The sequence below is a fragment of the Centroberyx affinis genome, unplaced genomic scaffold, assembly GCF_046629955.1.
Source record: "Centroberyx affinis isolate AG114_WGS23_722 - 3 ecotype Tasmania unplaced genomic scaffold, CSIRO-AGI_Caff_v1 ptg003199l_1, whole genome shotgun sequence".
In the NCBI taxonomy this organism is placed as follows: Eukaryota; Metazoa; Chordata; class Actinopteri; order Beryciformes; family Berycidae; genus Centroberyx; species Centroberyx affinis.
Window position 1 is genome coordinate 44,619 of NW_027281240.1, and position 72,089 is coordinate 116,707.

At 40.5% G+C, this 72,089-nt stretch overlaps 4 protein-coding genes across 5 annotated transcripts; 2 read left to right on the plus strand and 2 right to left on the minus strand.

Annotated features, from left to right (window-relative positions):
* Nucleotides 1–17,077: 17,077 nt before the first annotated feature.
* On the minus strand, nt 17,078–29,007 carry mtfp1 (mitochondrial fission process 1). The gene is made up of 4 exons (XM_071538067.1): nt 28,888–29,007; nt 23,364–23,491; nt 20,940–21,172; nt 17,078–19,611 (listed from the first exon to the last, which is right to left on the minus strand). Exons 1-4 carry the CDS (start codon nt 28,955–28,957, stop codon nt 19,545–19,547), a joined length of 498 nt encoding a protein of 165 aa, XP_071394168.1. The 5' UTR covers nt 28,958–29,007; the 3' UTR covers nt 17,078–19,544.
* Nucleotides 29,008–32,656: 3,649 nt separating this feature from the next.
* On the plus strand, nt 32,657–39,441 carry lman2la (lectin, mannose-binding 2-like a). Its single transcript, XM_071538068.1, is given in 11 exon segments — nt 32,657–32,858; nt 33,335–33,453; nt 33,972–34,089; nt 34,170–34,252; nt 34,625–34,657; nt 35,599–35,760; nt 35,936–36,050; nt 37,110–37,124; nt 37,127–37,204; nt 37,207–37,233; nt 37,509–39,441. Coding segments are annotated over 11 exon segments (1,095 nt in total). The 3' UTR covers nt 37,652–39,441.
* A 3,081-nt stretch (nt 39,442–42,522) lies between these two features.
* wbp1 (WW domain binding protein 1) lies at nt 42,523–53,493 on the minus strand. The gene is made up of 4 exons (XM_071538063.1): nt 53,166–53,493; nt 52,284–52,386; nt 50,321–50,488; nt 42,523–46,495 (listed from the first exon to the last, which is right to left on the minus strand). The coding sequence occupies exons 1-4, from the start codon at nt 53,226–53,228 to the stop codon at nt 45,951–45,953; spliced, it is 879 nt and encodes a 292-aa protein (XP_071394164.1). The 5' UTR covers nt 53,229–53,493; the 3' UTR covers nt 42,523–45,950.
* Nucleotides 53,494–53,506: 13 nt separating this feature from the next.
* Nucleotides 53,507–59,584, plus strand: LOC139660029 (ADP-ribosylation factor-like protein 3). 2 transcript variants are annotated; one of them, XM_071538065.1, is made up of 7 exons: nt 53,507–53,622; nt 54,507–54,666; nt 55,856–55,999; nt 56,240–56,356; nt 56,487–56,537; nt 56,956–57,141; nt 59,402–59,584. In XM_071538065.1, exons 2-7 carry the CDS (start codon nt 54,664–54,666, stop codon nt 59,447–59,449), a joined length of 549 nt encoding a protein of 182 aa, XP_071394166.1. In that variant the 5' UTR covers nt 53,507–53,622; nt 54,507–54,663; the 3' UTR covers nt 59,450–59,584. The 2 variants fall into 2 exon arrangements, with proteins under 2 accessions (XP_071394166.1, XP_071394167.1); XM_071538066.1 differs by lacking the exon at nt 55,856–55,999.
* Nucleotides 59,585–72,089: the final 12,505 nt, after the last annotated feature.

Below are 72,089 nucleotides of genomic sequence, written 5' to 3' on the forward strand. Positions count from 1 at the left end.
GTTACAATCTACCGATTAAAGTGCTTGAGGAAAGACATTACTTTCATATTACGTACTGTTTATTTTTTTCCATTGCTGCATAGTGTCACAATTCTGATGCATGGTTATATAATGGAACAACTCTGTTCTCACAACAGGTGATGTCATAGAATAGAGCTCGGAATTACTTAACACATAATGCATTTCATAATAGAAATATATGCAGTTTAGCCTTTTACTCACCAATCATGATCTTCATTTATGACATGAATGCATGATGTGGTGTTTGTATGATGGATACTGTATGATGGATATGGATACTGTGTGTAGCCTATTAGTGTGTAATAACACATCACCATTATCTTTTTCCTTATTTCCACAGATGAGAGAGAAGCAATGACTGATCAATCATAGACAAAATCTTATAACATCTTGTTCAATCAATGCCATTCAAGTGATATCATAACTTAATTTAGGATTAGGCCACTATGTTAATTATATAAATACATTATTATATTCTGTCTACTATCCAATATTGATATGTTTCTTTTATTTTATTATAAGTATTATGCACATCAGCTATGCAGTATTTGCATTAGGCATACTGTATGAGGTTTTGTTTACACTCTGTATAAAAGTGTGCTTCAGTCGTTCTTTGTATTGTCTAAGAATCCAGGTGGAGCCGTTTGAGGCTGGAGAACAAAAGGTTATGAATATCCACAGCTTCCTGAGGCAGACGGAAGGGGACATCTAGGAGTTAGTCCATCCATTCTTTCTGTTATTAATAATTTATTGAAAGTACTCATTATAATGTTTTATTGTATTTCATAGAATTACATTGATTCATTTAATATTAATGCATTTTGAACAATTTATAGCCTACTTGTTTACATTGTATTCATGTGTTCAGACATCCACTTCTATCATTGTAAGAGAGAGATTCCATGCTTGTGCATTTTGTTTGATTTTTGATTAACTGAGTAACTTTGAATTAGCTCTTTTTGGTCATAGCTGTGGAGCAAAATACATTTCTATAGAATATTGTAATTTTTGTTAATTTGATTCTCTACTCTTGTGCAAGACAGAAAACCACCCATGGAATGCTTACCTCTGTTTTGGATTCATTTTGTAAATAAAGACACAATAACTATGAGGTTAAATTGCAGACTGCTTTATCTCAAATATATTTTTAGCCATGAATGAACAGTCAAGAGCTGCCAAAATCATCAGAAAGATTAAGATTACTCATGTTCAAAAGTGATTTTTCATTTGTAGCCAGAAATTCTTCATGTGCAATCTGTCACAACCTTGCAGCTCCACCAAGGTGCATGAATCAAAAAGAAATTAAAAGAATTCAGTTGCTCTTGGGAACAATTTCACAAAGCTTTAATATTAAAACAACGCGTTTTGGCTGCAATAGCCCTCATCAGAGTAAGCTACTGCAGCCGAAACAACATTGATAAGATTGATTGCTACAGAGTGTCACAACTCTCTGGTGCATGGTTATATAATGGACCAACTCTGTTCTCACAACAGGTGATGTCATAGAATACAGGTGAAAATGACTTAACACATAATGCGTTTATAGAAATGTGTACAATTTAGTCTTCCACTCACCAATCATGATCTTAATGTATGACAAAGACATGTGGTGGTCTTTGTATGAGTTGCAGCCGAAACATGTTGGTTTTAATACTAAAATTTTGTCAAATTGTTCTCCAAGTGTAGCTGAATTATTTTCATTCCAATGTCTTATAAAAGCCTGCAATCTACAAAAATTACTTAACTCTTTATATCTTATAATCAGGTTCTCTTTCCAGACATTTTGCATGCCAGTGTCTGTGCACGAGGACTCAGCTGTGACTATGCTTAACTCTAAATCACTCTCAGACAGTGACAAGTAAACAAGGGTCTGAGTTATCTATCCAGCTTCAAATCATCATGCGCCTGCAACAAGGATTCAAGGTTTGTGTGAAACCTTGAATAATATTAATATCAGTCATATCATCTACAATACTTTAAATGAGCACCAGTGCTCAGTTTAAGTATTGTAGGTGATGTGGACTTTAGCCTTCCAGCAACAACATCAAGATGTGCCATCGGTGCATCAGAGATCCTTCATGATCTGAGGATGCAACATAAATATTTATCAAAAGTAAGTCTTTCTACAGACTTAGCAGCAAGTTGTGGCACATTCCAAAGAGGAGAAAGCATTACTGAAGATATGAGTTATTTGCTAAACTTTTGGTTGCTATAGTATAAACTATTCCATATTTTTGTTTTAACCAGTTTGGAATATCACTATATAGGTTGAAACATTTGAACCAAAACAGTTGTTTTGGTTTTGGTTTATTTCACTGACTATTTTAACCCATCCCCTATTTCTCTCTCACATGAGAATTTGCAAGTCAACAATGCAACAATGTTCCCCCTGAACAAATAAATGTACTTTTCAAAAATCTTTGGAAAAGTAGTGGGTTTGGTAACCATAGTGACCACAGTCACAATAAGATAGTAGTGTTCACTTTGAATTAACTATACCAGCAATAATTCCAATACACCACTACCCAATAATTCATACCCCTACACCCTGTTACGAACACGCTCCGACCTTGTCATCCCAATGCTCTGTCACCTTACACACATGACAAATCGAAATGCCGATGGAATATAAATATGACTGGGATATCATGGATCACTTGGAACAAAATTCCAGCTGGATCTGTTTTTTTCCCCCACCCCAAACCCTAATTACTCATCAGAACATTTAAACAGTCTTTATGGTACATTGTGCTAATCTGTTACACTGTGTGGCACTCAGTGTGGTACTTAGTTGTTTGTGTTACACTATGATGTTTTTTGTGCTATTATTTGGAAGTCTGTGGTACACCTTAGGGTAGTTTGTTGTACTTTTTGCATCCTTGCTGGCAATTTGTTGTACTTTAGTGTGTTTTGGGCTAAACTTTGGGATACTTTGAGATAGGTTGTGGTACACTAGGATACTTTGGAGTAAATTGTGATACTTTGGAGCACTTTGGGGTTCTTTGTGGTATTTATTGGTGCTTAGTGGTATACATTGCAGTATACTTTATGGTAGTTTGTGGTATGTATTGGTACTTTGGGGTACTTCAGCACTTTCCCTAACTGGCTGATCTTGGCTGCCCTATGGTCCATTACACAAGAGGATCTGGTTACTTGCTTCTCTTCAGTACCAAACGGTTTGGCACCATGGCTGTTCAGTGATTGTCATGGTCTGGAATCTTCTGTCTGTCCTTTGCTGTTGTCCCAAGGAGTCCATCTACATCCTCACCAAGCTGGAGACACTCTGTCCCCTTGCTGGCTGGACGGTCCTTGGCCCGTCAATGCTCCGATACTCCGCTTGGGGCTGAAGCACATGGAGCGTCCAGGGACCGTGGGATCACTCTCCATCTAGCCTATTCCCGAATGTCACGGGCCTAGCCAGGTTGGGATGATGTATAGATACATCATCTGATGCCCTTACACACATTGTTCTTGTTGTGACACAGCAGTGGAATAGTGTGGCAATTTACTGAGTAAAAATTCCAAAATTAAAGATATATTTTTAATTCAATGAAAAACAAGGCTGCATGTCTATGTCTGTATATTCAAGTAGATATTTTGCATTATTCCCATAGACCAAAGCTATACAAAACATATTGGCTTTTTGTTAATATTTTATTATGTACATTTACATTAGTTATTATTTTTATTATGTTTACAGCTTCAGTCAATGAAAGAAAGCACATTCTATCTACCTTTATGATTTACCAAATATAATTACCTAAGTCATGAAATAATTAAGTCATTTTCCACCATCATTGCTAAGATTCTGAGCAATCTGATCTAATATAATTGTATGACATACAAAACAATATCTAAACGTGAATAGATATGATGCAAAAGATTCAAGGCTGTTTGTGAAGTATATTAATGGCAAAAATATAGCATACACAGTGGCAATCCTTTGATTTCTATTTTATATTTCTTATTACATAGATTTTTCTAGATTGAACCCAAGGTTGGTTTTACTTATTGGTTTATAAGGGATGTTACATATTTCTATCTTTGAAGCATAAATGTAACATTGAGCCATATACAGTATAGATTATATATTTATTCTTTCCTAGCATTTATCTCTACAGAAGATCAGCACATACTAACATGTCAAATCCATCATGATAAAACCACAATTCTCACATTAATCACTTCATACAGCTTTATGTATTTGAGGAAACACCCTGCAGCTGGTACATATTGCCAGAAAGAGTGAGTCTTTGGTCCAGTAGCTCCTCTTATAGCTGAGAAGAGGAGAAAAACAAAGATATGATCAGATGGATGAGCGAGGGCTTAGTCTGGCGGTTATTGATCCCTTAGCTCCAGGAATGATCCAGAACTCATTTGGAGACTTTTTTTCTCTCCTTGTTCAAATACATTCTTAAGGCCTTCAAAAGACTCTCGCAAATACTGTGGCACACTTTTGTGGTGCAAAGCAGCAGACCAGATACACTGAGGTGCTATGTATTTGAATAAATCTATTTCAATATGCCACACATTCCCCCTTCTTGGACTCCAACTGACTTCATCCATATGTGAAGGGAAAGATGCATTACTGTAACGATTAAAGCTAATGCCTTTGTCTAGACTATCTGTTTAGGCTCGTTAGGGCTGGAGTGCATATGCATTTGTGGATGTATGTGTGTGTGTGTGTGTGTGTGTGTGTGTGTCTGTGTCTGTGTCTGTGTCTGTGTGTGTGTTTGTTTGTGTGATTCATGGAAAAATGTAGGCTACATTTCTGTCAAAAACACACATATATATGTTTTTGAAGGTGATAGGCCTACAGTGGAGTGAGTCAGAAATGGGGGGTGGGGAATAAAATTATATATACTATAAAAAAACAAAACAAAAAAATAACTGTCCACAATATGTCAAAAGGAAACCAGATTTTTATTAAAATATTCCTGAATTGTAGTGATATGGGCTTTAGAGGTTATGATAAATAATGCAGACGACTGCTTTTAAATGTTTTATAAATGTTTTGCATACATCTAAATTTTGGATAACAACATTTTTACGTTAAGCATATTTGAAAAGATTGCAGTTGCCAGTTCATGGACACTGATGAGTGTTTATCATTCATACCCAGAGGAGTGTGTTTCTTTTAGGCAACAGCAACCTTGCAGTATCTTCATTAGTGATTGATGGATCACCATGTGGTAAGTTAACACACACCTAGCAGCAAATTCTCTCCATAAAATCAGATGAGAGTTTCTCCTCTCCTCGCGGCTCCAATACCTCTCTGGCATTTCCTGGAGCACGGAGAGTCTAGCTGAGAAGAATAGATGGTCTGCATTATAATGAACATGGGCTGACACTGCCTCATCCATCATTCCACCCAGGAAAATTATAGCAGTGCCAGTGAGAAAGAGAAGAGAGAGAGAGAGAGAGACTTTAAATCACTACTCCAAAGCACCACAGGTCTCTAGCTCTTCTTACAGACTGTCATCAGCTCATTGTTTTGCTTTGTTTTTTGTATGTTACATACAAGGACCTGCCTTGTCCAGTTTGGGGTTTCAACCTAGAGGGTGACTGTCTACCTGTCTGTTTGTCTCTCTGTTGGTTTGCTGGTCTGTCTGTCTTTATGTGGTTGTTTGGGATATTTGCCTGCCTGTCTATATGTTTGCTGCATGCCTAACTCTCTATTTGTACATTTGCCTTATGCTTGTCTGTCTGTCTCTCCTGTTATACGCTTGTCTATTTATCTCTGTCAATTTGACTCACTGTCTGTCTCACTGTCTATCTCTGTATGATTGCTTGCCTCTATGTGTCCATAAGTTTCTGTGTCTGTCTTGCTGTCGGTTGGTCTATCTACTCGTACGTCTTACTGCTTTCTTTCAATCTCACGCTCACTCTACAGTATCACATGCCCAATAGTTTGTCCATTTGTTTTGTCTGTCCTGCTTTGTGAAGCTAGTTGTTGCCTGTACTGTGGCACTGCTACTAATTAGTGTGATGCATGTCTGTGTTGGAAAAGAATGTACTCCACAGGCCAAGGTCCTCTCTCCCCTCTGTGTGAATCCACTATGCCCAAAATAATTCATCCTGATCTGGTATTACTTTCCGGTATATGGTGCTTAGGTGATTTTATATGCTTTCCACACGTTTCCCAATGCTCCAAAGATTTGTCTCTAGGCACCGAGACACAATTTAATTACACTGAGTAGAATTACTCATTCGGTGCTTTAGAGAGGGTTTTGGACTTGTTTTAGTATTATTGATTTTGCAGTCAACCTTTGTGTTTGGCCAGTCTCGTTATATCAAAGGACACACTGGAGGTGAAAGTGTGTTTGTGTACCTGTGGCTGCGTGTATGTCTGTGTCAGCCTGTGTGTGCATCTGTGTTCCTCTGTGATCTCATGTGATTCACTGTGAAGACTATGTCATAATGGTGTTTCATTGAGAATTCCACAGCATATTGATTTCACAATGAGCAGAAGATGTCTTTGTAAGATGACTCAAGAGACAAGAGACGAGAAATTAGATGTTATCTCATAACAAGAAACGAGGAGGAATCATATGTTATCTGATTTTGGAATTATGTCAAGCTGTCAAAGTCACTGATCCACAGATGATACAGCACTGTGTGCAGTGAGTTTCATCTAATGTTGCAGACAAGGATGATTACCACAGATATAACTAGTAAATCAAGTGCAGGGTAGCTTGTTGCTAAATACAGATTTTGATTTGCATTGTAAATAGTAGCTTAAAGGTATGTAGAGGGCAGAGATAGCCTGAACATTAGAGCAAGGCCTTTAATTCCCTGTTGCCCAAGTACAGCTGCTCCGTGGCCAATATAGAAGACTGGTTGTATTGTATATTTCAACCTGCTGGTACAAGAATATAGCCCAAGCCCCGTGCAGCACTTTCATGTAGAAAGATTACCACAGATAGTGTGCCTTAAGTGACCAGCCAGCATTTCCACTTGGCTGCACCCTCTGATGCCACCTGAACAGAATTCACTAGGAGCCTTCAAGCTCCTCATACATAATGTATTGCTGATGGTCTGCTCAGTTTTCATGTTCTCCTAACTCATTTCACAAAGAGAGAGCACTGCCAGCATACATAGCACACAGCTTGTATCACACTATACACTGTCAAATCAAGAATCACCACTGCACCATTGAAAGTCATTGGGTTACAGTTTCTCTATGGGAACAAATGTAGTTCAGCGTGGTAAACCATCAACAGAAAACCGTGAATTGACTTGTTTTGCTGATTTGTTTGATCATTTAGGGACATTTATTAAGCTAACATATATTGAACCATATGCATCTGTCTATATATAGGTCCTGCTTTCCAGTGTATCGCGTATGTTTCAGAATAGTTAATGATGTAATCCATTCTTAGCACTGAATCTTTCCACAATCTTTCCCAATCACAGTATTAGAGTGTTTTACAATAGCCTGGATGGTAAATTATCCCTCTCACAAAAACATTATTTGTCACTGAAACTCCTCTTCTTTGACACATATATATACCTGTGGAGTTCCTCAAGGTTCAATTTTAGGCCCCATCCTGTTTTCCATTTAGATGCTTCTACTTCATCTGTAAACACAATATTTCCTTCTTTGCTACACCGACACTAAACTGATATACACCTGAAATCAAGTCATTCCATCTCAGTAATGCATCAGTGATATAAAGTTATGGATGTCACAATATTTTCTGCAGTTAAATGAAAACAAAACTGAAATTGTTTTACTTGCCCCCCCACCCCCAAAACATATTTTTGGGGGGCCAGCTGCCAGTTGAGATTTGGGAGTAATATTTGATACTTTATTCTGGCATCATTCAAAAGTCTTTCATGCCTCCAGCTTGTTTGAAATGCAGCAGCTACAATTTTAACTGGCACAAACAGACTAAATCACATAATTCCAGCATTCTAGCATTTCTTTACTTGTTATAAGTTTAGAATTGATTTAAGACTTTGGTGTACACTTTTAAAGTGCCGTTATGTATGGCCCCCAAGCCAGATCACAGACCTGTTAACCCCCAGTGAGTCCATACGCAGGCTCAGATCTTTAGGTTGGAAAACTCTGCCACTTCGAAGTCCAGTCACTTCTTAAAACATATTTTTATAGACTTGCTTTTATGTGATGTCTTTTATCCTAAAATTCTACTATTATACTGTCCTCTATTCTTATATTTTTATCTTGTGCTGTCCTCTTGTTTTTACTTGTTTTATGAGTATGATGTTTGCTTTTATTTTATTGTTAAAGCACTTTTTAAACTGTTTTAGGAGTCATTATAAACTATACAAGAATAAGAATAATTTCATGTCTTTTTTTACCCCCCTCTCAAAGATTACAGGGCTAGTCTACTGATCAAATCAATGTAGCACCAAAGCAGCCTAATCCAGCAGAATTTTCCATGCTCTTTCTCCTCAGGTCTCTGTTTCACAGACAGAAATTGAAATTTATTAGTTTAATGCTCAGTGACACAGCTCTGGCCTTGCCCTTCATTTTTTACGTTGTCTTCCCTTATTCCTTTTGTGGTATGATTTGATGTGCTGTGTTTCTCTTTTGTTTCTCTTTTGCTCCCAGCAAAAATCATTCATGAAAATCAATCTAAACGTAGCTTTCTCTTCTGTTTCTCAAAACGTAGCCTTCTGCTGACCTCAATAAATCGACCGGCAAGCGTAAAACACCTCAGTTACTGCCCCTAAAGTGGCCCTTCCACAAACTTAGTCCCTTTCTAAAGGGGGGCACTGTGTGCTGTGTACATGTGTGTGTGTTGGTGTGCGTGTGTGTGTGTGTGTGTGTGTGTGTGTGTGTGTGTGTGTGTGTGTGTGTGTGCGCGTGCGTGTGTGTTCCTTAAGTGCAGGTTTAAGACATCAAGTGGGGGGATAAAATCAAGTGTATATTCTAGTGTGTGTGTGTGTGTGTGTATGTGTGTGTGTGTGTGTGAGAGAGAGAGAGACAGAGAGAGAGACAGAGAGAAAGAGAGAGAACATTGTAGCAACTCATGATGTAATAACTCACCATATGAACCACCACTACCTAATTGCACGTTAAGTTTTAAAAAACCATGATGTAATGGTGTCGATAATGTAATAAAATGCCTGAGCCGTAAAGTAATAAACTTAATGAGCATAATGTATTTAGATAATTATTGTGTTTTATGTTGTTTAGAATATTGCAAGTTGAGCAGCGATGTTTTGTTAATAATGATAACTTCCAACATTATATTGTTATAAGATACCAAAATCTTTATTACTACATTTCATTAAAAGTTTTGATCAACTGCTCAGGGCTGATGGGCTGCAGTGTGGATGTAAATTATAAATTCTAATTGACCATAGTATTTTATATTGCATAATATAATATTTCTAAACATATTACAATATATTCTAAATATATTTATAACATATAATATAAAATAACAGATAGGCCTCTAATTCTAATTCTAATGATAAACAGTCCTAAATTCTAGAAAACCCCTGCCTCTGGTACCATGATAGTACATTTCTGCAATACACCTTTAAATTTGCAAGGTCAATTTTATTCTAACATATGTGATCATTTATAGACCAGATTGCTAATTATTTTCAGCTGAGTACCTTTCTTTACATGACGTATTTCTGAAGATATAGTACATCATAAGCAATACATTTCCTTTGCAGCTTTGCTGGACAGATATCTAGCTGATATGGATCCCTGTAAGTTACAATTATTGCTTTCATGTGTAAATTACAGTGCCGAAGTACAAATATTTGATAATAAATCTATTATGACACAATTTTTGTAAGCTTATTGGGTAAAAAGTTATGTTAACTGACCGTTCCTAAGAAATCCAAACACAGCCACAAATACACTATGAATATGACATTTTAGCTGATTTATGTACTCACCATGACCCAGTTTCTCCTAATGCAAGTGCATTGGTCATATTCACCAACACTGCTTTGGTTAACATCAGTATTCTTCATGATTTGATATGCTTACAATAAATCATGGACCCCACTGTGCAAATGGGATTCACTAAAATAAAAGTTTTAATTAGCTCAAAAGACATTGTGTATTGGACGTTTACATTGTGTGTATTCAATGCCACATCATTCTGCTGATGATATAAACCAAACTACGAGCTATTTAGTGCTACAGTAGAAATTGAAATTAACAAACAGTCCAGTTTTTAAACCATTATGAGATAGAGCCATATGCTTTATGGTTACATAAAAGGGAACAAGTAAGGAAAGAATCATTCCTGAACAGGCGGAAGAGAGGGCGACTAGGGGAGGCTAAGGATTAGGAAAGCACATGCATGCAAGCGCATGCAGGCCAATTTACAGTCCTGCCAGAGACAGTTAGCAGTTTACTTTATAGTTTCACTGTGCCATGGGCAGATGCAATAGATGAGGCATGTGAAAGGAAGAAGCTCAGATATAATGAAATTGCAGCCGAAGCTGAAAAACAAGGGAAGCTGGGAGCTGTGGATTTGTACACACACCACCAGTTTACTCAGAGAGTACACTGAATACTCACAGAGGCCAACAGCAGCAAAGTGACCGCACTCTATTCATTCTCCATGAGGAGGAATGGAGAGGGACAGAGAATGATGAGAGCAGTGAAAATGATTTGTTACATTCTGCAGTCCTCTGCTGAAAGAGACAGGTGTTCAAGTTTTGTGCAAAATATTGGTGATGACACAGGCCCAACTAATAAGGAAATTAAATTCCTGGAACAAAATCCTCTTTTTATTCAACAACAGTGAAAGTACTTTCTAACAGAAAATGAATGCATGGTTTTAAATAAATAAATGACAATAGACTTGAATTGCTAATATAAAAATAGTAGATAAACTAATAGCACAGCAGTGGCAGCAGAGAAGTTATGTATATATATGCATGGCAGCCACCAATCTGGCTCCAGACCACAGTACTGAGATGGCCACAATTAAAATAATAAATGACCTGTTATTGGCCACTGGCCAAAGCTTTGTGTCAGTTTTTGTTATTCATTATTTAAGTGCAGCCTTAAATTCTGCTGATCAAAACACCTTCCTGGACCATTTAGAGCATCTCTCTGGCCTTTCACTGATATCTGTTTAATAGATCCTAGTTTATCATTCTAGATGATAACACGTCTGCCTGCTCCAAGATCTATTGGAATCACCCAGGGTTCAGTTCTAGGTCCTCTATTATTTTCACTTCACATGCTCCCCTTTGGTAAGCATTTTATTTTACTCTTATGCAGCTATTACACATTACATAGCAATAAGACCTGGTGAAATAACACAGCTAAAATAATACAGCTTGAATCCAGTGTCTTCAAAATCAAAGGATGGATTACAATCTTTTTCCTCCTTTGTGCAGTCAAAGCAGAATGGCTCATTTTAAACCTTAAGTAGCATTAAACTCACTTATCAGACCTCACTTAATTTCATTAGCTCCACAGTTACCCAAAAGGAATCTATCAAACAAAAATCTTGTATCCATTATCTTTTATCCAGACCTCTGCTTTGACAATCACATCAAGGCAACATTCAAAATATCTCCAGGATGAGGCACTTCCTCTCCTTTACTGACGTAAAAATTGATCCATGCTTTTATTTCTTCCAGAATTGATTACTGCAACGAACTACTATCCAGCCGTCTCAATTACACATTCAGGAATATCAAATTTATTCAAACCTCAGCAGTCAAAATACTCAAGCAAACCATAAAATGTGATCCCATTACCTTCCTCAGTGGTTCCCTATGAGGTATGCGTAATGATTAGAAAGTTAAAATTTGATTATAAGTTTTCTATATCAATGATTACAATAGTTTACTGATTTATGTACTTCCAATAATCCTAAACCTATTTATTTAGTACAGCTTAGAAGCAACCTTAACTTCCCGTGCCAACAGTTACTTCCCATCACTACCTTTGCTGTAGTCTCATTTTATTCTGCTCCTACGGACCACCCTAGTGTTGATTTGTTATCTGTAAAGTACTTTGTGACACAAAATTGTATAATAAGGTTTACATAAATCACTTTATAAATAAATTTGACTTGCAGAGAGGTGGCTCTGGCTGAAAAGCAAGGACACCATGGGGCCCAAAGTGTGGAAGAAACAGCACAGATATACAGGGGATGGACAAAATATTGGAAACACCTAACAGTAGGCTATATGAAAATCAAGTACCTCATAAAGAGTAGAGCCACCCTTTTCCTCCAGGACAGCCCTTGTCCTCAGAACAAGTCCAGTTCTTTGAGGAATGGAGGAGGATGAAATCTGCTTCTCACTCTGCGCTCTAGAAATTCTCATAAAGGTTCAATGATGTTCAGGTGATTGGGGAGGACATGGAAGGTGTTTGACTTCATCCCAGTGTTCAAGAAACCACTCAAATTTAATTAGCAGTGTGTATGGGGACATTATCATATTGGAATATGGGAACATCATGAGATAACAGTGTTTGCACCACAGGCTGCACCTGGTCCTGTAAAACGGACTCATATTCCTTGGCTGTTATATGACCATGCAGAGCAATCATTTCATCTAATGACTCCCATGGCTGCCCCTTCCATCACAGATCCACCATGTTTAGCAGTTGGCAACAGACATGGTGGGTTGAAGGCTTTCTCCAAAAGTAAAACCAATGTTTTCCATTGCTCAGGTGTCCAGGTTTTGTTTGCTCCTCACACCTGGTCATGTGACTTTTGTGTGCAGCAACACTCCCAGCTGAAAGGTGCATCCAAATTCCTTTGAATGTCCTTGAGATGTATCTATAAATCTATACCTGTGGCCAATTCATTTGACTGGATATGCTTTAGAATGAAACACATGCTGTATGTCTGTATAAGGTAGCACAGATGACAGAGCATGTCAGAATTCAAACTCTATCATGAAGTCCAAGGAACTGTCCGATTCCGACTGTGAGGAGGCATAGATCTGGGGAAGGATATAATTTCTGTTGGGAGTTAACAAGAGCACAGTAGGCTCCATCATCAGGAAATGGGGAAAAAAACACATATACAACTACCCAGACTCTTCCTAGTAATACTGAGCAAGTAGGCAAGAGGGACCACCAGGGCAGTGACCAAGAACCCAAGGACCACACTGACTAAACTACAGGACTCCTTGGCTGCGATGGGAGATCTTGCCAGCAGGATAGCACTTAGTGCAGCACTTCACAAGTCTGGGCTGCATGGCAGAGAGGCCAACAACACACCTGGAGTTTGGAACAAGGCATGTTAAAGGCTCTGGGAGCATGACTTTAAATACAATATTATGTGGTCTGATGAAATGAAAATTGAAGACTTATTACTGCAATCAGTTACAGCTTGTCACCTATTTAACACCACTCCTGCGTTTCTGCTAATTTTCTGTTTCTGTCTCACATAACATTCCACATTCAGAGACAGCCAGTTTCCATCGCCAAGTTCCACCTGGGTCTGCTCCACTTTTGCCACTTGACCAACAGGCATTACACCTGACCCCCACCCTTCACCTTGCAGGTGGTGAGCCCCCCTGGTAACAGCCCTGCTGCTTATTTGGCCGAGCTATGGGAGTCACCAGGAACTCGCCTGCAAGCAGGTGTTTTTCAAGCAAGGTTTTCTTCCTTGGGTGTCCGACCAGGAGCACAAGGCTCCCAACAACACTGCTCACAAGGTCATATATTATATATAATATTATATATATATTAAATATAAAAAATATATTTAATAAAAAAAATACTTCTATTAAAAATAAAAATAAACTAAATACAACACATGGATTTGGACATCAAAACATTCAGTATAAATAGAGTATGCCCCCATTAAAATGAACAGTCACATTATACAGTTTTATAGATAGATAGATAGATAGATAGATAATCACATTTTATTACATTATGATAAATGTATTACTTGCTCTTAATTTTTTATTACATTATGCACAGTAATTACAATATGCACCTTTTGCAAATTATAAGCTGCTCCCATATTTGCATGTGTGTACAGACAGACATTTTGTGGACAGCTTGTTATGAACATGCATATTGGAGCAAGGAGTCTCCAGAGTCTCCAGAGTTTCCATGCCAAACTAGAATAATCATTATGTTGTACTAAGTACAATTTCCTTTTGCATTTCTTGTGCAGACATAGAACTGCTTCATTTTGGGTCGTTAATTGCTGCTACTAACCCTACTGCACAGTTTTAGTCAAATTCAAGGAGCTAATGGTGGAGCTTCCTTACAGAGATACATAAAAATGAAGATTAATTATAACTTCAATATCATTCTCATATTCTATTCAGTCTGAAATGCATACAATGGCAGATACAGTGCAGTGACATAAATTGCATATAAAGTAAGTGTATATAAATGAGTACTGCTATCATTGTGGGTTGTGGGTGCAAGCTATAGAAAGGCTGGGAACTCCTGGCAAAGAGGCAGTGAGTGGAGTGAGAAGGAAAGAGGGAGGTCTCTTGGCCACTTGTGGCCTTCACAGCCCAGACACAAATCATAGAGGGACGTGACAATCGGAGTGACAGATGAACAATGCTCCCATTTTCCAACCCCCTGTGAACAGGCCCATCCATCACGGGAGGGGAGATTAATTCAATTCATCAGCTTTTTGTCTCCTTGGGCCCCCTAATGCCACCTGATATTGCTCAAGGGAGACTTATAAATGTTTGTGGATTTGATCTGGGCGCGCTCGTTTGACACTGAATTAAAACATTACTCTTTACTCTTGTAGCAGTACACTGGTTTTGCCAACCTGCCTGCCGATTCTAGCATAATTCTGATCAAGATGAATTCTTATGAAGGGGAAAATGTTTGCCGAAGGCAAGGAACAGGAACATAAACAATGGTTTGCAAAGTGAGATGAGGTTCAGTGATAGAGTGGGACTGGTGGTTACACAGGAAAATACAGGTCCTATAGATGTTTCCTGGAAAAAGCAAGCAATTGCCTCACAAAAAGTAAATAAATCTTAAGCCACCACTGTAGGGATTAAACTTTTAGTTTAGAACAGGCAGAGCACCATTTTAATTAGCATGACCTCTTCAAAAACTATTTACAAAATGAGCAATCACATTGGACCCTATTCAAAAGGTTTTGGCGGTTTTAACCCTGTTGGCCAACACAAGATTATGCAGTTTCTCAAAATCTACACCAATACAGCAGTAGCATTAGTGGTCAGATAGGTGACAAGTTAGCCATCAACAAACTCATGTAGGGAAAGCCGAGTCCCCAGCAGAGGCATAATGAGCCAACACTGGGGGCCGAGGTCAGGGGTTCAATACCCATGATAAAAATGTATTCACTCATAATGCTAAGGGCCCCACCAAATGGCATGGCTGTGGTCCAGTATAGCGCGATGGGTGGAGCATGGCACAAACATTAATAAATGGTAGTGAGGACCTCTAGTGGCCTTTTTAGTAACTGAATATAGGATCTGCTGAGACATTAGGGCTTGAAACGTAAGGAGAAGCTTGAAATTTAATATAAGCTGGGTGAGTCATACTAAAGCAATATTCACCTTAATAGAATTGAAGTTGTTAAGTCTTGAGACAATTGAGTTTTGTTTAACAATTATGTTAAAAGGACTTTAGAACTGCTTTATTGCCAAAAATATGGTTTGTCAACTTTCTGGGCAATGACAGTAACAATGGTGATTTAAGGCTATATTTGAGCACACTTTAAATTGAATAATTTGGATAAAGCAGGTTGTTATGCCTTACTATATGGACACTTTCCCCAAACATAAGTCTCCCCAATGAGGTTGGTTTCTATACAAAAAGCAGAAAGTTCCCAACCTCAAAAAAAAATCAGTTTATGTTAAATCATAGGAGAAAGTTCAGTCTGAGGCTGGTAGTGGATCCTGCCTCCTCTCCAGACACACAGGTAATAGCCCAAGCTCAGAGATCCCACTGAAGACACCAGCAAGATGGCCGCTACCAGGAACACCTTCCACACTGATGATTCTTGTCCATCTGAATCTGACGGGAAACAGGATTTGTCAAAAACTGAACACTCACTGATGAATGTAGTCCAGTATGGCTGCAGGTTTTCAACATCGAAGAGATAATACTGATGCTAGTGACGATTACACATAAGTGATTTGTTAACAGCCCACCTTCCTCCATAAGATGTGGTTCTAAAGGAGCAGTTGGCAGCTGCTGGTCCTCAAAGGTCACCAGTTCAATCATTTCTGGTGGACTGTTAGGCCATGCAGTCTCCTTTATCTCTAGAGATTGTCCATCAGACTCTTCATACTGTGGATTCTCATCAGTGATTATCCATTGGCCAAGGATGAATTGAGGAACCCCTTTAAGTGAGATAGGGGTTGATATATTAAAGGTGCAGTATTTGATCAAACATTAAGCAGAGGAAGAAAGACAAATATTACAATATTTTCTTACCTGATTGACCCATTGATGTGGCCACAAGTATCATAAACACAAGACTGTGAACAAACATGGTTATGTCTATTCATCAGTGCTCAGGCCTGCTTAGTCTTTTATGTGAGCAACTGCACTTCATCAATAGAATTGGTGTCAGCTGCAGCCCACTGACTCAATCAAGATAAATTACTGCCACTGGACTCCTAAATCTCCCTGATCTGACAGGCTTCGACTGCAGGCATTTCATTGGTTAAACCATCCCGTGAATTATACCTCTTCCATCTGTGAATGGTGGTGGATTGCTCAGTAAGTAGAGGCTGGGCCTGCACAAAAAACAAGCTGGTATTGTTTTGGTGAGCTTGATGCCTTTTAAAAATCACATCATAGAAAGGTGTAACTAGGAAGGTCTTACTGCAGACTGCAGTTACATAATGCCTCAATATTGTTTTCTCAAATGGGGCTGTCAATCATTATTCCCCAGTGCTACAGCAGAGGTTCTGCATGACTTTGCCAGTGTTTGTACTGTCATAACAGTCAGAATTTGTCTTGATCATTAGTTGCTGCAGGACTGTTGAAAGGCATGGCAAAGTATACAGGGATATTAACTAAACTGCAATATCATTCATTAATGAAACATCCCAGAACAGTACTTTATAATGTGAATTGTACAGGAGAGTGGAAAGGAAACCAGACATGCTTGTCACCATTCCATAATTTATTTCAATATAGACTTGTGTGATATATTTTTTCTACAGTGTTTCAGAAGTTGTTACAGAGTAGGAGGGCAGCTGAATAATAGCTGCCCATTACAACAGAGCTTCAACTTTCAATAGTGTATCACTTTCACATTTGAAAAATAATTTCCATTCTGGGAACTAAATGATACAGAAGAACGAATCAGGTTTGACAGTATTTTTCAAAGTTAAGGCTGAAAATGTGATACCAAGAACCCACTGCATAAAACACTGTCACATGAGAATAATGCATCTTCTAAAAACTGACACTGAAAGGGAAAAGAAAATTTGGAAAAGAAAGAAACCATTCCCTTTCATTCCCAGCATGCAACAATGAAAATACAATGAAATAAGTCTCAAATCTGAAATGCTAAAATCCTATGAATAGGTAGAGAGGTTTTCACAAACTTTTCACAAACTTTTCTTTTAGCATGTCTCCCTTCATGAAAGAGTAAACCATATCCAGCAGTATTTAATATAGCCAAGAGGCTATATTATGGCGTGACACTGAGACATACTACAACAATTATTGCTTAAATGGTATACTGGTGTAACCGCCACAAAAAATGGCAATGTTAACAGTTCCCAATTCAGTATGTTCTACTTGTCTTAAAGTGGCAACTGACCCCGAATTTCACACTACATGCCATTTCAGATTTCCCTTCTTCTTACTTAGGCAAATTTCAACATCATGTAACCATATACGTTATTTTGAATTAGGTGAACAATCCATGTAATTTGGAAGTCCCACATACAGTATGTACAAGATGATTTGTTTCCCTTGCATAGTTCAGTACAACATACAGTATAGGCTACTCCTTGGTTCATATCTGTACTTATCTGTATATTTCTAAATTAATCCATTAAACCATTTTGTGCATAGGTAATACAGTGACCTCCACAAGTATTTGGATAGTGCACACAACATTTACAGCTCTGGAATCTATTACTTTAGATGTGAAACTGACTCTCTACTCATTAATTAGCAAGGAGGACAAAAACTGCTCAATTTGTACATCCAAAGCTTGACACTCTGTGGGAGGAGCATGATACTTAAAAAGCCTGACAAGCAACACTATTTTCCAATTCTAATTTACCTCAACCATGTACTACATCTTGTCTAAGTAATTTGGAGTAAAGACAGCTTGATTCTTCATGCTGGAAAGATCATCTAAAATAAGATATTAAGAGTCTGGTAATGTATATCAGTTTCAGACACCTAGAAGTTATTGTACAGTATGAATGTTTGACTCCAAACTAAAAAATAATTTTACTTTATTGAATATAGTCTTTATCTGTCCAAATACTTAGGGCACCCTGAAGTGGGAAGACCATGCACAAAAGATCTGTAGCATAGCTACTACAGCTATACTACAGCAGTATAGTTACTTCCATGTACACGATACATCCAAAATAAAGCAGATGGACAGTGCATCATCATCCAAATATTTGTGGAGCTCACTGTACATTACATTAAAATAATCCTTGATGTTATAACAAGTAATTGTTGTGCAAGAGACTCATATATATAGAATCATAAGTATTTGAGCACCATGGTGTAAAATTGCTCTCAGTGCAAACCTCACTGGCTCCCATGACCAACACAAAGGTAGAATGAAAGAATGGAAAAAGTGGATCAGAGGATCCTCTTACACATCTACTCCAAGTAACAGATACTTTTGTTTACAGGCATAAATAAAAAAAACAGTGAAAACAGGTACAATTTTAAATAAAGTACTGAAGAAGAGAGACATCATGGCAAACTGGCTTTTGTGGCCTGTCATTATCAGAATATGGCTAATAAACGCAGCAAGTGTGAGTTACATTTATTCTCTGTCTGCTTGAGATCTGGACATGAGGTGAGGTGAGGCAGGCCAGAGAAGTGGCTCACAACTCTAGCCAATGAGGGCAACCTTGGGGGCATTCTCCTTACAGGTGGTCACAACAATATACAGCATATTGAGAATGCACAACATAGACCATCTACAGCTGAAATTATTACTCCTGCCACCAACTCAAGTGGAATATTTCTACATTTGCAATGACCTTACATTCCTATTTAAACATTTTACTGTGCTTTGGCGGCTAAACGCTACCCAGATTGCCCTGAGAGGTTAAAGTTAAGTATCCCCAGGGGGACGTTTCAAGAAGCAGAATTTCACTGTTAACAGGTTGACTTTGATTTGTTACTTTAAAAGTTTTGTCCACAAACTTCTCGGAATTTCTAAAAAACTATACTCCAGTTATTTCACAACTTTTGTACTAATATTGGAATAATTGTAGATTTCTTTTTCCCACTTGACTAACTGTGTAATCTTGCTTCCTGAAATCCTCCGTTATGCTTTATGCTTCACAGTGGAGGTTAATCGGCACAGGTCTGGGTAGACGGAGTGGGGGTCCTTCCTGGGAAGGGCTAACCTGTCCTGCATGGTCCCTCCTTATTTGTGCTTCTCTCCCTCATTGTAGACCTTCCGAAGGCTCGAATCCAGCAGGAAATCCACTGACCTATAGAGTACAGAGAGTGGAAACATCCTGAGGGCGGACACATACTAAGATTTCCTTTTCATAAAAAGATATGTATATATTAAAATAAAAGATATAAAGATATGTATATATTGCCATATATGACTGCAGTCACACACACAGCAGTCTGTGCAAACTACTGAACCCAGAAGTAACCTATGTTCTTTTGTTGTGCAATGTCATCACAATCATTTGCATACAAGAAGATTTACAGTTAGTTATATTTTCACAACAATACGTTAAAATAATGGCAAGAAGAGCTGCGTAAATTTGTATGCTGTCTATGATGAAAACAAGCGTCATTTGTTGTCTTTGTTTAGGGCATCCTGATTTGGATGCCCTAAACGGGAATGTTTTTTTGTGCAACTGTCATTGTCAGGGGTGGTAACACCAGCACCCTGTTGTACCACCTGAAGATTAAACGTGCGAGTACCAATGTTGTAAATTTTGTGGGAGTTCCAGATAAAAAAAAAATCTGAATACTTAGCTGCCCTTAAATTAACAAAATGTGAAAGTAACTGCACTCTTGAAACCATAGGCAAAAAGACAGGCATTCCCACAGGGTTCTTGTACTTAAAGGGATAGTTTGTTTTTTGGGGAATCTGGCTATTTTTCCTAATTACCCAGACTCAGACAAGGATCAAGTAGCAGCTCCTCTCAAAAGCAGGGAAATAGACCTTTTAACTTCTCCAAAGAGGGATGGCTGGTCTAACGAATCTATACATTGTAATTTGCGTATTTATGAAGTTGCTAATTCTACTAATAATATGTGAAATGTGATTAAATCAACTTCCTATCAACTTCCTGGCCAGATTTCTTTTAGGCTCTGACTTTGAGGAAGACCAGTATGTTTCAGAGCTATATTTATTTGAGCCGGTATATAGCTGTGCTCTCGCGAGAAAACAGGAGAATCTATCTTCTAGCAACAGAAACCCAATACCATCTTGACTAACACATTTGCTCCAGGAAACTCAGAAATCCAATTGCCTGCATGGGGTGCTCATTTCACCACTTGGTTCCCCCCAAAATATAAACCTATTTGATTTGGCTATATGCCTACAAATCAGAAGCTATATATGACAAAATATGTCATCCATACACCAGTAGTGCTCAATTTAATGTTTGCTCAGGACATGAGGTAGTGTTATGTTGGTCCAGAATCACTGGAGGAGCACGCAGAACTTTGGAAAGAACTGGTTATATACACACACACACACAAATTGGCATTGTTCATCAACATACACATGTAATCATCCAACACACACACAGAAACGCATACAAACATAAAACATAAATACACTCATGTTGACCTGTCTATGGGAGTGATGATGAAGGGGATGGTGGAGAGGCCGATAGCTGTGGTGGTCCACTTGCGGACAGGCAGAGGCCATCTGGTGGCTCTGCCCAGCAGGTAGAGTGAGGCAGCACACACACGGTTGATGGTGAAGCCGGGGATGATCACAGAGGCCAGGGCCTGCCATACAAAGGTGTCCACGACTGCTACCGCTACCCGTGTTGTCTTCCCCGCGTTGTCCCCATGGGCCTTGGGGCAGAGATGTAAAATGAGAAAACATGGCAATAACAGTTACAGCAAATAGGTCTCCTGGTATAAAATACAGGACAAAGTACAATAGGGATACTGCTCACCTTAACAGACTATATCAGTAAATAACAATCCTGTGCTACTGGGACACCACACTAAACAGATGGGTCAGCTGTCACTTCATTGAGTTTCTTTCAGAGCGTCATTGCACTGTGAACAAATGACCACTTGTCTTGCACACTTGCACATTTGTGGAGATGACATATAGACCGAATTAATAGCGATGTTATCATAACTGAAATTTCAGACTACACTGACACCACTATGAGAGATTGAATTTGATATTTAATGTCATAACCATTTGATACTTTGACCAAATTTGTTCTGCATGCTGAAATTCCACTTCAGGGTCACAGAGAGTGTATGCATGCGAATGGCATGTGGACTGGAAAAGTTAAAAGAGGAAGAAGGACTGACTGAGCAGATTGGAACCACAATCTGCTCAGTCATCTGAAAACTTGGGAACAGTGTCAAAAAGTCCACGACGTCTTGAACTGAATCTGAGTCAACCTAAACTGGTTGACAAAACTGGTGCCGAGAGCAAAATATGTAACTAATTATCTTATTGAGCCAACAAAGACGGACTGCCAACCGACATATCAAAACTCCTGCACAAACGTTGCTACAAAGCTGTGCAAGTCAAGTGTGGTAACAGTAACTTGGCACAGAATCTCAATGATTTTTGTAAGAACATCACTGCAGTTTCATCCAAGTTCTTGACATTTATTTTGCTGTTTGCTCTCACTGCAGAGTTGAATGTTTATTTACTTATTTAAGTTATTAATATTCATGTTGACTGTATGGTGCTTCTGGTTAAAATAAAGCACAGTGGTTGTTCTGTGACATTGCTTGGTGTTTTTTTCTGTAACTTGCCATACATGCATAGAAGCACTGCTTGTACAAACAATGCAATATACTATAAAATGTTACGATCATAAAAAGATTTAGCTGTATATATTGCCATATATGACTGCAGTCACACACAGCAGTGTGTGCAAACTAATAAAAGAAGAACCCAGAAGTATGTCCTTGTGCAATGCCACCACAAGAGGACTATGGGAGTCCTCCTAGCCAGTAAGTGAAGATTTACAGAAGTTTACAGTTATATTTTCACAACAATAGCTTACATGTTTTACTTCGTTGTATTTATTAGATATGCTAATTAATAAAGAACAGAGACAATTTGTTTTTTTTTATTAACCACACTGTGAAGTTTCTGAAGTACAGAAATGTGAAGTATCTCACTTCCACCTGCCTGACCTGACTCATGAACAACAACAAAAAAACAATGTACCTTGACACAAACATGAAAAGACTGCTTTATGACGTAGAGCCTAGCCTATGTTTAACATGTAGCCTCAACATCAAACATTTTCCAATTTAGCAAGTCATTTTTCAGCAGCCAGGGGCAATCTAATTCCCTGCGGCACACTTTCGGCCACGTGACAAAAAGTGGTGCACAGAGCGACTGACCGACTGACAATGCGATCCATACAGCCCCTGCTGTCGCGGGGCTAAAAAGTTGGTCAATGTATAGAAATTGATCTAAATTGATCTCTAAAGAGCCTGATGAGCACATCAGGCTCATCATGAGCACTGTGCTTAATCCAACAGAGGCTCCCGTTGTGAAAACGAAAGTGAAACTTAAAATTCCACAATTTGCAAATTTGTAAACAATAACTTGTGTTTCCCAGGGCTGACAACACAACCTCAGATCAGCCCCCTGTCGGACAAGAAAGTCTACAGCCTGCAGGATATATTACCCTAACAAGATTCTTAAGAATATATACCGATTATGAGAAGACTCGCCTTCGTAGACTTCGTAGTCTTCTGCTGCCCTACAAACTTTAACACTTTAACTTTTACAAACAGCAGGTAATGTTATTACCTTGTGGTATTTAAGTAACGTTAGTTGAATTAGGTAATTTAACCGATAACCATGTCACAATGCTTCAATGCATCACATTGAATTGAATTGAATTGAACACATGCGCTGTGGGCCTGTACAGGATCTGTGCTTGTTGTAACTGTAACGGACCTGATTGTTCCAGTGCAACTTAATATAAGGCATGACCAACATGGTAATTAATCAGAATAACATGGCTCTTGCATACAAAAGGCAATATCTTACCACAGCTGCTTTCTTCCCTTTGTCCACAGCATCAGCAGTAACATAGGCGGTGGCCACAGCATAGCTGGTCCATACCATGCTCACCGGCACCAGGGCACGGAAAGCCTCCCCCACCTCATTGGCATAGCCTGCAGGAAAACACATAATGCAAACTCTTTTATCTGTTTAGTCCATTGTGAAAGACCTCTAAATGCATCATAGCCTAGGTTAGCTCCCCCCTGACAGAAGCTAAGCCTAAGGTCCCCAAGGAAAATCATTATATATTGGAATAATAATTGAGTTGCGGAACCATTCCAAGCAATAGGGCAGTGCATTAAATATTCACAAGCTCTGTTTTTAAGTGATTCCACCTCTAAGAACATTCCCAGGGCAGCTGTATTTCTTAATGTGAAATTGTAGTGTCTCTGTACTTTTTACATTACATTCCCCGAATTCCAGCGCATGTACCCTGATACATACGAGTGGCTAATAAACACATTCTATCAGTGAAAATGGCCAGCAACATTTGACATAATATGTACTGTCCACTCTAAAAGGTCTGGATGACTAATACGCCCTTGGTCTGTCATTAGCAACATCTCTAGAGTCGGCTGTGTCCCGTGAGGCTATACGACACAGCACATGTAAATCACAGAACAGTTGTAAAATTAACTCCAGTCCCATGAGAGACATTATCTTTGGTTCAATGACGACAGAACTGTCATGGAGCAATCTCTATTGTTGGGATAGGACAAAAAGATGCCTATTGTGGACACACTGCACTTTACTGTGCTACATGTTCAGAGAAATCTACATACGTCACAGCCTGTGACACACAGTTTGGTGACAATTTATCTCCTCAATAATGGTCTTCGTCTGAATATAGTAATTAGGAAATCGTTGGAACTCATGATAGTAGCGTGGAAGGCAAGGTAATGTAAGCAATGCAATGGTTTGAGATTGATGAATCTAAAGAAACTTTGCTTATTAACTATGGGTTTCTATATTTATTCACCAGTTGAGGCAATCAAATTAAGATTCAGTAAGGAACTTTAGCAGACTAAGATTATAGATTTCTGTTCAAATTTAATCTAGAAATTACTACTGAGTGCATTATCAAAAGACCAAATGTGTCTATTTTGCATGTCAGAGACAACATGCATGTGATAAAGCACTATATGAATAAACGAACTTGAACTTGATATGCATGTTTTTTTTCTTTCTTAAGTTTGGAAAGGCCTGCATTATTCAAATCTTCCACTGCGTCATTAGGTGCTCAGTAGTGCTGGGCTCTATGTGTCCGTCAGCGGTGGAGTTTGTGGGTGCATTTGTGAGGATGTATGCACAGGATTAGCCCCAGTGAGACACTAAATGGCCTTGAGACTGACAAACTTGTCAGAGTACACAATTTTCAGGGACCCATTTTTTTATCTAAGCTGCTGAGTTAGACTAGTGGTGAAAATAACATAAAAGTTATCTTCTGGTAGCTCCAGAAGCCCTTGTGAGTCTAGGGTGATAAGAGCTGTATTGGTATAATCAAGCATGATAACAAAGGTAGTCTAGATAAGATTATCTTCCAGCAAGGCAGTGACTTCATAATGATATTCCATGAATTAGGCATGGGCTGATCGCCTTCTGTGATTCACATCCTGCACTATGCTCAGCAAGGTATGAAGGTGTGTGCATGTGAGAGAGAGAGAGAGAGGGTGAGGGAGAGAGAGAGAGAGAGAGGTAGAAAGGGAGAGACAGAGGACATAGGGAGACATGGAGATAAAGAGAGAACAGGGCAAAGGCAAAGTGCGAAGCACTGGTGGAGAGTGAGACAGAGAGAGAGTGTAGAGAGTAAGATGACTCCAATAACAAAGGCAGGCAGCCAGAAGGAGAAACATAGAAAGATTTAGGCCTGCTGTAGGAGAGGACCTGTCTGCTGAACAGTCCTATCAGTTTCTGACCTACAGCTGGCCAGCTGTGTTGTTACCTCCGCCAAGGAGGTTATGTTTTCGGTGCCGTTTGTTTGTTTGTTTGTTTGTTTGTCTGTTTGTCAGCAGGATTACGGAAAAACTACTGGCCCGATTTTCATGAAACTTCGTGGAAGGGTGTAGCATGGGCCAAGAAAGAACCCATTAAATTTTGGAGCGGATCCGGATCCGACTCACGAACAAGCAATAATAGCACAAACCTTGGCGGAGGTCTGCGCTCTCCGAGTGCCCTTCTAGTTTTATTTAGCAGCAACATGGATTTTGAAAGTGACCTGAGCTACCAAATCTCCTTGCAGAAAATGTTAATGCAGTCCTACACACAAATGCATATAGCACTCTGCCTAGAAGGATGACACAAGCAGGCAATCATGCCTCTACTCAAATGTTATCATAGAACAATTAGCGTATACACTGCTACCAAAACTCTGACATACACTCTCAAGGCCATTTAGCTGGCTGCTTGTGGATAGACAAACATGTACCACCAAGTACAGTAGCCTGAACAGTTTAAGATGTCACTGTCACTTGTATGTTCTAAGGCAAGTTGGGTCTAAACTCTTGTCAACTGAAACCCAAGAGACATCTTGACAAGGAGCACCAAAAACCAGCTTGTCAAAAATGGGCTCTAAAAATGGGATGTTTATGTATTTATCTGTTCATGTATATATGCTTTCAAATCCCAAATAAAAACACAATAAAAAAAAACAAAAAAAAACAAAAATGGGTTCTGATACAATGCCCTCCTCTCTGAGTATATAGAAAACTACAGTGTATAAAGAAAACAGTCACTAAAAAGCACAATTTCATTCTCGAAACTAATTTAGCAAGTCTCTGCTGTCAGATTACCAGATTTTGAAGTCCAGCATTAGCACTTCAGCACAAATGCTGCTGTAGCGGAAGCCTACAAAAGCAGATCATATTTCTAAACAAGACCGCTACACAGACAAATAAGCCATTACCGTTCAATTGAAACTACCTCAAACAACCGAAAGATGTAGCCTAGTCAGAGATGTCAAGGTCAAACTTAGTGAGGGCCACACTGAGAAATTAGAATATCATCTAGGGCTGGACATTTTAATTGAACAAAGCAAACTAATGAACTTTGACCATGTTTTTGAATGCCCAATAGAGCTAACTAACATACAGGCTGCTTAAAGCTACTAACAGTAGAATTTGAAATTTGATCACTTTGGAGTCCTCCCTCTGCAGATAGAAGACAAATATGTATACAGAGGTGATGTGAAACTATCATAATGCAAACTAACTGAATGATGGAATTAGAATAAACTTGCATAAGGAGGTGAGTTATAATCCCACAACACATGTTCATCAGGAGCCAAATTCAGGTCAGTCAGTCTATCAGTCAGTCAAACAGCACTCCCTCACCTCATACTGAGTGATGCTGGCTGTGTAGCCTGCATGGCATTTTCTCAAGCAAAATATTACACATCTATGATTGCATGGTATTTCGCCATAAGTCTGTAGAGATTGTCCTCTGACACATTTGCTCATACCAGACACCTGGCATTTTTTCTTTGATGCAAGTCTTGGTGTTTCCCAATCAAGTCCTCAAGTAGGCCTTTCCCTGTCCTGCAACTTTTTGTTCCAGCTCTACTCTTGCTTAATGTTGATTGGTTGAGCAGTAGAAACAGATCTACCTGAGCAGGGCTTGCATGAAAATGTGTGGCCCATAACTGCATCAGGTGTGCAAGAGTAGAGCTGGAACAAAAACTTGAAGGGAAGCCTTCTTGAGGACTGTGTTGGGAAGCACTGTCCTAGAGGAAAGTCCTGTGGCCTACTTTTAGAAAGGAGAGAAGGAATCTGTCACTGTTCGTTAATTTGTTGGTCTTGTTCACACAAAAAGGTGCTTCCAAACATGCTCAGTACATGGGAAGCTGGACAATGGAGCTGTGATATTAAGGCTAGGTTGAACTGTCTAATAAAGCAGAAATGCCATTAAAAATAATCTTTAAAACAGCATTTCTCCAGACACATGCTAGGGGTGCCTGAGGGCATGCAGTGCATCCCTTGGAAAAAATGAATTTCTGCCGAGTTTTGTCCTTTTGAGAGAGAACGCCATATGGGGTTTCTGACCTCTCACAGATTATGGAACTCCCTCCCTAAACACATCCATGAACCTACTTCACTCCCCACTTCATCAACATCCATTAAAACCCATCTGTTCAAAATTGCTTTTAATATCTAACTCTCTTTCTTCCTCCTGCCCCATGTTTCTACTTTGTTACTGACCACTGTTGCTTCTGTTTGTGCCATGTAATGTTTTTTGTGCCTTGCTTTATTGACCTATTCCTTGTTTTTGTCTGTTTTAATATAGTTTTACATTTATTTTTTTACTTACTATGTATTTGTACAGTTTTTATTAATGCTCATACTAATGCATGTAAAGTGTCTGAGTATCTTTAAAAGTGCTATACAAATAAATATTATTATAACATTACAGCTATGATAATAATAATAATAATAATAAAATTTACAGGTATAAAAATATGTGCAAATAAAATGCAACAATGAAATATAAAATAGGACCCTACCAAAGTAGTTTCTTTGTTTAGCAAGACAGTTTCAGTTTCCACGTCATTTTCTAGCAACTAAAAATATGTTCCGCTACAACATAAGCAAGCATTCAAACAGTATTAATATTCATGGATTATGTCACTTGGTTTAGGCTATACAAAATATTTAACATTGGCATTCAGTGATTGAAATCCTGTTACAGTTTGGAATCTCTCACAATTTTGGCAGTTTTTCTTTTTCATCCAAAGGAGGTACAGACATTTTATCTGTAAACATTGGCTAGAGATGGGAAGCAAGTCTTGTGATTTATGGAAAGGATGAAAACATTCATATGCCTTTAAATGCTCACTGCTGACCAATGCAAGCTCCTGAAGAGAGGCACGTGCGCCAGAGGTGAGCAAACTAGTGGAATTACTGCGGTATAAATGTCCTTCAGACTGGTTATATGCCCCTTTTAGCTTATAGCTCCCCAGTTGATAAGTGTTAGCAATGCCCCTTTAGAAAGTCTTATCTTGGTGTTTCCATCTCAAAAGGGCACCTAGGACGAAAGGCAGGGACATATCGATAGATGTATCTGACAACTGGTTACCATAATGTGTCAATTCAATACTGTTCAAGCTTGAACTACGGGCGTTTCTGTGTGGTTGAGTGAGTCACTGTCCAAATCACATTTGCACTCTGTCGCAACTTGCTTAACTACCTCCTCTATGACAGAGTTGAGCTACATAGGTAACAGTTAACTAACTGGCTAGCTACGCAAATGAAACAAGGTATGAACAACGATATTGTTGCGCCTGGAGTTCGTCCATTACGTCCACTGATTACAAAATGTCCTTCAAGAGTCAAGTTTGCTATATATAGATCTTTTACTGGCGAGACAAACTGGTTAGCCAGTTATGCTAACTGGCTAGCTAGCAAGAAGCGAAGCCACAGGGTCATGCCGGTTGTGTCTCTTGTTCTTTTCTGTTACACTTGTATTGACAGGGAGGAGTGGATTGAACATACCGAATGACAGATTTTACAGTACATACCTAGGAAGCGGACCCATGTATCACGATAAATGTCGACCGTTTTGGTCGGTTTTTCTTCCATGGGATCCATGTCCTCTACTCCATCCCCCGTTGCCGTACAGAAAGTCGGTGTGAGCTCACTGAGCTGCGTGTAAGAGCAGGCACCAGGAAGGGGGCGGTGTCTCTGACTGGAGCATCCAACTGCAGCTGCTGCTAAAACCAAACACTGATCTGTCTCATGTACACCTCCTGCGCAACTTGACACAAGGTGGCAGCATAGCTGTCACTTGTTGTTTCACATATTATGACTTTCTTTTCTATCATAACTCCACTAAAAACATTCTGAGCACCAAAAACATTCTGAGCACGCACGCACGGACAAAAAGCTTGACAATATTCACTCAACAATTCAACAACCACTAACTACACCATGAAATAAAACTCGTAAACTGCAATCGACCTAGTAAAAAGAAAAAAGCAACAAACTACTAAGGCATAATGACAGCACCTGACCAATAAAGAGGATCTGATGAAACTATCCTTTGTGCTATTATAGTACTGTGAGTGCCTATGTATAAACCTGGCTTGGATGTCAGAAGAAAGAAGGGGAGGTGACAGCAGGATGTCGCTGGGATTACACACCAGCCACTTGGCTCTCCCTTCCCCAAGGCAGCCTGGTCATCACTCCACCTGATCTAAATAATAGGCACTAAAAAGCATTCATCCCTTCAGTCGATTTATGAGCAGTCTCTTATCAGACAGGCTGAGTAAATAGTGTCCTAGCCAACTCACATTCTCCACCCCGAGTACTACCATCTTTTACCTTCCGCTAAAAGATGCAGATGCATTACAATCATTCTTTCCTGCCAATGTCCATCGAGTCTCTCAACGCCAACAGGTGGGACAGGTTGTTGGCCATAGGGGTTGTGCAGTATGGGGATGTGCAATATGAGGCCTCTCTATGATGGCCTCTAGAGGGCGTCTTTGACTGTGAGATGCAGTGTTTCCCATACAGAGGCACAAAATCAAAAGTTGGTCAGTGTATAGAAATTGATCTAAATCGATCTCTAATGCACCTGATGTCACACCATGTCATGTCTGTAATTTGGAGATGTACAGACAGCAGACCAGCAGCATTGAACTCAATCCACAGAGTCTCCCGGTGTGAAAACAAACTTAACATTCCACAGGGATTTGCAGACAGCAAATAGTCTTGCTGCCCTACAAATTTTAATGGTAGGTGACGTCATCTTGTGGTATTTAAGTAACGTTAGTGCGTTTGTACTGTGTACCGTGTTTGTACAGCGTGGTGTCCAAGACAAATTTCCTTAAGGGGACAATAAAAGTATATCTTATCTTATCTTATCTTATCTTGTCTTGTCTTGTCTTGTCTTATCTTATCTCAGCTCTTCTCACTCCTGATGGTGGAGTGATCTTCCCACTCCATAGTCACTCCTCATCTTCCGTCAAAGGCTGAAAACATATCCTTTCAAGGAGTACCCCCCTTCACCCTCTCCCCAACGAATGAGGGAAAACTTGCAGGATCTGTTTGTGGCTGCAATGTGCACCTCACACAACTTGGTCCCCTAGAGTCACACCAGAGGACAGGATTTTCCAGAGAGAAAGAGCAGCTCAGTCTTGTTGAGACGGAGTTTGACATGATGAGCGAACAGCCAACTACAGATGTAAACAAGGTGAGCGGAGATGCATTCCTCAACCCAAGTGTCACTGGATGGAAAAAAAAAAAGTAGAGTTGAGTGTTGCCAGCACAGCAATGGCAGTAGAAGTTGTGAGATGTGATGACAGGACCTAGTGGTCTAGTGCATTGGGAGAAGAGGAGGGGGCCCAAGACTAAGCCTGGATGGACTCCAGTAGGGAGAGTGCGCATTGAAGATCCTAACCCAGATGAATAACAATAAACAGACACTGACATCCTGCACCTTAACAAGGTAATTTGACAAATTTAATTCAACTAAATGTTAGGTTAGTCTAACAACAACGTTGCAATAAAGGTGCATGTGTATGTGTTTTCTTCTAGTGTATTATATCAATGAGGCTGAGGGTGTACAGTAGGGTTGCAGGGGGCTGGGGACTATCCCAACATACATTGGGCAGAAGGCAAAGAGACATGTTTTAATTAGGGGATATGGTGACATGGTGCTTCCTGACGAGATGATCCTGGGTGATTTCCTGCAGCAGTCTGTGGAGGATCTCCAAGCTCAGCCAGGAACGCGAATCACAGCATTACACAGAAAAGAACGCATGCATGTCTACAGACACACACACACACACACACACACACACACACACAACCTGACACTCAAGTCAGACACACACTGTCATTAGTCCATGAAACCAGGACTTATAGTAAATAGCAACAACACTGCAGTTGAAAATAGCAATTCTATCAAAAAGATTAAATGGTCTAACTGTGAAACACCATAGCACAGCATGGAGCTCTTCTTAAAATAGGTGTAAAAGAAACATTTATTTTCATGCACAGCCTGGCCACATCGTATCCTTAATCTTATATGTTTGAAGGTCAGGTATTCCTCTGTTTTGTCAGCTCAAACACCTATGAGAGGGAATTAGGCAGGATGACATAAAATTGAATTTTTTTTTGTCAATGGCACATCTTAATTCATAATATTCAGATTGGCACAATATGCCAGCTTTAGCCACCTAGATAATTTCACATTTAAGCTATGAAGCGTTTTGTTGACTCATTACACAACATTACACAACTAATGGAAATTAGCTTATAGCTACCATTACAGTATTGCATATTCTTTTCCTAATGAGTTTTTTCCTTGTCCTCTCTTGAGAGTCTATGGTTGGATGGTGTCGTTTTCAGTTATTATTTCACAATAAATGCGCGTTTGAGACTGTTATTGTGATTAAGGGCTATACAAATAAGATTGACTTGGATGTGACTGAATTAATGTCAGCTAATTTATATTAAGCATATTAATTTATACAGCAAAGTGGCCTGTCAGATATGCAGTAATGCACAGTTTGTAATTAATCTATAAAAAATAAATTTCACAAACATGATTATTATCAATTGTCATATCAACAAAAGAGCTGTTGCACTAAGTGAGAATGCACTGTTAATGCATTCAAATTACTTGTGGAATGCAGAAATGATGCCCTGTTCTGTTTCCCATGCAATAAATAGACCTAAGTTGAGCACAATAGCAGTTCTTCATCTTTACTGAGTACAAAAGCCCCAGTGATGCAGCATTTACAATTTTGTTGATACACAATGCTATCTAATTGGCCTTGAGCAGTGTGGACAGAGTCCCACTTGTTTATAGCTTTATCATACACAGATTCCTTTGCAAACAAAATTACATTTCAAGTTGAACCAGTTTATACTCACTACAGTAAGGGTTCAGATCAGAAGATTTTTGCTTTAAACTCACCAACTTATACTACAAGCTGACTGGCATTTCAAGCCAAAAAGTATGTTCCATAAACGAATGTTAAGAAACTTCATCTTCAGATTACCCGTTATTACCCGTAGCCTGAAATTTGATGAGTTGACTGCAGCGTTAACAGTTCAAATCGATAAGTTAATCGATTCATTTTCACTACATGCATCACCCTCACCCACGCCCACACGCGCGCGCGCACACACGCACACACACACTACCTATCCAATGTCCATCCAATCAATAGCGTGCATTCTGATTGACAGGCACGTGAACAAACGGGGAAAGGCCATGCAACACAGTGAACCAACAGGAAGCACGCTGAAGCTTTTGTAGGAGGAGTTTCGACCTGTACGATGGCCGCCGCCACAAGCAATAATTACGAGGAATCCAAATCACTGTTTAGTTTCATCCTCAAACGACAGACAATGTCTTTCAAATCATACTGGACGGTAGCTCTTCTTATTTTTACTTTTGGCCGATGTTTCGCCGACGACGATCACCACGAACTGGAGGAGTTTCTGAAGCGGGAGTATTCCCTGTCGAAGCCTTACCAAGGTATCCTGCCCGTTACCTCTGTGCAGTAACACTGGTATTGAGGGGGAAAAGCAGAGGGGGGACTGGGAGACGTTTCTAGAATAATACATTTGGCGATTCAATAATTTATTTGCCCGAGCTTTCCCTCAGAAATGTCTTAATTTGTGTGTCTTTCAACGCTTTACTCCTCAGATGCACGTAAGCTACAAATGATTGCTGCTGTATCTGTGCAGTTCAATCAAACCAAGGCATTATATTATAACAGCCAATATATTATCATACAGTGCAGTTCAGTCAAACCAAGACATCATGTTATTACAGCCTATATATTATCATACAGTGTGCTTCACTAAAAACCTATGTGCTTTTCTAATTTCTCTAATTCATGAATGGCAAACCAAGTGCCATCAGGCCATTTTGATTTCAGGCTCACTTTACTCTTCAGCTGTATTGTCCTGTGTCAGCTTTTGTCATGATGATACTATTTGTGTACTCAGGTGTTGGATCCGCAGGCTCCTCCCACTGGGAACTGATGGGGGATGCCATGGTAACCACAGATCAGGTGCGCCTCACACCTGACATGCAGAGCAGGCAGGGGGCAGTATGGAGCCGCATTGTGAGTATAGATCCGCTGGTACCACTGTGAAAAAAAAACCTCTTGTGATCTGTCACTGCTGTATTTATAACACCTTTATAAAGACAGGCAAAAACTGTGGAACCTTTTTAAACCGTTATTTAACCAGGGCAGTTAGCTCATGTATTTACAGTAACAGCCAGGGGGCGCAGTTGCTGGGGGAGGGTGACACAAACAATCACACCTGGGAGCTGCCCAGCCCAACCACAGACTTTCTGTTGGCCTCAGAGTGGCTCAACTGGAACAGATCAGGATTAAGTGCCTTGCTCAAGGGCTCTTTGATGGTACTTGCTGCTAAACACCCAGATCCAAGCTGGACTGGTGATGCAAAACAGCAACCTACCAGTCAAGTTTGCTTATCTAACCATCAGGCTAGTTCCACCCAACATTTGTTAAACTGCAGCATTTCAGCAATTCCTTCTTATCCTCTCTGAAACTAAGATATATTGCACTGAAAACGGTCTATTACACTCACTTTATTTAACTGTTTGTGTGTCCAGCCTTGCCATCTTAGGGACTGGGAGATGCAGGTGCACTTTAAGATTCATGGGCAAGGAAAGAAGAACCTGAACGGTGATGGATTGGCGATTTGGTACACTAAAGAGCGCACGCAGAAAGGTAAATATACCTAATAAGTTACCTAATAAGAAACGTGGTTATTTATATAATTGACAGTGTTTGATCATGTGCCACTACAGGTCCTGTATTTGGAAATGTGGACAACTTCACCGGCTTGGGTGTGTTTGTGGACACATATCCCAACGAGGAGAAGCAGTTAGAGGTATGCCGCAGTACGACTCCTCACATCTCAGTTGTTTCATGAAAGCAATGTAGGCATAATGGACAAAACATTTGGGAAACAAAATATTCTATTTATTTTAGGTATTGTCTTCTATTAAGACAGTTCAATCAAAATGTGTTTATTTTCGCCATATCCCGTCAGATCGGGGTCATCATCACCTCAACCAGTTCTTTGTTCTCAGACTGGATGGTTCAATGAACCCATCGTCTGTCACCTTGTACAGATTTGACTCGCACAAAGCAGAATTTTAATGTTCATGAGATGTTGTCTGAGCACCCGTGGGCAAGTGCTCTTGCAGACTTGTGTAAAGGGCCTGTCTTTGTGTTCTTTTGTGCAACTCTGTGGAGACAGGCGCAGAAGAAGAGATACACTCCTCGCACACAGGTAACCCATTTTTAGAACACAGATTGTTGACCCCAACCCGTGTCTACCCTCCTTGTACTCCCTCCGTCAGTCCCAAAGCATGCTATCCTGACCGCCCACCAATCCCGCACTCCACTCTGAGCTTTGCAACGTCACTGTACTGTGACTGTGACTCGATTTCCATGTCGTTGTGTGCTAACTAGTGGCTGCTGCTGGGTTGGTTACATCATGATGTCTGAGCAGCCAGGGAAACCATTTTGTTGCCCATAATGCCATCACAGAGGACCATTATTGTGTCACAAACTGCTGTGTAAGTTACACACAGCTACAGATTGACAAAGTTTAAAAAGGTTACTACAAAACCAAAAAAATAATGGAGCAAGGATTCAAATACTGGCAGTACTACAACAATACAACAAATATAATGTTAATAGGATGTTACTTACAATGAAACAATCAAATGCACGTTTACAGTTTTTAAGATTCAAAATAATGAACAGCGTCCGCCAGCTTAATTTCTTTATGCGCTTTATTACAGAGCCTATGGGTCCTAATTATAAAAGCATGATTGTCTTCAGTTTTTAAGTGTAGACTTTGAAATAACCAGTAGTCCTTCTCCTAAAGATGTAAGGCTGCACTTTTGCTTAAATGTTGGTGGAGCGTCAACGGTGTAGACTGGGGCTATTGCATGCTTTTTTCATCATAGTTAGGGAATATATTAATCATAATTATTGACTAAGGCCAAACAAGATTTTAGATAGCGATGTCTGTGGTTGGCGTTGCAATGTAACTATTAACTTCTTTTCAAAATGTTCTGCATGATTCCAGGCTTGAGGGAGTTGAACTGAGTGTTTGGCCAATGAAAAGCATCACCAACTGTCAGCGCTGTGATGGTGTATGCCAAGGGCCTAATTTAAATTCAGACATTTTCTCTATCTCTCTCTTTCTCCTTTGACCACAAGAGGATATTCCCCTTTGTACTGGCCATGGTGGGGAACGGCAGCATCAGCTATGACCATGAGCGGGACGGTCGGCCCACCGAGCTGGGCGGCTGCAACGCCATGGTGCGCAACCTCAAACATGACACCTTCCTCTTCATCCGATACGTCCGCCGCAGACTTACAGTAAGAGACGTACACTCTGATCTCTGGCTTCAATTATCTAGCAAAGCTGCATAGCACACACAAAGTTCCTCATGTGTTCAACTGTCCAACCTGTTACAGACACAGTGGGGCCTGTAGTGCAAAAATCAGCTAAGCATTTGTCATAAAAGTCATTGCAGCTCTCTCTGTTTGCCAGGTGATGATAGATATAGAGGGGCAGCACGAGTGGAGGGACTGCCTGGACATCCCCGGGGTGCGGCTGCCCCAAGGCTACTACTTTGGAGCATCAGCCATCACTGGAGACCTCTCAGGTAAAAGCTCCCATGGTAGTGGAGGCTGTTGCATTAATTCAATTGTGCTTTATTGGCATGACAGTTCACAAACAAACAATATTAATTGTTTGTTTAATCATCATTTAACCAACAGAATGTAGGCTGGAAGATTGTGCATCTTACTGAAGTCGAGGGGTATTACTTTTTTTATTTTTTTCATAAAAGCAGAATGTAGATTGTAGCTCAGTAAGCTAAACCTAAGTAAGCGTGGTCTAGAAAGGAGGGATTTATTCTATCATTCTGCTCCACTGTATTCAGCTACAGTATATGAGTAACTGGCTGCCAAGTCGTTTGAATGCAACCAGCAGCAGCTGGTGTCTTCACTCATCACTGGGAATGGCCCAGCCAAACAACATTAACAAACATGACCCATGATGGCTTGATTAAAAAAATGCAGTGTACCCAGTTAGAACAAAGCACTTGTGCAATGTCAAATAATTGTCTTGGTGCAACATCAATTTCAACATTACACACCTCTTTCTGGTTATCTTCCCTGTTCTACCCAATCCTGTGTCAGGTTTACTTTATTTAACTAAACCATGTGAAGTTTCTTTCATCCATGGCTGTCAAAGTAGCACTATTACAGCATTGAACAATTAAAGGAAGATTTATTAAACTACAGAACCAGCAAAGCTGTCTAATGAGTGTCAGAATGAAAGTAACGCACATTTCATCACAAAATGAAACAAAACAAGAGGTTGTCTGAAAGTTGATTGTTGTTTCATTATGCTCTGGAGCTTAGATCACTCTGCTTGTTGATGCTAAAGTGCATCTGTAACAGAACACATGCTGTCCTGATGACCAGAGTTTGCGCACAAACAAAAACTGTCCATTCATAGAGACAAAAACATCTCACATTTCACTAACAACATTGATCTATGAACATGAGCAGTGAATAAACTGCATCTTGTATCCCTTGATTGCGCATATGCACTGAACGTATGATCAACTATATATATTCACTTTCACTTCAAATGCCATGTGACTTTTTGTCATTACCGTGTGTTATAACAGTCTTTTCCACTTGTCAAATTACAGATAACCATGATGTAATTTCCTGAAACTCTACCAACTGACTGTGTTGCGGAGTCAAAAGGAGGAGGAGGAGGAGAGGGAAGAGGAAATAACCATACCAGTGTAGATGACTTAGACTTACTCAGAAGTAAGACACGCACACACACACACCACACAACACCAGTGTGCAAAAAAACTACTGTCAGATGACTTAGAGTTCCATCACCTTTCCATCTGTTCTTATATCTTTGTACTCTCTCTCCTCTTTTCTTCTTTCACCCTTTCTCTTTATTTTTCTCTGCCTGTCACTTTTTCCCCTACCTTTCATCACCTTCGCTATCCTCTCTCCCCTACCCTCCTCTTTATTTTTCTAATCATCATCTCCCATTCTGCCTTTGCCTTTCTCTCCCTGTTTCTCTCCAGTGGGTGAGGGCGAAGAGGGGATGAGTGGGATAGCCATCTTCTTCACCGTTCTCTTCTCCCTGCTGGGCTGTTTCCTCCTCATTGTGGTCGGCCTGGTGGTCTACAGCCACTGGAGTGAGAACCGGCGCAAGCGCTTCTACTGAGACAGAGGGGGGGGGGAAGAGGGAGAGCCCTCCCTCGTCATCGGCACTAGTCCTGCGGTCAGTGGACCCGACTGCACTGAGATGAAACTGAGACACTGTTGTCGGCCCATGTAACCCAATAGGTTGTTTTTCCTAAGGACAACGCCACCGTGACAGAGGAGATAGAGTAGATGCATCACCACGCCACAAAAGCCATACTTGAGCTGTGCCATCGGTAGTCATGAGTCAGTAAGAGGATTTTGATTTTTGATTCTTGGCCTGCCTGCCGCACACCAACTAGGCCTTACCATTTTCACTACTGTAGATGTACAGTAGATGTACAGTATGTGACATGACTTCAAAGAGCGGTGTGAGAAGCCTAGTTTTTTATTTTTTTGCTGGATTAGACAAATATGAACGGTCTGTTTTGGCTTATCGATACATTGTTTTTTTCACTGCTGTTGGATTTAATTGATGTTGGTTTTAAGACTTCTAGAAATATATAAATAGATCATCTCTTATCTAAATTGTACACTTGAAATGTCAGCGGGGGCAAGGTATCTGACGTGTTCTTATTCCCTCGTGATTCGTTACCCGTATGCAGAGTGCTTTGAAGCACCAGCCGTACGGCACCAAAACCCGCCCATGACATGTCATCAATAGTCTCTTTGTTAACTGAATGATGCACCTCTACTCTACTTTGCATTAGAAAAAGCATCTCTGTCCTAGGTACTCAATCGTTTTGACTCTGTATTATACTCTTATACTGTAGTTGCTGTAGTATGCATGAAGTTCCTTGAGGTTATTTATTTTTTTTACTAATTATGTAGGCTACCACTGTTCTTTGTCCAAAACAGGCTAATTGTGTTTTTGTTTTTTTGTTTGATAAATGTGTTTGTGTGGAAGTAAAACTGACCTCTGTCTCATTGGCGCGTGTGCTGATGAAGAATGTTGGAGTGCTAAAGGGATATATTTAATTTCAATAAGTTGCCTGTTACATTTTTATTGCTCTCACAAGATGTTTAAAATCTGTATTTATCACTGTTTTGTTTGTTTCTAATTTTATGTGATACTTAAAAAAAAAAGGAATCAAATTTCTAGCACAAATCCAAATAGGGACGAAATAACTTTATATATCTCAGTGTGCGTCAGAAAATGCAGCTTTGCATTGTGGTTGGAGGTGAGAACTGAAATGAGCAATCGTTTATTCAAGCAGTCTGTTTTCCCTCCCACTGATCACACCTTTATTTTCACTCATCCTAGTTTATCTACACATTAACTTAAATAACCGTGTTCAGGTCATGCTTTTTTGTGCTTTTGCGTTATGTGTAAAAACATTGCCTATGTTTTTGCCTTGAATGTGTCACAGAAGTTTCTGCAGTGCAATGAATCCTGTCAGTACAAACATGCTGGTTTGGCCTAAAGCGGTCTTCTTTGAATCCAGGCATGAGCTGTGGATACTGTTGGCTGAAGACTGGCCAGCTGTTGTTGACTCAATCCAATTTTCTACTACATGTTCTGGAAATGGTTCCAAGCTACTGTCAATATCATATATCTGTATGTGGAGCTTTGTTTCCCATTGTGCAATGTGTGAGGACTTCTGCCTCCCGACATCAGATGCGATGCGTTCTGCATTTGCTGTAGCCACTTTGACAACTTCCTACATGATTTGTATCCTGTTTATTGTTTGTTGCCTTGTCTGAGTGTCACATTTGTCTTTTTGGTATGGAAACTGTGCCTCATGTATCCATTCAGTGACCCATAAACGTGTTAATCGTGTCCTGAACAATTTGCCTCATTAAAGACCAAAACCCTACACTGACATAAGTTTCCTTTGACCTTTGGGTGTTGGTTTGTGATAACATGGGTGAAGTGCATGGCAATAATGTCCAGATAATATTCTAGGAAACTGCAGTTAGTATTGGTTTTTTTCTAGATTACTTCCTTATGTTTAAAGCCAGGGCCCAGCTAGGTAACTTCCACAAATATATGTCAGCAAGTCACCTTTTTAATGTATACTGACAAATGGTGCACTACATAATATCTCCCATGTTCATGAGTAAAAAGTTTTTAAAACTTTCAATGTGTGTGGGAAACAAAAGGCTGTGACTTTTTCACATGCTCACAAGTCTGTATCGTCTGTATCATCTGTATGTGCACTATCACACACACACACTAATCCTCTCAGGGATACATGAAAAAATAGCCTTAGGCACTCCCTATCTCATCAATAATTTGTGCTGCATGCCTGAGGCGGCTCTCACACGGCCTTGTGATGCTCCTCTAGATCAACATCTCAGCTGCATCACATGCCTGGGTGGGGCAGCACAAACACTCCAGTCAGTGGGGTAGAGGTCCACTTCTCCTTCAACATGACAGGATCCGTCTTCCCAGCTCGATGAACGTTACGTCAACAGACAGACGACACACCAGGATCCCTTGAAAGGCGGCGGCTGGTTAAATGAAATCAAAGGATTTCAAGTCAAGAATGAATGAAAGGAAAATGGCAAGAAGCAGTCAGTTGAGTGCCAATGTTTGTTTTATTAAAAAAATAAAATACAAATGATGACCCGAAGAGTACACAGCAGACCTCTTACTACACCAAAGCATTTTTAGCTATCATTCAGTGCTTGAATGTTTTTTTTTTAATCTTTCACTCTATTCTTTTTTTTTTTGGCTTGATCTAGGTGTTTGGAAAACAATGCAGAAAGAGTCCGGTCCGCATTTGTTGTGGATGCCTGCTTCCCTCTCAAGCTTGGGTTTTTCTCATTTTGGCAAAAAAAAAAGGAAAAAAATCTTTTCACACAAATCAACCATGGCACCAACATCTGCTTGATATTATCTATGGTTGAGAGGAGGAAGAGTAAAGAAGTATGTTTTACAGGTTGCTTGACAGAAACAATCACTGCGTTAACAGCGATATTGTTTCTTTTTAGAAGTTCAGAGTGCAACATATCTTCAAACATCGGGGCTGCGCTTGTTGAGGTGGACACAAAACAATCCTAGAACAGCCCATTAAGATTCCTGGTCAAATGTAAGCTGACTGTGTTCCATATATAGGTCTTTCATATGTATAATATCAAAATTTTTTGAAATTGATGGTGTTGATTATAACTGAGGATTAAAAGGCAACAGTTAAATATTCAGTCAGTGAAAATTCATCAAGATGGAAAAAACACAGACAGCTGTTGTTTAAACAGAGACACCCAACACACCAAATTAGTGCAACAAACACAAGGGATGGAACAGTGGCAAACATATCCACAGGAAACAAAAAAAAAACAGACCAAGAGATTAAATAAGAATTCATCCAACAAAAGCAATATATTCAACGCTCTCCTTCGGCTTACAAAACATAATGTGGTTTATCCATAATAAGTCAGGAGTATAAACTCTTAGCGGATGAGGAGGCAGGCAAACTGTATTTCCACCCACAATGTCGCTGGCAAGAGCTAACAAGGGAAAAAAGAATATATGAACTAGAATGGCTTTTTAACTGAAGCCCCTCCTTTGACTCCTCCCATCCACTGAGAAGTAAATGCATATTTACTTCTGAAGCATACATACTAAGCACGTCATAGTAGTAGCAATAAGCATTTTTTGACTTTTTTTTTTTTTTTACATGTTTTTTTAAACAAATACATATACAACAAACCAACCAAAGTACAGTACAGTACAGTACAGTGCAGTGTGACAAGTACTGAGAATAATATTGCTTGTACTGGTGCCCACAGACAAATGACAGAGAAAGTGAGAAAGAGATCGCAGCATATAAACAGTGGGTTTATGTTTTTGCATAGCCTAGTTTAGTAAAGTACAACACAGTACAGAGATGCGTGATGCAGAAATAAAGATGGATAAGGGCGGGGAGACAGTAATCATGAGTAAATTGCTTTGGCTTTATGAGACTGGTGGGACAAAATGTTTATTTAAAATTATAGCACTGCTTGTTTAAGATAACCCTGAGAGTGGGAACAAACCAACATGAAAGTCGCACATCAGTGAATACAATAATGATCTGTGTAGCATGGGGATGGGAGTGCATTTGGTAGAATATTCTTAAGGTCATGACAACGTTACTGCTTGGGTGGTCGTGCCCTGCGCCCTCCGTTTCCACAGGTCCACAAGCAGAGCCGTGCACATATCCCCACAGCTGAGAAAAACAAACCATGGCACTGTGGGCCTGTGGGTTGCTACAGTGTCTGTAACCAATCCTTGGGTACAGAGGAAGGGAGAGGTGGAGTCACGGTCCACAAAGAGTCACTGGAGCAAGGCTAAAGCTTCTGTCATGACCGCACCTGCAGCTAGTTACCTACGGAGGCATCGTTCTCCTCGGGGGACTTTTCCTCCTCATGTGGCTCTGAGAGGGGCATAAGAGCCTGTGTGTGTGTGCGTGTGTGTGTGTGTGTGTGTGTGTGTGTGTGTGTGTGTGTGTGTGTGTGAGTATGAGTTTTGGGGGGGGCATCACGCACCTCTGTTGAGGTTGAAAATGGGGGAAAAAAGGCAAAAGGTAAAGCCTATAAAATGAAAATATATAATAATATACAATCAGCTATTATTAAATATTAGCTTGACCACAACATAAAAGGACATCCAAATCCAAACGCTGACCATGTTCAGATTGCAGATTTCTGACCATGTTCAGAGACCGGATCTCTGCAACTGTGGCTTACAATGACAAGTACAGAGCAGGTGAATCATTGAATGAATGGATGGATGGTTGTTTGTCCACAATTGATGACTGATATAGCCCTTAATCTAGGTAAACATGTGAAAGCCAGGGAGGCATAGTAGTTGTTTGGCAATGGGAAAACTATGGGCCTCCCGTCCACTCATTCAGAAAAGACCCCCCCTCCCCCTCCCCCTCCCCCTCCCCCTCCCCCATACCCTCCTATTTACTATGTCCATTAGTCTATATCTGCATACAAATCCGCCTAAATGCACCTTCGCAAAAAGGTTACAAAGCAATTTTTTTTTCCTCCAAACACTAAAAACAACACAACTAGTATGGATCACAACAAAAACATACAAAACAAAAAATGAGCAGTATTTTTTTCTCATTTTACTCATGCTTTCGAGTCAGTTCATTTCACAATCTAATCTTCGACCAAATCCATTGAACAAAAACACAGTGAGGACAAACTCAAAACCTGGTCTGGACAAATCCCAACAGTGGCACAACTAACTAGCAGACACACAGTATTTCAGATTTTGCACAACAACCCTCAGACACAAACACTGTAACTAAAAGCCCCTAAAGTTATGGTTTGATGGTTTTTTGATGGTTTGGATCTTGTGGGTTTACAATGCTTACAAGCCACATCCTTTTCTAACAAAGTGAGCAGGCTTTCTCATGACAAACTCAGACGCTCTAATCTACTGATCACAAAACGCTCCTCTGCTCTGAAACAATCATGCTTGGAATGCCACACAAACTTGACTTGCTTGTAAATCACAAATCAGAAACAATCACCTATTACCTTATTATTCAGTATAAATTCATCACAAAATGACTTAAACTATATCTACTCTAATAAGGCATTTCAACACAGGTAGCACAACTAACTATTTCCGCTCACAGAGGCTATTTTTAATTGTGCAGCTCCATGACCAAGAAATCTGCTCTCTAGTGATGAAGCAAGGCAGCTTAAGGTGTCTTCATCAAAATGTCTCAAGTTATATGTGTCCTAATGGGGGTGTGGTCATGTTCACAGTGTAGCAGATCTTCAGAACACATTTCATTGCCATGTTTAGTATGACTTTCATATCTGGGACTACAAACTTTTCACAACTGCCTCAAAACGGTCATGCTAACAATCCCAAATCTAAATTGTATTTTTTTTCCAAAAGCATTGCACCATAGATTCTTACATCATGACTGCAATAAAGGCCAATCTGGAACAATATCTTGTGAGTGTGTGTGTGCTTCCGTGAAAGAGAATGACTATCTGACCTGAGTCTTTACACTGTGCTCATTTTGACACACAGTATCAGAACAGATTATGGAAAGACAACTTTTGTTGAATGATGGTCCAAACAAAATTTGAATACTAATTTATTTACTGATTTATCAGTTACCACTTGTCTTACACAGCTCTTCAAACAAAAAAGCTGTTATCTTGCAACAAATAAACAAAAATCTGTTGTGGCTTTGCTATGGTTCTCCTATCTGACGACACCCACTTCCACCACTATGCTTTGAGACATATGCTGGGCAACCGACACACATCACCGAGGAGCATGCGGTTATCACAACAGAATTTGCAGCTGTGCCAACAGTGGCTGCACTGCACAGCAGAGCCTCCGTCCACCTCAACTCCCCAGTGCACTCTCCCTCTGCTGCCAATGGAAAATACCATTGCAAATCTCTCGCATTGCCGAGTGCTACGGTGGCCACAGCAAGCCAAGACTGCACTAGCCAACTAGCTACCCAGCACTGCATAACAGCACAGCATGGCTTGCAGAGTCATAACAACACAATGAAACTAGATCCAGGACATCTATACTTAAACCTCGGTCAATTCCCTAACCCCAACACCCGTGTACTGAGTCGTGTATCCACTGTAGCACGGTGTCATATTTGGGACACAAATGGGTCAAGCCAGCAGCACAATCGCTGGTCAGCATATGAAAATCTTTAAAGTAATTGCAACCTATTTCACTATTTTTGAACTGGTAAAGAATGCTAATCTACTCAAACACAAACACACCGAAAATCATGCCTCATGCAAAATACCAGTGCTATTTCTTGTTAATCAAGTGGTGTAAGCCTGGTGCTGGATATTTCCACCAGAGGCTAGGGCACTTTGAAGATATACACACTATATAAGACTCCACCCTTCCATACTGCATTAAAACTTCCATCACTCACTAGTTACACTGTAGCAGCCCCAGTCAGGAGCTTTGTTTCCATTAACGGTAATTATTGTGACATCAAAGCAGAAAAGGATATGAAATGAAAAGACAAAAACAAGCTCACCCTGCATTTTCAACGTCCCAACTACACAGTTATCTACAGAATGAGGAGCAGAAAGTCCTTCAAAATGGTGCTGACAGCACTACAAACTATGGCCTAACACATGAAATCACACAAACTAGCACACAGCCACCAGGAGACTTTTTAATGACAAAAACTTGGTGGCACAGCCATGGAATAACGTCACTTTTGGCTACTGGACTTCAATTTCAGTATTGCAGTCACGCGTCAAAGTGGAGAGATCACACACACACAAATACATCATACAGTCCTGTTGGAGTGGATCATTCAATATCCCACAGTCAGGCCAAGTGTTGACTACAGAGCTGGGGTGACCGCATTACGGGTATCAAGAAGGGAAATGGGAAGATGGGTGGGGGCGGGGGAGAGGAGGCGGGGGGTATTAGTATAGAAACCAAATCCAGAGAGAGCCAGGAAGAGAACACGACAACTCTCTCCCGCTCCTCTCCTCTGATGTGTTATGGGGTGGTCTCCCCCACTCTGGATACAAAACATCCCATGGACTTCACATGAGAAGATACTAGACGCTGGCTGCTATGACCTCAGAGCTGACATCACCATGCAGCTGTGCCCTAGATTTTACACACACACACACACACATACACTCAACCACACACATATAAAGCCTCAGGAAAACAAAACGTGTGCTGTTGAATTGTCCAGTATCATCCTTAGGTCTTAGGTTTGAAGAGGTTTGTTTTTGACCTCTGCTAAGTGGTTGTGGGGAGGGGGGAGAGGGGAAGGGTGTCGTTGACCGTGTTGGTATGCCGTTAGCTGGCCGTCCCACCAGAAGTAAAATGTCAGACAGAAGGATGGCCGGTGAAGTTCTGACCAAGGTAAGTAGCGAGTGTGAGAGGAAAACAAGACGGCAGTGTTCAAGGAGGAGAGAGTAGGAGCTAGGGAAACAGTCAATTCTGCTTTCAGTCACAATCAATTACTGCCCCGTCTTCTCGCTGCCCGATGAAGCGCTCTAATTTAACACTAGCCCACACCCATTCCAAAAGGAGCATCAACATTATGTTTGCTGGTTTCCCCACAAAGCAAAAACAAAACAAAACAAAAGCAAGAAGAACCATCCAAAGATATTAAAAAATGTAACCATGAGTTTATCCACACAATGAATTATTTGTCTTCCTTAATCATGATCTGTTGAGGGGTAGTCGTCGTCATCATCATTTTAAAGTCATGTCTATGTGACAGTTGAAACAACAAAAACACAGACAGTCACTGTGATGATGATGACGACAATAGCTCTCTTGTATCACCCTGTGTGAAGCAGAAAGCCAGACTGGTTGGCTGGTTAGTTGGTTGGTAGGCTCGGGATCAGACCATGTGGTCTCCAGTGCTGGTGCTGGGGGTCTGGCTGGGTGGCTCAGGCGTGCGCTCTTTATGTCTGAAGGTCTGCTGCTGGTGCCCGGAGCAGCAGTCCCCTCCAGCACCCTGGCACACCCGCTGCTCCTCGTCGCTCTCCTCGTCAAGCCCCGAGCCTTCGTCTACGTCCACCTGGCATACGCACACCTCGATCCCTGAGTCACCCGTCACGTGCCGGCGCCGAGTAACAAGCTCCTCGTCCTCTTCCGCTGCCGCCAACGAAGCCTCCACTTCCTCCTCTGCCAGACACTGTGCTTGGCTGGGTGCTGACGCCTCTGAGGCTGGTTCCTGGTCTGCCGACGACCCAGAGGCCTGAGGGTCCACCGTCGGCTCTGCCTCCGCATGCGCTTGTAGTACCAAAGCAGCTTCTGACTGGCTGGATTGTGGAAGGAGTACTGGAGTAGTCTCAGGAGGGATTTCAGAATAAGGTGGAGGTGGTGTCGGGGGATGGCCTACCACCTCTTCATAGTCAGGAAGCTTGCAGTCGTTCCAGAACCCTGGAAGTCAGCAAATAAACAAGCTTTAGCCTCATTATCACCATCCCCATAAAGATAGTTGTGTATCTGCTCATGTCCTTCCTCATTACTCTAACAAGGTGTGATCAAGGCCACACCATTGCCCTAATGACCCCCCAAAATATAAAATGGCCCACTCAGAATACTGTCAGTGCACCCAACTGCATGTCTTCAAAATCATGGGTAATCAAAGCTTCAATAATAATGTTGTTTGCATTATTATGTTAAGAAACACATTTTGCAACTGTATTTCCAAATAGTGTTATATTTTCATCTAGTCATACCAGGGTCACTGGCAAATTCCAGCCAAATCTCTGAAACCTTGATTGATCATTTTCCATAAGAAATAATATTAAACCAATATCTTTACTAGAGCCGAGACAGAATACAGAACAGTTCTGATTCAGGCAAGTCTATTTTAAAATGCTTGTAGTTTGAGGCAAGAAATTAGGCAGTTGTGTAGGTGCGATCACAAATCATTTTGTTTTGCACTCTCGCAACTTTTGCTGATTAAATTTCTGATTCAGTATATGAGCATATTGACCTTTCATTTATAAAACAGGTGACAGGTAAACATGAGCATTACATGTATTTGGAGACAGTAATGTTTGTAAACATTGTGATAAAATAGACCAGTTTTTTGAGTTATGACTGAAAGAAATTCCAAAAATGCATCAGACATTCTCATGTCATCAATGCACATGAGGATTGTCCCAAGACTGAGCAATACTGAATGATTCCAATGTAAAGTATATGAAAGATAAGGATCCTAGTTGGCAAAGTAAGAAAATATGATGTCTCACAACTCGGAGTGCCTTGAATATTATCTATGAAGACAAAATGCTAAATAATTGTATGTACAATGACAAGCTAAACATGTCATTGTGGCAGCTGAAAAGTACACTGAGGCAAGAATCACCATCTCTATTTTGCCTCCATATCTGGATGTTCTTCAGATCATCATAAGTAACAGCACTAATCAAGACATTAATTTCAACATTCATGTGCACCATTGTGTTTGTAGCTCTGCATATTGATATTTGTATTCAACAAATGAAGGGCATCTGAATGCCAAGGGCACTAAACTCCTTTCAAAGGCAGCGAGAGACCGACAGCTTACAAAGAAAGCTGCCAGACAACACACAACATTTAGAGTTGTGGAGGTTAAGAAGATCATGCATCACCATGCGTCTTTTCATAGAAAACAGAAGAGATCTCCCCTTTCCTCTCTGAGAAGAAATGATCCTCCACTTCGAGAGATGTCGGGACATACAAGCCAGGAGCCCTTGTAAGTCGGCAACATTTTATTATCCTTCGGAGAGAGATTTGGGCACTTTTCCAACCCCATCCCCCACTAACAAATGCCCGAGTTTGCCTCTCCTCACAGAGATGTCAAGGCTTCCCTCCTCCTTTTCTTCAGAGAAGTCAGATATCTCCCCCTCTTCGCATCTAGTTCCACCCATTTCCAGAGGTGCCTACATTCCTCCCCCCTTTTTTCCAGAGATGCCAGGTCCCTCCCTTGATCTACATCCAAACTTGTCAGGTTCCACCAGCAAATTTCCAGAACTTTTAAATCCCTACTTCAGGTCCAGAGTTTCCAGGTCCCTCCATTGCAGAGTGCTCCCCTCCCATTCCTATCCAGAGCTTCCAAGGATGCCAAGTCCCTTGTATGATTCCTGCTGAGTCAGCCAGCACACTGTTCTCACAGATGACAGCTCCCACTACCTAACCTCCTTATACCCCTGCATTACTGCATTCTAGTCTTGATCCTAGCGCATTTCATCAAACCCAGTGTTTATCTGTCCTGCCAGATGTTCCTACAACAAGTTGTTTGACATCCATGGCGTCACAGAAGTAAAGGAATTTCACCAAAAAAAATCTCACAATTTTCTCTCGTTGTGGGATTGAAACTATCCTGAAAGTTTACTTTAAGTTTTTGATTCTGTCTTTGATTTTGATTCATTTTAAAAGCAATAAATACCTTGGCCCCAGCTTATATTGCAAAGTTTTTAACTAGCTATTTACAGAAACATAGTCTTAGATCTACACATAAAGCTCTATTGACTTTTCCCAAGTCTGGATGAAAGACAAAAGATGATTGGGTCCTGAGCAATACTGAACCATCTCCTGACATTTTTCATCTTCTTTACCAAGAGAAGTAAAAACATAAGAAATGAGATTACACCATTGATTGTGATTTTGTCATGGACAAAGATCATGAACACTCTGAAACTGTATCTTGTATGACATGCTCATTATGTTCCCTGTATAGAATACAGACTAGACTACTAAAAGAGGTCATGGTAACCATTTTCAAAAAAATCTTTCTTTCGTAAATAGCTCATTGGCTACGGGCCTTGTTCACATTTCACTTGAAAAGGCTTGTCTGGACACTTCAATTCCAAGTAATTACAGACAAACAGTATTTATCAAGTCTCCTTTCTGTCTTAAGTATTAGAGAAGGTCATTTATAAATAAACTGATTACCTGGCTGATATGACTTATTTGAAAAATTCCAGTCTGATATCTGTCGTAAACATGTGACAGAGAGGACTCAAGAGTTACAAATGCTCTACAAGATCGTGGGGCTGCCTTTGATCCTGCAGACTGCAACATCTTAATTGGTCATCTTAATCATTTTGTGAGAGCTACAGACATTAGTGATAATTAGTTCATATTATATCTCTCAGATAGGCAGATCTCTGTTGCCTTGGGTAGTTCTATATTTAGCTGTGAATTACCTCAAGGTTCAATCCTGGGTCCTGTTTTGCTCTCTATCTCATGCTATTCGTACACATATTTCGTTTTATTGCTATGTGGATGATAAGCAGCTTTACTCGCCCTTAAATCCCAGTGTACAAGTAGACTTGATACTCTTAATCACTGTCTAAAAGAAATGCTGGATGTTTAAAAAAAAAATTGTTAAACTTGGTAACTAATAACAAACCGGTTGCCAGCAATGTCACAATCTGACATTTGTGATGCTGTTCTATGTCCAAATAATCAAGATGTTTGGTCTTGTTTCTACCAGTTGCGAAATATGTCTAAAATTAGGTAATTTCGGTTCTTTTTCTGACTGGAGAGGACAGATGTTATGCCTTTATCTCATCATCTTGATCTTATTAACTAATGAGATGCTGTAGATTTGCCTCAGCTGTAAAGCACTTTCTCCTCTCAACTAGTTCAGATTAATGTGGCAAGGCTTTTAACTAGAACTAAGAGAAAACATCATATAACATCATTTCAACCACCTTACGTTGGCTTCCAGTTGATTTTATTGATTATTTCAAAAGCAATACATGGCTAGGGCCCAGATTATATTACAGAGCTTGATTCATTTTGACTGTTCCATAGTCTAGATTAAAGACTATAAATGGTTCAACACCTGCAAGGGTCAATTACATTTGACCAACCTGCCTGAGTAACTCTGCATCTTAACACATACAGAAAGGCTTGTTTTATGATCTTGCATTAAACTGATAACCTGTTATTGTGTTCTTTAAGCTCTATTAGTAATTTTACTTTGTTTGATAGGTGTCCAATATGGTTTCTAAATTTTGCTGAGTGGGCCTTTACGACACAGCAGGCCCAGTAAATGATTTTAGGATATTTGTATTCTTTTTCGAAAATTACATTACAAAAGACTTCTGCTATTTCTGTTCTGCTTAAAGTGCTGTAATACCAGTGAAAATCAGGTGATTGCTGATGTTAATAATACCAATAATAATAATACTAATGTTATCACCACAAACATTAGATAGTTAAATGGCATCTTTAAATTCCCCATGGCACCCAAAGACTACTCACTTAGATTGAGCGGTGGAGGGGAGATGAAGGAGCTGGAGGCTCCCTGGTAGGCCATGAGGCTGATCTCACGTTGCCGCTGCTCCTGCTGTAGACGCATCTTAACCCGCCGGTGTCGGTAGGCACAGCAGCAGCTCAGCATGATAAACAGGGTCCACACCAGCCAGAACCCTGTGAGGGGGGACAAGTTCATTGCAGCATTGCTTTTGGAGTCAACACACATTAACATTTCCCCCATGGTCTTAAAAAGTAGCTAGATTTGTTAGTAGTCACTTATGAGAAATAGTCAGATAGTTTCTGTTGGGATTCTTGTTGTTCTTAATTGACATTTGGCATTTCTGTGGACTGTCTTTGTTACCATTTCATTTCATATTAGAATAACTGCAATCAATTGCTTAATTCTTACATTATATTGTAATTGTACTGTGATGTTGACCCCTTTTTTTCTCTCTTTTTTTTTGTTTCTCTTTCTTTTTCTTTCTCCTATGTGCATACGTAGGTGTCTGTATGTCTCCTTTGCCATTTGGTGGTCTGTATGTATGTAATTATTAGAAACTGTGAATTAAAAAAAATAAAAATAGAAGTCACTAAATCTAGTAAAAAGTTGCCACATTGGCAACAATTACTTACTTTTAGCCAAGCAAATTACTGAGTTGTGATATTACTGTGCACCCTCCGCCACATTGCCTCAAAAGTAATTTTTCAGTTCCTTGTTTTTTCATGTTGATAATAACAGAGAAGGCATCTGTTGTCACCAAACATTTCCCTATACAGGAGAAACCCTCTCCCCCATCCAGGCGCAAACACAGAAGAAGGAATCTAAATCAAAACAAAGACAGAACCTGTCCCCAAACAGCGCCATACACGCCCCCTCATCCAGCAAACAGGCAACATAGCACAAAAGGTAAAAACTAGTGTAGTTACTAGTGTAGTTGACAGTTAGTAGATGTTGCTCATATCCTAAGCAACCTAGGAAGAGGTAGACTACTGATTACTGTGGCTATTCATCAGATACCAGCAGGCAATGCAAATATCTGGCTCCAGTGATGTACTGTAGTGGTAGCCTGTGTTCTTACCAGCCAGCTGTTGAGCTGTAAGTGGGCAGCAGCACACATCATAAAAGGAGTACGCACACCGATAGTCAACATCAAGTTTCTTTGTTTAGAGTGGACTACTGAACAACGAGATAAAGGCCTATAAGTGCGTAAATAATTGCATAGTGTTTGCTTTCTTACCTTCCTAGGCAATTTGAGGGGCATACAGAGATTTTTTATCTTTACGACTGGCTATTCCTCCATCATAATGATTGAGCCTGAGCGTTTACAAAGGCGGGAGGGGCTCAAGCTAAGGAAGGCCGGGATGGGGGGCTTGTTATGACCCAGAAAACATACACTGAGCCAAATGAGTAATTAAACGATTAGAAGTCCGTCCACCATATCTTCAGACCTATTGAGAAGATTGTAGTCTAGATTAAGCTTTTACATAAGATACCTTTAAAATGTATTGACAATTAGGTTAAACAAAATAACTTCAATCAATGTTCATCTAATGTAGGCCTATCACACATTCATATCATATTATACAAGTGATGTGAGCCTAACTGTTTTTACTATTGCTACATCATTACCATTCCATTTAACTTGTTAAAAAAAATCCGTGGCTTAATAAATGAAAGTAGTCCAGGGTGGAGGTGACTGATAGTGGAGGTCTGCTGCTAAATCTTACTGTAATCAATTCCTATATTTTAATATGGTGCCATAGACTAAATATTGTGTTAAAACCAGGAAAAAAGTTTTTTTTCTCTCCCAAAACTTAACTTTTCAATAAGTTTTGGCTGGTGACATTTTATTTCTGATGATTAAATAGTATTTCACAGGATTAAAGAGTACACGTTAATGAAACTGAAAATGAAATAAGAGCCAATAGAAAATGAAGAACTATAAATGAGAAGATAATTGTGACTTACACCACAGCTCATAGTAGTAGGTGCAGCACTCCGTCTCCCCGCAGCAGTACCCCATCTCACAGCGGTACTGCTCATTGTTTACCCCAAAACAGAACTCCTTTCCCTGGAGCACACACACAAATATACACAAAGGTAATGTTTAGTTAAATACTCTGTCATACAAGTAAACAAGAAAAGGCGCAGCAAGTTCTTCACGCCGACGAGGTTCACTTCAGAAGGAACACAGGGTCAATTTAGCCTCCGTCTTGTGCCAGTCGAGTGTCATTTATGTTTCCCACATTTCTGTACGCATTTTAAGTCTATCGTCATAATATAAGCAACATCTCAAACTGGCTGGGACTTGAATACGAGTTAGCGTTAAGCTTCATATTGCTGAACTTGGCGTGAGGTCAGTGCGTAAAACGACGGTGTTATAAATGTTCTGCTAACGTTAAATCTAAATAACACCGTGTGGATGTAGCTATTATATTGCTATCAATTTATTTGGAAACAGGGAGGCAAGTTAGAAAAACGATTCTGCTAGTCAAGCTAGGTAAACTAACGTTGACTTCCCTGCCTGGCTAGCTAATAACTACAACTATGAATAAACACGACAGTTTGCCGGGTACCAGTTAGCAACAGCTAATATCGACGCCCTTGATTCAAACTGAAAATAAGAGTAACACCCGTTTAGTCTCTTAAGTTATCAATATCACAACTGCCGAAATATAAATAAGAGCTTGTCCATCGAGCCTGACGTCACCCGAAGTGTAGCTAGCCAACCGAGCCCAGTTTCCTTTGTGGAGGAGACAAAAAGGCTCAGCTGAAGGCCTACTTCCAGCTGAGAGCCGCGGCCTCCGCTGAAAACGCCTGCCGCCCCCATGGGCGCTAGCGCCGCCTTACCTGAACCAGACAGGTCCCGGTACAGAGCAGACCTACAATGGATCCCAGTGTTTTCTGTGGCATCTTTCTGGGTTGATGGCCGTTAACACGACGGGAATCATATAGCAGTTGATCGACTCGACGGCTTCCGAGAGGACTGCGGCCGGGTGATGGTTGCTGGCTGTGGGGTTAGCAGTGTAGCCTCCTCATTTTGCGAACCGTTACGCACTCAGACATGTTTTGTTGTCCCTTGTCTTGAAGACACCAAATGTGAAGCGGAGTCAGCTGTTGAACCGCTCTCCAGAGGGCGCTGCTGTGTCTTTCAAAGCTAACAAGTGTGGGTTTGGCATAATGCAGGTAACGCTAGTTCCAGTCAATGCGGAAGATTGTTACTCATTACAGACAAACAAACAAATATTGTTTGGTTTGTTACTGGAAAAAACTAATTTATTATTCGTTAATCGTTGCTCCTTTAAAGGTAATGTTACTACTGCACTTATCATTCGCTTAGAGCAGTAATTCTTTACACATTACATTATATTACTTTTCGGTTACAGCCTATTCCACCGCCCTCCTGATTGCATCGTCCTTTTTTTCTCCAAAAACCGGGATAAGTCGTGTAACCTGAGTAGGCCTACTGTTGATGTCGAATGCTCTTGTCATTATTTGGCTCGATAAACATGACTGTAGTGGGAATATTTTTTCCATATAACCCTCCTTCTACCCGGAAAAACAAAAGTTTTCTGCCATTTCTCTGTCGTGTGTCCCCACGTCAACTGAGAGGACGATTTTGTTTCTGATAATTCGACTTAGGATATTTAGAGGGATGATAACGAAAGGAAGGATTTAATTTTGGTCTACCTTTTGGATTGGAAACTGTACGTTAGGCCTAATATTTTTACTGAAATGGAAGTAGGCTGACTTCTCGTAGTAAATGAGGAATTTATGGTTACATAAATTACACAACATAGTAGGCTATTTGATGTTTATCACTTTGTCACTCTTGGAACAGTTTGCGTGTATATAAACTAAATTGGTGGTAGAAGTGGCGACAATTCAGAAAGTATAATGGTGACAGAATAGGCTTTTTTGTTTACTTTAAGATACATTTCTGCAGTTAGCACCCAATCAAATTCCCACAACAAACAAATGTAACGATGGAAGTTAGAAAATGAAAACCTTTGGTAACTTCAACGTCACATATTCCCTCCCTGATGAAATACAACCATTATTAAGACGAAACAAAAAAAAAAACATCTCATAAACTTTAAATGACAACGTATTGCTTTCATTATGCTCATTATGCTTTTTTACGAGTGCATGATGCATTTCGGTTTTTTTTTTTGCCTTTTTTTGGTCTAGTGCCAGAAACACCCAGCTGGTCACGTTGTTTACGTTGACGTCACGGCTGCCATAGCAACAGAACTTGACAGCTGTTCTCCAGAGAAGCATGGGTAAAGAAAGATGCTAATCCATTCAGCCTGAGCAGGGACCACAACATCAACCAAGGAAGGGAAACATGGTGAGTGATCACGACCGTATCAGGTCCGGAGTTAGATAAGGATATTTTACATTGAATTTTACACTGAAGTAGCAGTAACGTAGTTGTTGTTTGTGAGTGTCGGTGTCTATGTGTGTGATACCAGAAACCGTTAAATTAAGTTAAGTGAGACTAACGTTACCCAGCAAGCTAGCTAACATTAGCTGCCAGTGATAGGGGCTACCTATTTAGGGCGAATAACGTGAGCTGTTAACTGTTTTCTAACTAGTCACTATCAAAACAAACACAACAACTTTTAACTAAGCCTGATAATGGCAACAATGAGCTAATGCTGTGGCTGACCATCTAGCTGTCATTGAAAACAATTAATGTTCTGCCTGGGAGTCTTCATATTGTCTGTCTTCATTTTTCAGTGTGATGCCTGAATGATTGGTCTGGCAAGCAGTCACACGTTTTAATTTAAACAGCTTTGCTCTTATTGATGATTACATGATTAGTCAAGTGATTCACTCTCAATAATTCAGAAAACCATTATCTACTGATTTGTCTACTTTGGGCATCAATCAATGGAATCTCAAGGACATTCAGTATCAGAGAAAGACAGTGTTACTAATACAGGGAGGGTGTTGGCTCTCAGAGTGCAGTGACAGCATTCTCATCTTAGCAGACAGCCCTGCAGGCTAAATGGCTTGAGCCAAAGCATTCCTCACAGCACTCTGGACACAAGCCACTCGCTGTGCACATGCCTGAGCTTGGCTGACCGAGAGCTTTTGGCCCTCTATATATGTAGGCCATTGCAAGAGGCTAACAGCTAAATCTGTGCTCTAAGTGATTCTTGCTGTGGGGTGAGTGTTTAGCCTCTGGTTCCTCCTATAGATCAATCTGCCAATCCCTAGCACCAGGCTGGCCTCTGATGATTGGTGGAGGCTGCCCATGGTCCTGGCCAGCTGGTTATTCAAGCCTTAACTGATACAGCTTAAGCCTTGGCTCTGTTACAACATAGTGACTAAATGCTTGCAGGTCTTCTGAGGTGGATCTGACCTCGGCTTTTATTTTTGAATGTAGTCTAAATTTGGAGGGCAACTCTTGGAAGAATTTGCATTATATGTCATCTGGGAACGTGTTTTCCTGTTGAGGCCTTTTACCTCTAATGTGTGTGTGTGTGTGTGTGCGTGTGCATGTCTGCCTTCATGCATTGTCCCACTGGCAGGGCTTGCTGTCTATTCTTCGGAGGCTGAAGCACTCTCCAGAACAGGAGGTGCGGCTATTGCTGCTAGGGTTGGACAATGCTGGCAAGACCACCCTGCTGAAACAGCTGGCCGCCGAGGATGTCAGCCACATCACCCCCACACAAGTACACACACACACACACACACACACACTTGGTTGGTCACACAGTGTGAAGGCCTAGTCTTTACAAATATATCAACTTGTCCTCATTATCCAAACAAACAAACCTATTTCCACAAGCAAGTGTGATTTCCATTTCACACCAACTTTTCAAAGCATGAGGCAACAGTATGGCATAGTGTAATTCATCCCTACCTACAGGTCAGTTATTATGTAACTGAGCATCCATCTCTTCCCTCCACAGGGCTTCAATATAAAGAGCGTTCAATCCGCTGGCTTCAAGTTGAACGTTTGGGACATCGGAGGCCAGCGCAAGATCCGTCCCTACTGGAGGAATTATTTTGAGAACACAGATGTGGTGGTAGGTCCTGTTGGGGAGTACTTATACTCCTCATTGCGATTGGCACTAGTAAATGAATCCGATATATAATGGTCTTTGCGATATAGTAATTTTCATATGTTGTTAATATCTATGACTGTCTTGTTTGCAGATCTATGTGGTTGACAGCTCAGACAGGAAACGGTTTGAAGAGACGAGCCTGGTAAGATGTCATTTACTTGTTTCATCTTCTACTTATCTGTGAGCAAGTCTGTGTTTTTACAGTAATTCAAAAACTCAGTGACTAAGTGGACTCCGTTACAGATACTTGAAAACATATAATACAATAAACACTTTTTATATGTGATTACTTGTCAGATTACTAGGAAACATGTTTGAAGGTTAAACAAGCATTTTCATTGTGAGATTATAGCCACATGTTACACAATGTAAAATAAGTTACTCATGTTACAGGTACTGAAGATGACAACATTCTAATTACAGTCTATAAATACAATAAATGCTCCTTTTAACTGTATGTTCTATGGATTTTGGAGGCAATTAAAGCCAAAAGTAACAAAAATTAAGACCAATCCAATTGATTATGTTACTGACTACACCTGTCTGTCTGTTCTTCCCAGGAGCTGGCTGAGTTGCTGGAGGAGGAAAAGCTTGCTGCTGTGCCGCTGCTAATCTTTGCCAACAAGCAGGACCTAATGACAGCCGCCTCAGCCTCTGATCTGGCGGAAAGTCTCAATCTGCACACTATCCGGGACCGCATGTGGCAGATCCAGGCCTGCTCAGCGGTCACTGCTGAGGGAGTGCAGGTACATACACACAGCCTGCATACACTCATCATGCGTGCACAAGCAAGGTTGGAGAAAGGGTGGAACCAGCCACCCCTGCAATCTGTTTGAGAAGCCTGGGAGCTCGCCAAATTTTATTGTCCGTCATTGGCTGTTTAACCCAGGTTGACCCAGTGACATCACCTCAAATGGACGAATGCTCTTGTTTTACCTAAGGCACGCTTTTTAACAGACATGGTGACTGTAAGGGTGCTGAAGGGGCCTTTTTCCTGTCTGCCATATGGGCTACGAACCCATTTGGGAAATAATGATAATTTAACTAAACACACATGATTCAATTCAACTAAACACTTACGATATACTGCCTCACATCAAAAGGCCTTTTGTTTATTGATGCCTCTAACATGCAACCACACAGTTTATAACTTTAAAGGCAGCAGTAACTGGTAAGCTAATCAAACTAATCCACTTTGGAAGATACTCTTAGGATCTACAACTACACGGCAACTGCACCAACAACACACTGTTAACTTTGCTTCTGTACATGTAACATTAACTTACTGGTTAGCTCTTGGCTCTTATGTACTGATAAGTAAACCAGGTAGCTAACTTCATTAATGTTCACTAACAAGACAACAGGATCGCTGCAGACAATTCCCTTTCTGTTCAGCTAATTGACTGTAAATTAAAGCTGATGTTTTTTTTTTGTTTTTTTTAAGTCAGTTTTCTATTACCAGACCCACAGAATTATGCTCTATTGATGCCCCTTAACACTAAGTCTCCCTGCTCAAACTATACACACTATTTATAAGCGTGCCCAGATTAGCATGTTATCATCCCTCTAAAGCTTAAAGAAGCTTTGCTGCCGTGTTTCCACTGTATGTATTCCACTGCTGCGGCCCCCGATGGGAAGGTCATCACTCGCCACGCTAAAAAATGTTTTAAACGCAACAAATCCCAGTCAAATTATAATACATCATCAAATATGTGTGATATGATTCTAGATGTAGCTTTGTATAATTATAGATAACAATGTCTGTTCTGAAAAGGATCTCACAGAGCGTACCCACTAGCACTTTAGAGATGTGTTGGTGTGGGGTAACCTGATTTATAGAGCAGCATGTGCATTAATTCTTTTCCTGCCTAATTTTCACTGGTTAGCAGTGAGTATTTAATCAGAGGGCACAAGGCTTGTACCAGCCACTCATTCCATATAAGTCATGAGACAAATGCCTCCTGCTTCTCTTAAATGTGTGCAGTACAAACCATCTCTCAATACGCTGCCAAAGGCGTGTATCATATTGCATGGAAAATCAACAATAAATTATAGCCTGTAAACATGCTTTTAATCCTAGGCCCACAAATATTTCACCTCCCTAATTTTCACAGTACTTAACTATAGGCTTACTTTGGGCTAGAATATAAGCTATGATTTCACGTAACATGCTAAACAGTCACTAAAGTGATTTCCATACAATCTCCACTTTTATTTTTCTTTTATTTGCAATAAGTGGACTGCAGTTTTCATCAAGAAGCCTTAAAGGGCCAGTCTACTTCAAAGATAGCGTTGTTGTGCATTCACTGTTACTGATAGAAAAATGTATCTTGTGGATGGAAATGGAATTTCCCATCATAGCGTGACACTATTAACAAATATTAATATTGAATTATTGTTTGCATAGAATAGCATAGATTTTTTTTGTTAAATAGGTATTATTTGTTTCACATGTTTGATTACTTTGACAAGGTGTCCTGCAAAACCAAAAATCTTCTCATGTTTCTGATATTTTAAATATGAAAACGTTTATTTATGTTTTAAATTTTATTTTCCCGTCTGTACTTTTCAGATTGGATTAGGTTACAACAAATAATAATAACTAAAAATTAACCCAAACTTTCCGTCTTTAAAAAAGGTAAATATAAAAAGTAAAATATAAGCGTCCTTAAAGGCTTTGATTTTGATATACATTTACATATAACAGATTATTTCTGTACACATTGTACACACTATTGATTGAAAAACGTTATGAAATATATATCTTCCATACACTGATCATCCTTCATCCAAACAATCCCAGAAACACTGCACACAGGCAAGTGTGTGTGACACACACACACAAGCACACAAACATACACACATACACACGACTACCACAGATATATCAAATGTATTATGATTGCAACTCTTTTATTACATTTTAGTCACACTATCCATATACCCATACTGCACCTACATGCAAACGCTGTATTGTAAGTGCAATCAGATTGTCTTTTTTTCCAGGATGGCATGACATGGGTTTGCAGGAATATAACGGTTCGGAAGAAATAATTCAGGAAGCACAAGACCGCTGATGAATTCCAGTTGCACACTACACTTTAACCAAGCAGTCATCATATGTCCAGGACAAGGAGATGATAGATTGTGTATTTTTTATGAAACTGTGACTCACTGTCATACTATTTTTAGCAGTATGATCGTTTTTATGAACGTAATTTGTCACGAGCTACATGCAAAAGAATAGAGTGATTTTACACATAATTGTATATACTGTATATATTAGTTTTATTCACCTGCTATTTCTACACAAAATATTTTTGTAATGTGGTACTTGAGACTCTGACTGTCTGAATAAACAACCAAATAGATCCTGTATTTTGCGTGGTTGAATCTTGACTGGTAGGTGTCTGTGCTTCTCTCCAGTGAAAGCTAGAGGGCGTCCTTGCTCTATTATCTCCTCCCCTGATGCCTGCCCAAATATATCCCCTACTCACTAGGAAGCATGTGGTTTCCTCTGCTATATTTCATGTGTTGATTTCATCATCAGCAAATTGACCTTTACTCTATACTATATGCAACTCTATTGCCAACTAGTAAATCTATTTTCTTATGGGATCTTTAATGCATCTATTCAAGGCCATAAACAAGGTGGGCACTAATTGGCACTAATTCATTCAGTGACCCTTCGTTTACCTCATCCACACTTTCCTATCTGGCAGAGCTGCCTATGGCCACAGGATCTGCGTTCTGCACTGGTACAGAAAAGCCCTGTACCGTGAAGAAAATGACCCATGAAAACACCGGTTCACTAATCTGTGAATTTCACACCTGCAGAACTTGAATTAAATCACATTTTATGCATCAGAGTTCTTCCCTTAGAAAAGAAAATACCATGAAGTGATACCAGCAGCCTTTGTGAATACCCGCACACGTTTACAGAAAACGTCCCTCAATACATCTCTCTTGCATATACAATAAATTACACAGAAGTACCTTGGCCATTCAATTACAGAAGTTCTCACCTTGTTCACCATGATTTACCACCAGGCAATTGCATTTTTCCCTCTATTTCTATTTTGTCTTTTGCTGCGCATTTGCAACAAACGTCACTAATCTGAATGGGCCAAGTGCTCCACTGTGGTCTTATAGGGCATTTACATACAAACCTTTTCCAGGACTCTCTAATAGCTCTCCAATACAATTTGCATTTATATAGCCCTCTTCATACCAACATGATTTGGCGCCTTTGCCCATGATAAAAACAAACCTCCTCCTTTGGCCTTGAGTCACTGCTCTGCTGCTGCTAGTGTGTGTGCATGTGTGTGTGTACCTCTCCCTATGTAAGGTTGGCTGATTTTAATATGTCAGAGCTGCTTGATCCTCCGATGGAGGCTGAAACGAGTGCAGAAAGCCTCAAAATGGACCTCACAGTGATTCAGCCGTCAGCACAGAGAATAGGCACTTTTTAAAAAATACACCTTCAATCTTATGTAGATAGTGTGTTTTTGCTACAGAATATTTGAATGTTGATGATTGATGATACAGCACTGTGAGCGGCTTGACCTGGGCAAGGAGTCACCAGGTAAATGTTTAGCCACAACAGATCTTCTTGGACAAATTGAAAAGAAGACCCGTTCAAATTATTCAGTGAAAACTTGCTCATTGGAATGACTGCTTTCAATTCTCTCACATGTGCAAATTCATCTAACACTTTTACAAGGATCTGTGGAGCATACATCAATAGAGAAAAAAGTAATGAATAAGGAAATGAAAGTCTACCATGTGAGACAGGTAATAAAATGCCCTCTCCCTCTCCCTCTCCCTTTGCATTGCTTAATCATTAACATCTAATCCATGGGATAATCATCCAACCAGTAAAAAAATATACCCAATTACATATAGAAGTACCTGATAAATCTTTTCCTTCTTAACATCTACCAATAGGATGTTAATCAGACGGCAAAGTGGGAAGGATGTGAAGTGCTTTTAAATCCCAATGAATAAAATAGGATTTACCAAATAAAAGAGTGGAGTGAAGCAATCAGCCCTTGTTACCTCTGGCGCTATCCTCCGTGAGGCAAGAGGCAGTCAGGCCTGCAAAGGGCCATAAATCATGGGACTTTCCCAGCAACTCAGCCCAGCACACCGGCCTCCCACACAGGGAAAACGAAGGACAGAGAGACTGATTGACTCACAGCGCCAGATAGAGAAAGAGGGAGAGAGATCCTGTGACTTAATTAAAGAGTTGTGTATCTCACACACTGTAACTACAAGTCAAGTCGCTTGGGTGGGACAGCAGTGGTGTGGGATACATCTTGTGTATGTCAAAATACCAACACCACTCAGAAAAGAAAGAAAGAAACATTAATTGATTAAACATTTAATACAAAACATACTGAATGAGAGGTGAGATACACACAGAAATAACTGAAAGAAACCTGTCAGGTGTTCCTTGGCAAGCTAAAGTCAAGTAGGCATGTAAAGCATTTTGGGAGCCAGGTATTTTGCATGTTCATATTATCTGACAAGGGAAAACGCACACGGAGAGGCCCGGCCAAACTCGAAAATAGTGCAAAACCACCCTAGTAGGGTACACACTCATCCCCTGCTTGTAGATTCACATTGAAACCACATCTTTTTACATTATTGGTGAGCCAAACCTGAACATATATTTTACACTTTTGGTAGCCTATCATATAATGTAAACCACAGTAATGTTGTAGATTTGGCGCTCTCTACTGTCAACAGAATGCAAAATGGTAAGAATGATCTAAACTATGCCAACAAGCGTAAAGAGAGACTGGCGCGGTCGTTAGCACACACTAGCTGTAGCTGGATGTCCCATGTGCAACTACACCACAACTGCTCCAGCCCATCCCTTGCCAGGCCTTTAGATTAGGGAAAAACTGTGGCCTCTCACAGTCTTTTCTTTCTCTCGCTCTCTCTCCAAATGAAACTCCTATATCCCAGAGATGAATGCGTCCCCCTCCAGCAGACACAATTACAGTGGTGGGGATATTTGGTCTTGGCCAGCACAGTGTCCCTCCTGCCTCATTCCCAGGCCAATCCTTTATGATTAAGCAGATAAGTGCTGGTACTGGATGACAAAACAAACAACAAATGTCCACATTCCTCTCATAGCCACTTTGATGTGTGTGTGTGTGTGTGTGTGTGTCTGTCTCTCCAGGGCTCTCACTTCTCCAAGGCCCCTTTACTATAATCAAACTCTGGAGCCATAAACGGCGAGGGATGAGGACTATAAAAATGATTGGGAGGCTCCATCAGTTGGGGTGCAGCAGGCCGGGGACAGAAGTTCACACCTTGGAGTGGGTCAGTCCCAGAGCGCGGAGGGGGTCGGCCTGCAGGTCGGCTCGCTAGGGGGTCCCCGGATCTGTTTGATGCTAGTGGGACAGATAGCAGAGAAGGCGAGATGGTGTCAGGATGAACCGGGAGGCCGTAATACCATGGGATGCTACCGGATTCTTGAGATAAGAGGGAGATTTGGGGTATGCGGTTAAAGTGTGTGAGGGTGTGTGTCCAGAGAGAGTCGAATGTGTTTCCTCTACTTGGTCTCCACTTTCCCACTGTCTAAATAAAGAATAGACAATCACTACAAATGAGTTTTCTCTCCCCTTCACTCTCCTTTTTAAGTTGTTTTTTTCCCTGAAAAGAGAAATATCTTGAGTGCAATGCCTGTGCAATGGATGGAGAAATTAAATTTACTGGAATTTTGTAGAGGAATTATTTTCCTTGATTTTTCAGTTTTCTTTGCCAGGATTATTGAGGTTATTTTCACCTTCTGAAAAAATTGAAATATATTTGCCATAGTTATCCTAAACAAGATTGGTATGAAAGCTAGAAAACTAGAAGATGGGTATGAAAAGTCATATTCAAGTTCTCAAAGTTATTCTGCTCAGAACTCTATGAAAAGTTGGTTTAGTAAATAAATCTGACAGATATATGGCAGTGTTTCAACACTCATGTCAGCAAGAAGTACAAAGAACTGCAAATGTTTTGGTACCAAAGTCACTGGTCTGGTGTGGTTTGGCATAAAGCTACATGTCCAAGAAATGAGTATATGCCTGTGCAATGGATTGAGAAATGGAAGTTTACTGGGATTCTGTAGAGAAATTATTTCTAAGATTTTTCAGTTTTCGTAGCCAGCATTAATAAGGCCATTGTCATCTTCATGTGTTAAAGTGCACTTTTACTCTACTCTCTGTCTTTCAAATCAATGTGATTGGAAATCAATCATGACCATCAGATAATAACACGAGTGGGTAAACTGTGAGGACTGCGGATCTATAACTGGCTGTCTGGTGCCTCCGTCTTCACTAGCGGCGGGTCAGAGGTCGTACTCTTGACCCCTCACCGACCCTTGACTCCAAACTGCACTGGTGTCACAGGGGGAAACGGGGGAAGAAATAACACTTCCCATCGTTCAAAATGTTCAGAGATTACCTTTCCCCATTGACTGATTGCCCTTATCTTTTGACGGATCTGGTCCAATTCCCTTTCTCTTTGTCTGACCCCCCTTCCCTCCCCCCACACTTGTCCCTCCCCAGCACTCATAATTTGACTTTTTATCACCTCTTGCTGAAAGAGAGAGCCGGCGTCATCCGTCATTACAGCACACACTGACAGCTCCTCACACATGCATGGATTTTTACATTTGACTCAATCCAGAGGCTTACTTTACTGTAACCGATTCAATATTCCTCAAATGAGCCAGCCGATCTATATACACGCCACAGCAGATGGGATGATCTATAGCATGGGCTTAATAGATTTCCCAGGCTTCAAAGCCTGGCTACTTTGGGGGAAAGGGCATAATTTGTGCAATAAAAACATAATTATTCATTTGACTAGCTTGATAATTTATGTTACTCGCATTTTCTTAGGCATTGCAACTAGAATGTGTGTGTGTGTGTGTGTCTGTGTGTGTGTGTGTGTGTGTGTGTGTGTGTGTATATATGTATGTATGTATGTATATGTATATATGCGCGCGTGTGTGTATGTGCGTGTGTGTGTGTGTATCTGGGTGTTTTAATACAACTCTTGAGTAGATGAAACAGAGAAGGAAGGTAAACAAAAAGTTGTAAAAAAATGACAAATGGGCAAACTTAACAAACCAGGAACAAATTATTGATGATGTTTTGTAAATGAGAGATATCTCAATAAACAACATAAACACTGCTAGCGCCTCCAAGGGTACCTTTCCTTTAAATAAAAATAATGGATATTTCCTACAGCAATATGAATAAAATATTCACCTTAATGATGTTGGTTTCACATTATAAATATATTTCAGCAGAATGTGTAAAAGTGGTGTGTGCTTGTGCATGCCACTCTGTATTGTTCTGTGTGAGAAATTGAGAGAGAGTGGGTAAGAGAGGCAGAGGCGGTGGAGAAAGGGAAATATTGTTTGCTTTTTTATTTTGTTTATATCTCCCTGCCTTTTATGGCCCGCGTTTGAGCTCTGTGAGTGCCTGTACGCGTGAGAGAGGGTAAAAGAGAGGGAGAGAAAGAGAGTATTCTCAATTTCCTTCTAAAAAGAAAATTCATTTGCAGTTGCTAATGTAATGTCATCGTTGTGTTTACTGAGCGTGGATGATGTATAGGGGATGTTGCATTGAGTGAGACTGCTTAATGATGCATAGAATTAAGTCTGTGGCTTTCAGCTGAGCTCCCCTCTCTCTCATACACTCCTCTCCCACTTCCTCCCTCCCCTTCTCTCTTTCACACACGCACACACACACACACACACACAGACACTCACACACACTCTCTCTCTCTTTCCCTCTCTCTCTCTTTCCCTCTCTCTCTCTGACTCCCTCCCTATTCCTATCTCTCTCCTTTCCTACCTTTTACCTCCCTCTCCGTTTAATCCCCCCTCCGCCCCCCCTCCACCTCCCCCCTCCACCCCACCCTCCACCTCTACCTCCCCCTCCCTCCGATGCAGGCTGTCTTGGACTGTTGGCCACACGTTGCTCTGTGCTCTGTTGCCTAACTCCATCAATCACCACGAAGGGAGAGAGGGAGAGTGTGGAGGGGGTGATAAAAAGAATAAAAAGAGATATGGTAAAAAATGAGCGGAATGAAAACACACATTGTGTATAGACATAGTGCGGGATAAATTGTTGAAACGGGGAGGGAAGAAAGCAAATGAGTGGGATGATGAACACCTCTTATAATTAATGATCCACTGTGCATGGTAGCAATCCAAATAGCTGTGGTTTTTCTAATATTGCTTGAATACTGTGTGAATATATGGATGCAATCGTGCTATTTCTGGCCCCGGCTATGATCATAATCGCGGTGGGGCTAGGGACGATGATAATGATGATGATTATGATGATGTGATTATAGTGCTTATGTTAATTGTATGGTGTTATGGTTATTACCTATGTGAGATGATTAACTGAGGGGGGTGATAGCTGAGTGGGAGGATTGTAGTTGTGGATGAGTTACAAGATGTGGCATTAAAGATGATTTCCAGGATAATAGGGAAATTATTTGCCTAATTCATCAACATTAGAAAGTGGGAAAAAATAGATAAATCATGGCTATGACTGAAATTCACCTGTTGTCTCCTTTTCACTGACATCTATGTGTTGGAATTATTGATTTGTGTCTTGCTTTGAGAAACGTTAAAATATTATGTTTGTTTTCTTATGAAGGCATTCTTTTGTTAATTCTATTTTCGCGTTTATTTCCTTTTATAAAAACAAAAGCAAACCAATGGTGACAGTGAATGGCAATGTCTTCTGTGAATGCCCTTGACACTGATTATACACAGTCCAAGCATATCAACAACTGCCTGCTGCTTGATGATATACTGCCATGATACCAACAGAAGTTTTAAGGTCTATAAAATAGATTTCAAAGCTATTATTTGTGTGGGTTTATGTGTAAATATATGAGCTGACATCTGTGACAGTAAAAGCAAGGCTGGGAGTATTTCATTCGCTTTTGATAAATTATGTCTCTAGTCCATTTTACGGCTGTTTAGAAGTGCAAAATTCCTGATGATTGTCTTCTTTTAAAGTAGACCAGCAGAAAACAGAGTCAGTGGTAGTCAGACAGTGGATTGGACAGCAGTCTATTGCTCTACCAGTTTAACCAACAGGCAATAGTGAATATAGATTTTTGAGTTTATGTTTTCAAGCAGGCAGCAGAATGTTTGTGTTTGCAGTTCACTCTTCAGTATTTTATTTTAGTATTTTTCCCAGTATTGTACAGTAGTGTTTCCCATACGATTTCCCTTAGTGGTGTTTGGGCCCCTTTTAGGTTTTGGGTCTGTGTCTGTTACTGTTTTAGTTTCATGGGTGTTACAGTGCCAAAGCTGTCCTTGTTTGGATTTTTATTATGATACAACTGGTAATTGTAGACAATGGCTGTGTACTTTGTGTTTGGGAGGTAATTGGGTTAAATTATGTGTAATGGATTTAATATTTTCTCCAGTAGTGGTGGCAGTTCTCTTCCCGTTGTGTTGAATGGATATATGGACAACACTGATAGACTGAGGAAAGAGAGTGACATGAGGAGTGAGAAATGTGATGGCTTATCAAAAGGTACATTTAAACCGATTGAACCACACAATGGACAAAAACAATCATCTAACAAACTTTCTTCAAGATAAATAGGCTGTACCTACAAGTAGAGTTCTTAAAAATAAATTTAAACTGTAATGATTGCTATAATAGCATTGCATTAAGTTTAATTTAACCATTTTCACATATATGCATAATACTGAGAACTTTGAGACAGCCAATAATTTGGTCATTTCAGCTAAAGTAAAAGTAAATTCATATTTCTAAAAGTAAAAAAAATTTAATGATGGCATTAAATTCTCTTCTAGTTCCAAAGAACTATTCTGAAGACCTTTCTTGACATGGCTGTCAAAATATTGCTCAAACTGCATGTGTTTAAATCAGAAATCACTACGGTTAAAAAACAAAACTGTATAGATGAAGCTAAATGAAGCAATGAATTTGATTATTTTCCAACAGAGCTGCCAGTATTCAGCTATAGGGACACCTGCTGGACTGCGCTCACCTGGTCTCCATCTCACTCACATCACTACTGCTGCTATCCACTGGATGTTTTGTTACGTTTCGTGTTGCAAAAACCCTTGGAAAGCCATACAAAAGTGATGATTAAGAAAAACTTTCTGCTTGATCTGCAGAGACAAAAGTTTTTAAGTGAGAAAATTAAGGAGGAAATATTACCAGATTTCATGAATTGGACAAAGCTCTTGTGTCAGTCAGGACCACAGAAGAAGTTAACAATAATTCAAAATACCTACCATAGTTATCCTAAACGGACTGAGAAAATTGGTATGAAAACTCATATTCAATTCAACTCGTATTTAACTTCATATGCAGCTGAAAGATGCAGTTGTTCTATTTCAAAGGGTCTTTTACCAACCAGAAATAATGTCTGGATGATGCCTGGATTCAATTTATAGCCATTTTCATAAAATAATTTCTATAGAAATAAGATTAGAGTTGCGGTTATATATACTAATAAACACCAAACTAATGATGAAATTGACTTTGCTTTTAATAAACATAGTTTAAATGTGAGTTTATTTTGTATGTTTAATGCAGTCCAGTGTGGTTTGCCTACAGGTTTGATTGGGGTCAGACATGTCAGCCCGGGGCTGGTCTGTTAAAAAGGATGTAAAGCCATTTCAGTGACTGACACTGTTTTGTTTGCTTGTTGATTTTACAGTTTCTCTCTCACATCCTACTCGTGTCCCCCTCCTCCTCCTCCTCCGTCTCTCTTTCTCTCTGTCTCTCTCACTCACTCACTCCATTGCTCCGTTGTGATCCAGCTGTCCACCCCATTCATCATTCCGCCACTCTCCCCCGCACAGAATTATTATTTCTTTGATGTGTTACTAGTTGAAAACAAATCCATTTTGCTGCCCATCAATTTATCATTTGGAATGGGGAGTCACACTTGAGTTGTAGGGGCAACCACATTTTCCCAATTCCAACTGCACTGGGTACTGTGTGTGTGTGTGTGTGTGTGTGTGTGTGTGTCTCTGTTTGTGTGCTTCATGTGTCTGGTGTGCCTGTGTGTATATCTGTGTGTCTGGTGTGTATGTGTACATGTGGGTGTGTGTGTGTCTGTGGCAAGCCTACATGTGAATTGCATGTATGTTGCCATCAGAGCTAGCCGTGCTCAGAGAGACAGGATGAGAGAAATCAGAGGAGACAAACAGAGGTAAATAGAAATGATAGGAGGAAATAGAGTGAGGAATAGTTTAGAAAAGAGGGGACTGAGTGAGGGTGAGAGAAAGCAGCATGAGAGGGAGAGAGGGCTTCCCTCCTCTTCCGTTCACCCTCCCTCACCTAACGTCTGTGATAATTTATCACTCCTCCTAGCTTGGCTGACAAACTATTTGCAGGAAAATGAGTTTTTCCGCCACGGATTTGTCCTCTGGGAATGGAAAGGGGAGCTGCTGTGTTTTTATTCCATCACACACACACACACATACACACACACACACGCACACACACACACACACACACACGCACACACACACACACACAATATATATACACAGACACATCCACCACACTAACAGACACACGGACTGAGGTCTCCAGTATTTATTGGGGGGGGGGGGGGGGGGGGGGGGTTTAAGATAAATGAGGTAAATTAATAGAGTCACTGAGGGAAAAGATCTGCTTCCGCACCAGCAGATCTGCAACTGACACACAAGAGAGGAGCAGACACCTCTCTCTCTCTCTCTCTCTCTCTCTCTCTCTCTGTCTCTCTCCCTCTGCCTCTGCCTCTCTCTCTCTCTCTCTCTCTCTCTACCTTCCTCCCTCCTTCACCTGCCAGGCCATCCCTCGTTCACTTTGCTCTTCAACCCTCCTGATCCCACATTTCCCCTCCCAAATGACAAATGTAACACTCAGACAAACAGCGATCAGAGCCATGCAGCATAATGTCAGCTTAGATCAACGCTGGGACAAAAGCAAATATCACAGCATCAACACTGCATTACAAGCATTGTGTGTGTGTGTATATAGGCCTATATGTGTGTGTGTTCACATGCACATGTGTATGCATGGGTCCATGGTGTGTGTGTGTGTGTGTGTGTGTGTGTGTGTGTGTGTGTGTGTGTGTGTGCGCGTGTGTGTGTGTGTGCGCCTGCGAGTGCACGCTGTGTGTGTGTGCCATTATTACCGAGGCTAGCCTGGGTCACTGGATTCCAATCTCACTTTCAACCTCATCAACCAAGATATTGACAATGTGCTTGACGGAGAATTACACGACAGTAAAGGCCTAATTACATTGCTATTACCCTGGGCTATCCATAATCGTCAAACGACGCGTCCGTGGGACATCACAGCAGTAAATTTGCAGGGGGGGCCACTCCATGAGCACTGTGAGAGCATTTTCTCACTATCTCTCTTTGTGCCTGTTAGAATTACAGTGTTAACAATTCTCTCCATTTTACTGTCTGCTGACAACGGATACGATCAAATATGTGGAAGTAAGTACGGCTCACATTATGGAAGGGCAACAAATATAAAATTGACAAATGCAGCTTGGTAGAGAAACTACAAGCGGAGGATAAGTGTATACCTTGTTATATATATATGTTGTGTTTTTTCCTGTTTTATTTTCTTTTGTTCTTCCCCACTTCCCCATGTGTATCTATAGCGTACAGACACGCAAAAAAGTGTCACTCAAAACAAGAGGGTGCTGCGATGCTTTTGGCTCTTTTGTGTTTGTTTCCCGGAGGCAGTCTACTACAGGACTAGAGGGTACAGAGAGGGACACCCCACTCAGCCCGGTCTAAGAAGGGTTTGGACGTCCCACAACACCCTGCTGCATCCCTCTTACCTGATCCCTTCGCCCCTGGTGTCACACATGACGTCTCCATCAACAGCACATCACCATCCGCCTCCATAACCAACACCGCTAAATTGCTTAAGGTCTTATTTTGGCTTTATGAAAAAGGCTGTGGTTTACAGGTTTAGCAGCTGTCAGATACGTTGCTATCTGTAGGACATTGAGCTCATTGCATCTGTCATACCATTAACTATCTTGTCCAAAACAATCTATTTAATGGTGCCAACATTTCAAGCATTTAGTCTCTTTTACCATAAACTGCCCAGATTAGGAGGTATACCCATTCTATTGAGTTTACCTAACTACTCTATTGAGATTCCACCCTTGAAAGGACACGCATTTACTTTCTACATTTTGTTTGTCCTTCATATGTCAGATTGCATGCAGGGTATTACTGATCTGAACTCTGATCTGGTGTACAACACACATTTATTATGCAGGGCATAATATTTATGATATAATCCAAGATGTTGTCTTTTTAACTGTATGCTACCTAGGTGAAAAATGTGGTCTTTTCATATCAAGGTTTGAGGAGAGATATTCTTACAGGCTGAATCTGTCTTTCAATCCAGTTTCAATATACCAAATTTGGAGTGAAACTGAAAGACTGATTCTCCTTGTTTCCAGTTGTAAAATTATCCATCTAGAGCTCTATTCAAAGACACTTGTGAGTGGCCAAATTTTTGTGTAAAGTAGCCCTGATTAGTCTCCATGTCTCTGCCAAGCTAATTAGAAGCTGAAAGTTACAAGACAATAGAAGTTAAAGTGTTTTGTTTTCCCCACTGACTCTTTCCAGCTCAACAGAATGAGATTGGTAACCAAGTAATGGTTTGACATTGGCTGGTAAATTGTGAATGAAGTTCTTTTACCATCCATTTGATGAGCTCTGTTGCCTATCTCTCCACTGGTCCAGAATGAGCGAAGCACCTGAGTTCCCATGATGCAGCTCTGCTCCACACCCCCTCACTGTACAGCCAACTGGCCGCTCACTCCATGTGATGCCGGTCTCCGTGGAGACCAGCGCCGACTGACAGGCATGAAGACAAGGTCCACCAGTCTCTCTGATCATCAAAGTCTCCTGCAACTGCTTTTCTGTGTGTGTGTGTGTGTGTGTGTGTGTGTGTGTGTGTGTGTGCGCGTGCGTGCGTGCGTGCGTGCGTGTGTGTGTGTGCGTATTTGTGGCCTGTATCTGTACCACCCTGGCCCATCACCCACATTGAATTCATAAATGTTAATCATTAAGATAATGACTGTACTTTCTTGAAAAATGCTTCACTTTTCCACTAACTCAGGCTCGTTGATTCAGAAATGAATAAGGGGAGAGGGAGACATAGATAGATAGATAGATAGATAAAGAGAGAGAGAGAGATAGAGAGAGAAAGAGAGAGAGAGAAGCTATCATTATAGAGGAGCTGAAGCAGAGCAGACTCCACATCTGACTGTGAGTCCAAATTGCAGGCAGGGCCAAACACTCCTAAACTCTGTTTGCGGGACAAGCCCCTCCGTTGCTAATGGCCATTACTGCCTGTATGCCATTGTAGGCCACACAATGGCCATCACGCTGGGATTTTGTGAGGAGCTTGCTGGCAACAGTTATTAGCCCCCAAAAAAACTTCAGGGGGAGCAGTCAAGAGAAGAACAAGAAGATTTGGGGTTCCGGGGGGTGCCAGCAGGAGGGAGGTGGGGGGAGAACAGGGTGTGGGGTCAGAGGGCAAAACCAAAGCGGAAATGGGAGGCAGAGGGGGAACAATGGATGGGGCTGGACCAGGACAGACAAAGCTGGAGGGAGGGTGGACAGTGCACAAAACACAGG

Excerpts from the sequence above, each read along its gene's own strand:
- mtfp1 (XM_071538067.1), bottom strand. The coding sequence starts at position 28,957 with ATGGATCCCATGGAAGAAAAACCGACCAAAACGGTCGACATTTATCGT. Across the intron at positions 23,492-28,887 it reads TACATGGGTCCGCTTCCTAG|GCTATGCCAATGAGGTGGGG; the intron begins GTATGTACTGTA and ends GTTTTCCTGCAG. Across the intron at positions 21,173-23,363 it reads AAGGGAAGAAAGCAGCTGTG|GCCCATGGGGACAACGCGGG; the intron begins GTAAGATATTGC and ends CTCTGCCCCAAG.
- wbp1 (XM_071538063.1), bottom strand. The coding sequence starts at position 53,228 with ATGCCACAGAAAACACTGGGATCCATTGTAGGTCTGCTCTGTACCGGG. Across the intron at positions 52,387-53,165 it reads CCGGGACCTGTCTGGTTCAG|GGAAAGGAGTTCTGTTTTGG; the intron begins GTAAGGCGGCGC and ends TGTGTGCTCCAG. Across the intron at positions 50,489-52,283 it reads CTACTACTATGAGCTGTGGT|GGTTCTGGCTGGTGTGGACC; the intron begins GTAAGTCACAAT and ends CCCCCCTCACAG.
- LOC139660029 (XM_071538065.1), top strand. Across the intron at positions 56,000-56,239 it reads GCCACATCACCCCCACACAA|GGCTTCAATATAAAGAGCGT; the intron begins GTACACACACAC and ends TTCCCTCCACAG. Across the intron at positions 56,538-56,955 it reads GGTTTGAAGAGACGAGCCTG|GAGCTGGCTGAGTTGCTGGA; the intron begins GTAAGATGTCAT and ends TGTTCTTCCCAG.